General features: G+C 49.8%; 2 protein-coding genes across 8 annotated transcripts; one reads left to right on the forward strand and one right to left on the reverse strand.

The window, feature by feature from the left end:
* Positions 1-14,425: 14,425 nt before the first annotated feature.
* On the forward strand, positions 14,426-45,657 carry LOC308427687 (uncharacterized protein). Of its 7 annotated transcripts, none has more exons than XM_080925865.1 (8): positions 14,426-14,520; positions 17,139-17,244; positions 17,467-18,188; positions 19,809-19,920; positions 23,364-23,437; positions 23,540-23,784; positions 32,154-32,245; positions 45,341-45,657. In XM_080925865.1, the coding sequence occupies exons 3-8, from the start codon at positions 18,074-18,076 to the stop codon at positions 45,408-45,410; spliced, it is 708 nt and encodes a 235-aa protein (XP_080781991.1). In that variant the 5' UTR covers positions 14,426-14,520; positions 17,139-17,244; positions 17,467-18,073; the 3' UTR covers positions 45,411-45,657. The 7 variants fall into 7 exon arrangements, 4 of the variants coding, with proteins under 4 accessions (XP_080781991.1, XP_080781989.1, XP_080781992.1 ...); XM_080925863.1 differs by lacking the exon at positions 45,341-45,657 and adding an exon at positions 32,571-32,861; XR_013975267.1 differs by lacking the exons at positions 32,154-32,245; positions 45,341-45,657 and adding an exon at positions 23,187-23,259 and having other exon boundaries at positions 23,540-23,603.
* Positions 45,658-65,331: 19,674 nt separating this feature from the next.
* RTL1 (retrotransposon Gag like 1) lies at positions 65,332-70,194 on the reverse strand (the record flags this gene model as incomplete). The annotated part of the gene is made up of 1 exon (XM_080913317.1): positions 65,332-70,194. One exon carries the CDS (start codon positions 70,192-70,194, stop codon positions 65,332-65,334), a length of 4,863 nt encoding a protein of 1,620 aa, XP_080769443.1.
* Between the last annotated feature and the right edge of the window lie 134 nt (positions 70,195-70,328).

Raw genomic sequence — 70,328 nt, forward strand, 5'->3', positions numbered from 1 at the left:
GCTTGCTTGGGTGTGGCTGAGAAAGGTGAGGTCGAGAGACCGAGAGACCGGAGGGGGTGTAAAAATGCCTAGAATGTGATTCCTGCACGTCCTCTGGCCCAGAAGCCCAAGGGTTGGAAAAATCAAGTTTGGGACCCATCAGGGTCACTTTAGAACCACTTGGTGCTCCAAGATTGTTTATTGACCTTTGAGTGAACAGGGGGGAGGTTTGACGAACATGTGTGGGGTTGGTTGCCTGGTGGCAGTAAGAATGAGATGCATTGAAACCCCCGTCAGTGATTTTCAAGCTGTCAGGATGACTCTGAGGGATGAGTCAACCTAAGCAAAGCTGAGGATCCCTGGGGGCCTTCCGGGGAGGTACTCAGCAGGGAACCGAGCTGAGGAGATCTGGTGAGGTGTGTCAGGCCTTTACCGTACTGTGTTTTATACTTGTGCTGTGGTGGTTCCACACATCTGGGCCATAGTGCACTAAGCTGGTGCTATCATATACAATGGAGTTGTGCCAAGGTGCACTTGAACTCATGGCCCGACGTATCCTGTCCTATGGGGACCTCTGTGTCTTATGCATGGGAGATAGTACATCACCCTACTTCGAGGGAAAGTGCTGTGAGGTCATAGTAAACCATCGATCTGTCCTCAAGGTGCAGTACACTATGGCATAGGAATAGTGCCCTTGTGGTGCAGATACAAAATTCACAACTCACCACACCACAGGCGCAGTGCACCAAGGCATGAGTTCAAGTTTACTATGGCACCTATACATCGTACATTACGGCCTGATACCGGCTACGCAGTGACAAATCTTGGCCTGGTACTTCACAGCACTAAGCTCTGAGGCTTGGTCACAGGGCACCGTGGCACCGTGGCGTGGGATTACAGCTCCACAGCATAGACAGAGTCACATTTACCATGGCCCAGATTAAGGTAGTGCATTGTGTATGACACAGGCATAGCAAACCTCACTAAGGAACGGGATGCATCGTGGAGCGATGTTCTTATGTGGGCCACTATGGTATAGGCTAGGTGCTTTGCAGCACAAATACATGGTATATTACGGTATAGGCCAAGTGGCTTGTGGCCCAAATACGTGGTATATTATGGTACAGGCCTGGTGTTTTGAAGCACCGATATATGGGTGGACTATGGTGTAAGCCAGATGCCTCGCGGTAAAATACAATTGTACCACGGTATAGGACAAGCACCTTGTGCCACAGATACATGCTTTACACTGATATAGGCCTGACATTGTGGCAAAGGCACTGTTCTGCAGTCTAGGCCTGGTGTCTCATGGTACCAGCACATAGTATGCTCTGTATGGTGCAAGCCGGGTGCCTCGTTGCATAGATACGTGGTGTGCTACAGTATTGGCCCGGTGTCTAGCGACAGAGATGCGTGGATGTACTGCAGTAGAGGCCAGTCACCTCCAGCACACAAATATACATAGCTTACTACGGTATAGGCCAAGTGCCATGTGGCCCAGCTACGTGGTAGATTACGGCATAAGCCAAGCACCTAGCGAAAGTGCTACGCGGTATACTACGGTATAAGCCAAGTGCGTCACGGCAAAAAATATTTAAAAAAGTACAATACGATAAGATTTAAACCAGTACCGTTGAGGCACAAATTCAAGACGTTCTATGGTACAGGCCTGGTGTCTCCCGGCTCAAGTAGAAGATATATTGTAGACTGTGGACCTTTATGTTTACGTCTCTGCTGTAGTCCTTTGTGCCAGGGCTGTGTTACTCTGTGTACGTTTGCTACAAGCTAACTGGCCCCTGCAGTATCTTGTGCAGTTGTGCCGTAGCGTATCGGGTACCATGCACAATGCCTCGTGCACCCACGACCATTCACTATCACCTGTGTTCCGTGTGACCTCTATGTGTGCAGGATATATGCCTGCATCATGGTGCAGTAGGCAGCCATATTAGAGTACGTACTGCGCCTGTGCTATGGTGCCCTGCTGGGGTTATGAAGAATTGTTATAATTCTCCAGCACCACGCGCCGTGGACGTACACCGTGGCTCACCGTACACTGGTACACTGCACAGATGCTGCGGTTTGCTTTGGATTGCTGCTCTGGTTAACTGTAGGCAAGGACCGTGGTTCACCGTGGACAAGTATCGCGGCTGACCTTCGCCGTGGACAAGTGCCGCGGATCCACGCGGATTCGTGCCGCGGATCGCCGCGAGCCAGAGTCGCGACTCTCTAGCTTTTTATATCAACATACTAGCGCCTAATTACGCTTTTTTTTTTTTTTTTTTTTTGGGTTTTTTTTTTTTTTTTCGTCAATTCCTAGGGCAAGGGAAGGGCTGGGTTATTCCATAAATGGAGAATGAATGCCCTGTGCACTAGGAACTGCCAAAGCATTTTCACAGAGGAGAGGGGACTCACACGATTAAGAGGTTTTTCTCTGCCATGCTGTAAAGACCGTAGCATTGAGCTTTGGAATCCCATCAGGAATCTGGCACTTGCAGAGCCCCACCAGGACCTCCAACAGCACGGAGCTCAGGTTAGCTGGAAAATAAAGAGGACTTTCACATCTCAAATTCTAAAGAGTATGGCAGTTTGTGGGCTGATTTCTTTCAGCCGTAGGTCCTCGGCAGCCCTTGGTTTACGCATCGTGACCCTGCGTGCGTGTACAACAGTCTCTGAGTTCTTGCCTTTCTGCCACAGCCTTATCAGACGGTGGACTCTGCTGAGACCTCTAATCCTAGAGTGGCGTGTGGAGGTGTTAGGTCTAAGAAATTGTTTCTTTGAACAGTGACTTCCCCCACTGTCTCTCTGAGTGTCTCTCACAGGGCCAAGGGTAAGAGTAATACCAATGCTTCCTCCCCAGGTTGCCCTTAGTAAATTCCAATCTTCAAACACCTCCTGGAAGCCTGCTGGAGACGCCCTGTTTCTTTAAGAAAAGGAAGACCAAAAAGCTCCCAGGATCCTGGAGAAGTCCTGGTCCCTTCTTATTGTTTTGCAAATAGACTAGAGCCCCGTGGTTAACAAAGCTGCCCCCAAAACAGGCCCAGTGGATTCTGGGAAAGAGCCGCCCTGCCAGTTTGTCTCTGCTTAGTTCTGTGATTCAAGGAATTGAGTTTGGGGTTTGAAATCTGGAACTTCATTTCAAGATATTATTTATACCCAAGACAAAGAACAAGCCTGTGCCTCAGAGCTGAGATTCCCAAGCTGCCCGCAGTGAAGTGTGGAGGTCCGTGGTTTACCAGCTCCTCGTGTCTGCAGTAGCCAGTTTTTCCGTGTTACACAGAGATGCTTTTGCTGACCACAACTCTTGGCGTCCTGGCTGACTCTTGTCTAGAAGCACTTTTCTGACCAAGGCTCACCAAGTTTTTTAATTCTTTGGGTCTCAGAGAATCTCAGCCCTATTCATTCTTATCCAGGTGACAAACCCATGGAATACTGAATTCTCTTAGCTTAGAAGCTAAAAACCTGTGGTTGGATTGTTTCAGACTTTCATTCTAACGCAAGTGGTCTATTCTCAAGCCCTTGGATGCTGCCTGGTTCTCCTGAGAGCCTGCCTGCAACCCCAACTCATATCAAGGATAGTTTTGTGGACCTGGCTCACAGGGTGAAAGATACTAGTTGGTACTGTACAAAACCTGAGGACAAAAAAACCCATGTATTCACATGGTATTGAGGCACACTTCAGAAAATAAAAACAAGAATTCCAGTTTGATTGCGTGAAACCTCTGATTGGCAGGCTGGGTTAGGGTGACCATTTCTGACTTTTCCCTAAAGCAGGGCAGAGAGGTTGGAGGAACCCCTAAGGTGTAGCAATGAGAAAATCCCACCCCCAACACCTGAATCTACTTGTTTTGCAAACATCTGTCACCTGGCCAAGGGTTCAATTCCTTATTGCTGCCATAGTTGACTTTCTTTAGTCTATTTTAATGCCTGGAACCTAAGATAGTAGGTCTTAGGGTTACAGGGAAGTTTGATGACTATAGTTTCATCCCAAGGCTACTAATACTCCCCTCTGCTCCCCCTTTCCCCGCCACTGTAGCTTGCAAGCCATGGCCACAACTTGTGTTCTAGGCTCCAATGCAAAACTGCTGAGGACAGTGAGTCTGTGATGTGACTCCTTTTGCTAAGATGGGGTTAGACAGTCACCCACATGTCATTTACTGCAGACCGTCAGCTGCCTATAGTTGCCAATTACCCGTGGTTGGCTCGAGGTTGTCAATTACCTGAGGTCTGCCAGTTGTCGGCGGTTCGCCGCAACCTAATTCCGTGGTGTTGTAACTAGCCACAGTGGAGAGGAGGCCCTCTTGGCTTTCCAGTCCTCATCTGTCCCCAGTGCAGCTTTTTGTGACGGTTCCCTGTGATTCACCACGATTCGTTCTGGTTTGTGATTACACGGGTCTTTGTTCTCAGACAACAGGTTATCTACGATTATCGAATAACTTTATGTTCATCTTTATTTAGAGAAAGCATAACTGTTACCAGCTAGGGGCCTTCACCTTCCCCCCTCCAGAAGCCAGAGACCTTCACATCCCCTCCCCCCACAAAAACCGCCCTTTCAGGAGAAATGGCGTCTTGATGACCGGTTAACCCTCCCCCAAGGTTCTTGGTTCCTAGTGAATGGGCTGATCCTAAGCCCAGGAAATCCCTGCTGGCGGCCAGTGGTGGGGGATGGTGCAGCCTCTGGGAGGGGATGGGGCAATCAGAACAAGGAAGCCTCGGCCTCCCTTCCTGTTTAAGCAGACCTGCTGTCTTGGCTGTGCAAACAGGGGGTGGGGGTGGGGTGGGAGTTGGGCTGGGGGTGGGGGTGGGGTTAGATACTAGGGTTTTTAGTACTGCTAAGGTACTAAGAAAGGCCAAACGCCAGACGGGAATCCAGTTACCAACTAGTCTCATCTCTCTGCACACACACACACACACACACACACACACACACACACACACAGGATTCACTGTTGTCTTCAAGTTCCATGTCCTCCTAAGCCTCCCTCCTGACCTCACTCTAGCCCAGGATAAACCAGTCCAGCTTTAGAAGCCACATCATGTGAGAGAGCACAGCCTGGCTTTCTGAGGGTCCCAGGGAGGCAAGAATCATCTTACAATTTCCCCTTGCAGATACATCTGTTAAGATTAATGAGTTCCAAGACTTGACGCCAGCCTACAGCTCTGGGTGATCCAGCGTATGGTCAGCTGGGCCTTTTCCCTGAGATTCTCCTAGGGAGGCCACTGACTTTAGAAGGAAATGGGGGTTAGAAGCCCAGAAGTGAGGCTTGAGCAATCGGAAGAGGTTGAACCCCACAGTGTGACATCCTGCGTTATCTCTTGACAGAGGTCAAAAGTTAAAAATCAAAAAGGAGCTGTTAGAAATGAATGGATTATAACCACCCAACAGTCATGTTCCTCATTTTAAGAGCCCCTGTCATCTTTGTCACCAACAAGACCATAGTGAGTCTCAAGAAAGAGGCATCAGGTAAGGGCAGTAGGAATTTGCCAAACTATCACCTCCCCGCTGTTGCAAGAACACCCTAGCCCCGAACTGACACTTATTCCCAGAGCAGCTGGTCTCCTCTGCCTCAGCTAGCTTTACCTCCTCCAGCCCTTGCTGCTCTTTAGGTTCATCAGGGATCCCAGGACTCTTTCCCAGTGGTGAGAGGGCAGACACTGTAACACAACTAAGGCATTGCCAAAGTACACACTCAACTGTGCAATCAAATTAAAAGAAAATTGTAAAAGGAAATACATGTTTTAAGTGAGCTCACACGTAGCTGTCCTTACTGAACGAAGCTCATGGACTTAGGTTGGACATTTCTAGCCTTAGGCAGGAGCCCCAAGGAGGCCAAGGTACCCTAAGTTCACCCACTAGCTACAACCCCTGAGATGTCTGTGGGAACCTTCCCTTCCTGCCAAGGGACAGTGTGAGAGGATGTCTGGTCTCACCAGCCAGTCTTCTGTCACCTTGATCTCTCTGCCTCCCCCATCGCTTTCCTCCTTTTCCCACCCTCCCCCACTCTTCTGTTGCTCCGTTTTATGAGGTGGGAGAGAAGAGTTGTATAAGGCTCTTTGTCACTTCCTGACCTTCCCAGTGGGGCTCCTCCATGAGCATCTACTCATGACTCTCTGAAGGACAGCCCTGGCTCCAGCTGTGGAAACAGCCAGAAGTGGGCCTGGGTCTGTGCCTGCAGGGTGGGGTGTGTGAGGCCCTGTGGACACCCTAGAGCAGGGGCCAGGTTATACACTGTAGCCTTTCAGGGACATCCCTAGTCAGGAAGGCAGAGGGTTTTGCTTGGATCCTTGGTCTGACCACGTGGCCATATGTTCAACAGTCCAGAATGCCTGTTCCTGGAGACAGACATAGAGTGAGTTATTGCTGCAAACAGGATCTGAGGGGCCCCCTGCTCTGGAGAGGCCCCTCCATGGAAACAGAGCGAGTTTCTGGGAAACATATAGAAAGCCAGACTGTCGGGAAAGGACGTGGCCCACATTCCTGATGTTCCCACCCATGTAGGAGAGCCAGCTCTTCACGAGCACCCCAGCCCCCCAACTCAGCTAGCTCTCCCTGTCAGCTAAATTTCCCACTTGTTGACTTTTCGTTCCAGAGAAGCGGAGAGCACTCACCCACCCCCAGAAGCTGGGCTGTACCAGCTGTCGACTTGAGATCTGGGTAGAGGTACCTAGAGGGAGGCCCACCCACAGTAAGGGCACAGACGGCTCTCCTGCTGGCTCTGAGTATTTGAGGAGAGTCACCTCCCCCCATGCTTGTCATTTTGTTGCTGGCACCTCTAGTGGTGCCAGCCTCCTTGCCTTGTATGCTTAATACGTGCTTCTGTGTTCCTTGGGCTAGCAGATGAGCCTGTGCACATGGCTTTTTAGATTTTTTTTTTCCTCTTGAAAGTTTACAGATTTCAGGGTAACTGTTTGAAAACTTTTGGCGTATCTTGGAGGCACTAAGGCCTGAGTGTGCACTGCCCCAAGCCCCTGCTGGGGACATTGATCGATAAGGTTCTTTTTCAGTTAGCTGAGAAGAAAGGTTTTTAAAAAATCAAGTCTGTCTCATTCCATGTTCACGGGGAATCTGTGGCATGGATGTTGATTTTCATGCTTTTGCAGATACGAGGAGTAGCTCCGTCTCTCTCAGTGGACCACTGTCATTTCCCCACCCTCCCTAGGCTGTCTGCTCCCCAAAGTTCACAGAGCCAAGGACGACTTATTGGAAATCGGTAGGGGCAAGGCCAGCCTTTGGAAAGCAGCCTGTGTTTGCTTTTCTTTATCACCAAATGCACAAGGGCAGCCCAGTTTACCTAAAGGCAGCTGCCTTCAAGCTCATCCTTTTCACAAACACCTAAAGGGTATGTTGAACATTTGAGTCGGTGTCTCTGAGGGCATTGCGTTTGCACAGCATAAGCCCAGGCAACTTGCTAGGTGGAGGGTAAGCACAGAGAGCCACAGTGACCTTTGTTCATTTTTAGCAACCGAGGCTGGCCTGGCTACTCAGAAGGAGGGAAAAGGAAGTTTTGGAATAGGCTGTAAAGTCAGCCTCAAGAGAGCTAGCTGCCAGATGGACCTTCGCTAAGGGTTAAGTGGGCTAGCTTCACATCTTTGCCACTGCCCAGATCTCAGGATCCTTAGGGCTGATGGAAGAACTTGAGTTTTACAGCCTCTAACCAATAGACTCAGAATTGTTGTCTCAAGTGGGGGACTTTGGTAATGATTCCAGGTTCTGCACACTTGGGGACAAGGTAGTGTCACCGGATGTGACCTCTCTGGGGGAACAAACAGTTTGAGCTTTCCACTCAGTTAATCAGGTGTTCTAGGAGGTTCTTATATATTGCCCTCTGAACCCTGTATATAACTCTGGCGAATGGGTGCTGGGATTATCCTCCGTTTCCACATGGGGAAACTGAGGTATGGAGAGAAGGAAAAGAATGCATTCAAAGCTAGGCTGCTGGTACATATACCTCCACAACTGAGTCAGAGTAACTAAAGTTGAGGTACCAGTTAGGTAAGGCCTAGGAGTTTTAGGCCAGCTGTTTGTGTGTGTGTGTGTGTGTGTGTGTGTGTGTGTATGTGTGTGTGTGTTGATATACAAGTCTACATGAAAAAAATTAAAATGCATGCTGATAAAATAAACAGAAGTGCCAATACCAAGGTCTCTTTCCCACCAGCCTCTCTTATGTCCCCTAACTGGGAGACACAGGAACAGAGCTCACGGAGTACAATTAGTGTGTACATAGTTCTTTCTCTATTTAACTTTCCCCACCAATGGCATATTTTACTGAAAGCACAGTGATGATGAGAGAGAGGCTCACCGCAGTTAAGCAACTGGCCCCACAGCCTTACAGGTAACTGAGTGTCCTTAAACCTATGGTGTGCTCTCAAGATCTCATGGACCAAACATTTGACCAGCAGGCAAGACTACTTACTCCTTAACCTGTGCTCAGGATTGGAGTTGGGAGTGCCTCTTTGCTGATCACTCCTTGAATCAGGTTACGTGACTCATAGCACAATTCAGCAGCTGCTAGGCTGCCCAGAGTAGCACCTTACCTCACAGCCTGCACTGTCTTTTCTCACATCCTCCAGTGCCTCGGGCTTCTCCAGTGCCTCCTGACCTCTTTCAGGGAGCTGCTGGCTGCTGCCTAGCTTGAAAGGTGAGGTCAGCAAGCCAGAGAGGCTGCCTGCAAGTTCTGAAACGATCCAGACCCTGTTTAGAAGACCAGCATGCTCTACATGAACCTTCACATTAGTGAGATAACATTCCAGGTCTCATAGTAATCTAGGACCAGTGTCTTCTCCGGCCTCTTGGGTGTGGCCACAGTGTTTCAACAGTCATCAATCTTTTTGTTAAAGGAGGATGAGGAGGAGGAGGAGAAAAAAAAAAGCAAACTTTCAAGTCCTGTTCTACCTGGGATATACTTTCTACTGGGGGTGGGGGTGCTCCCGGGGCCTGGCTGCCCTCTGTCAACACCCCCTCCCTAGCCCTAGGCAGTTGAATGAAACAGTTCTTTGCTCCACTGAAGGAAATATTTCCATGGAGCAGGGCCAAAAAAACCCCTTGCCTGAATCCGGGCTTGGCCCCTGCCCAAGCCAGGGGGGGACGGGAGGGGGTGAATCTGGCGACGTGGCCATCTCTTCCATGTGTCAAGATGTGAATTCTAAAATCCGTCCCACAGAAATGGCCTTCATCTACCTTGCCCTCTAATCCTGGTTTTTCTCGGTGTGTCCAGAAGAAAGGGAGCTTTAGAGCCCTTTCCTAGCTCCTGGCCATTAGGAATTTCTTTGCTGAAGAGAGAAAGCCCCTTTTAGAGAGTGAAGCTTGCTGCTGTGCGCCTTCCCCACGTCCTAGGGGAACCACCACGGGGAGTGCTTCTCACAGAAAGGGTAGCGGTGAGCCCTGAGACTTAGATTTTTAACTTACTTATTAGAAAAAGATTTCTCAGAGTAGGTTCCTTTTTATGAGAGAAGCGAAAATGTTTGTAAGTCTTCTTGAATCTGTGTTTACAAATTATCATGCATGTTGTATATACACGTGAGCATGTGTACACATGTGTGTGCATGCTTGTGGAGGCTAAAAGCTAAAATTTGGTGCTACATGGGGTTCCAAAACTCAGGGTCTCATGTTTGGGCAGCAAGTCTTTTACCCACTTAGCCATTTCCTTCTCCTTAGCCCCAGTTGCTGCATTTTTCTTTTCTTTCTTTTCTGTTCTTTCCTAACTTTCTTTTTAGATTTATATGTTTTGGTTTTATGTTCACGAGTGCTTACCTGCATGTGTGCTGCATCTAGTGGCTGCCTGGTGTCTTCAGAGGCCAAGGAGTTACAGGTTTGAGTGACCCACTTTATAGGTTCTGGGGAACAAACCCAGATCTTCCACAAGAGAAAGAGCTGAGGCTGCTGGACCATCTCTCTTGCTTCCTCTTCTTTTTTTTTCTAAATGCACAGTTTGTAAGTAACACATGTTAGCTGAAAAGTCGTAAGACAGAAAAAAAAAAATCCCAAAACGATTTACTCAGAACAACCATCAGTCCTTTCAACATGTGGGGAAGGTTGCTTTCAAACTTTCTCAGTGACCCCCTGCTTCAGAAAAGACACCCTGAAGAGCAAAGCCCCCTCCTCTCCCATGTTGTATATCCAGTAAGATAAAGCAAAGGACAAGTCTCTCTGGTAAACGATTACCCCTGGGTTAGTGCCGGCCTTGGCTGTAGCTCAAGCTGACATAGCTCAAACACGACACGTACACAGGCCCTACCATGACACACTGCAGTCTGTCAGGAAGTGAACTTTACTCTTGGCCTTCTGCAAAAGGCACCAGTACCCATCTCTCTTTCTGCATCTACAATCTGGCCAGCTCTTCTTTGGAAGCTCAGGTGGCACCGTACTGAGGAACTAGACTTCAGAGAGAGCAGGGAACTTGTGACACTGGAGATCTGGGGCCAGTGTACCTTCTAAAGGAGAGGAGGTCCACACGCCCAGAAGAAAGGGGTTTTATTGATTAATCTTTTCTGAGTCCTTCTCTTTCTGATGGTGCCTAGCACAGCAGGAGAAACAGTCCCTCTCAACTCCCAAAGAAACCCAGCCGAAAGACCCTCCTCATACTCCCTGACTTTGGCTGCGTTTTATGGGTGATATGAAGGGGTTTGGAAGCATGTGGCCCAGAGATATCGATATCTGAAGAACAGGGACATTTAGGGGAACTCTAAAAAAGCTATTCTGGACACCATTTAATTGCCATTTTACAATAGCCCTCAGCATAGTTTTACAAGTGCATTATTCTTTGTGTGTTAGGAAGGGGTTCGGAAGAATGTGGCCCAGAGATATCTGGGCATCTGGAGGACAGTGACGTTAGAGGAACTCAGGATGCGCTTTTCCTGGTCGCATTTATGTGCTATTTTACAATAGTCCCCAACATAGTTTTACAAGTTCATTATTCTATGTGTGTTAGGAAGGGGTTCGGAAGAATGTGGCCCAGAGATATCTGGGCATCTGGAGGACAGTGACGTCCAGAGAAATTCTGGAAGGGCTATTTTGAGCGGGCAGCATTATATGCTGTTTTACAATAGCCATCAGCATGATTTTACAAGAGTGCATTGTTAACCTATGCTTGGGAAAGAAAAAAAAAGACCTTGCATTTAGTTCCTAGCTGAATCTGAGAACATCTGTATATTTAACCACAAAAATGTACATTGGGTAAGAGACTGCTCACGTAGCTTTTTTAATTTTATATTTTTGGACATCTTACTGTGTCTTGGCTGGCCTTGAATTCTAAGATTTATCTGTCTCTACTGGGATTAGAGACTCAGGACACCACACCCAGCTCACATAGCTTTTTGAGTTCCTAAATATGAATTTTTAAAAAAAGACAAAAATGAGTAGATAAATAAAAACCCTGCTTGAAATTTCAAAAGCCAAGATGGAAAAATTGTAAGGCTGAGGTTAGCATGGACTGTAATGAATTTGAGGCCAGTCTGGGTACCCTGCCTTAAGAAAATAATTAGAAAGAAGGAAAAAAAATCTATATACCATAGATAGATCTACAGGGAAGAGAAGGAGGAGGCTGAGTAAGCTGCTGGTCTGGGGAGCTGGCTGCTCTTCAGTTTGCAGGAGAGCCACGTTGTAGCACTCAGAGAGAAAGCACTCTTTCTCAAATGTGGATCTGTTCCCCGTTTTCCTGCATAGATACCAATCTGAGCCTTCACATAGCCATTTTGAGTGGGGGTTACATAGTAGCATTGCCCAGACACAGAAACAGTTCCCATCCAAACATTAGCATAGGTTTGGCTTCTTCCAGAATGTCTCCCATTGCTTTGGACCAACGAATACTTAACAAAGTTAGGTTCTGAGCTTCAGGGAAGCTAACAGAACATGTAAACATATGGATTTTTAGAAAAATATGTACCCCAACCCTACTACGCAGCGGGACTCAGTAGATATTCGTTTACAGCATTTTTGGTGCCCCCCGCTACCCCATCTTTGTTTTTTTTCTTTCTTTTTCTCTCCTTTAGGAAGCCAGAAGGACAGACATGTTGCCATGGAGTTCTGTTTAAAATAAAATAAAGTACAATGGAAAGAAAAGCTGCTCAATGAAGTAACCACATGGACTGCAGGATACACCTGATACTAATTACTGTCATGAAGAATGTTCTGGAAGACGTTTGACTCGCCCAATGTATACATTCAAATCAAGCAAAGCAGGACTGGAAGGCTCCCTGGGGACTCTCCTGTCCAACTCTTTCCTTTTTCCAGATGAGGAAACAGGGGCCCAGATAGGGGAAGGGTCTGGACCTTGGCCTTGCAGCTGGGAGGGAACAGAGCTGAGATTCCAACCACTGTGCTTTTGTCAGCAACTCATAGCTTCCAGGGTCTGTTACCTAGGCCTGTCAGTAAAGGCTTTGAAGCAGAGGGATACGGTTTGCTGCCAGGAACAGGCTTAGGAACGAGGGGCCCAGGGGAAAAAAATGCAGAGGCTGACTTTGCTGTGGAGGCCCTTCTTCCCTCAAAATCTCAGGGCCTGGAGCACACAGAATGGCCGTTAGGTATCTGAGGGTCCTGTTAATGTTTGCCAGCGGCTAGTATCAGGCTCCAGTTCATGTTCTTTTGGGGGTTGTAATGCTGACAGCCTTCAGGGACCCCTAGTACATGGCTACTGATGCTCTCTAGTGGCCGTTGCAATCCCACGAGTGGGCCAAGAACATGAGCCTCCATGACAATGCGCACCCCTTGCCTCTGCCCCCAGAGGCTAGCAACTGGGCTTTTCTGGTGTCTGATTGGCCACAGGGGCTTGACGACAGGGTCTTCTTGCTGATGATTGGCCCCAGCCAGCTCTGGCTGTTTCCTAGCTATTAATGCAGTGGGTTAATAAATGTCTCCTGTTGACTAGGGTGCTGGGAGCCATGTTTTTTGCTGCATTTATGACGTCTGTAGCTGATAAAGGCCTTTTTAGCTTGTCAGGGGCCTTCTTTTGGGGGGCTGTTTGCAAATATGGGGTGTTTTTCCCCCTCCCAGCATCTGACACATTCATATAGCTCCTTTTGATGTCCCCAAAGCCCCAAACCTTCATTTTGACCCCCTGTAGTCCCTCCGTTCCTACATTAACAATGCCCCCACCCCTGAAAAGGCCTGAGTCACCGGAAGGCTGATGATCAGTAACCCCGGGCTCAGCGGTGTCTTTTCTCTGAGCCTCTCAGCCCCAGGATCCGAGTTACAATGGCGTCCTAGGCTTGCTGGCCATAAGGGGCTTACGTGAAAGCAGCTGCAGAGCCGTAAATAAGGCCGGGGGGGTTCTTCCAACTTCATGTCCTTCATGGGGCCTCAGATTTTCCTTTTAGGGTCTCAATCATTCTCGCTCCTTTTCTGTCACCACACGCTTCTTCTTTGGGCTCACAGTTGCCACCCACCTGTCACCCTAAGATAGATCCTTCGTCCCTTTCAACAGCATTTTGACCTTTTCGAGAGGACATTTGATTGACGTGTTGCCCACTTTGCCACTTAGGGTAGGGCAGAGCAGCCGGAGGTACCACCTGTTAAGGATTAGCTCTCCTGTGCCAAGTCTCAGAGCGTACGCAGCCAGCAGCTATGCGCCGTAGCAACATGTGTCACTGTCTGTCTGCTTGGGCTGCGGAGAGGGGGGGCACCTTCCGAAGTGCGGGGAATCAGCCCGATTTGGGGGTGTACGCTAAGCATTACCACACAGGACCCCATTTTCACTAATAAAGTACTTTTCCTAGGGGGGCACAGTAGCGTCTATGTTCACGTTACACTGTGGGTTGCTCGGTACCCCCTTAACGGGCAGAAATGAATCCCTGGAAAAAGGCAGGAATAGCGCAAGGTTTCTGGTGCACAGGTTGTATCCGCGGTAAAGCCCGGGACTCAAAATCAAGGTCCTTTTGACTCAAAGATGCCGAATTTCCCGTTATCAAGATAGTCCCTCAGAATCGGGGTACCCTGTGTGTGTGGGGGTGACAGCCTCGAGCTAGAATTTGGGAATCAATGATTTTTATCTGGGATTTTCATTTTCCCGTGCAATTAGGAAAAAACAACGCACTCTTTTCCTAAGCCCGAGCCTCTGACTGATGTTCTAAAAAACCCAGGCAAGCCTTCTGCCAGTCCCCAGTCCCCCGGTACTCGTCTGCCTGAGGACTATCACCATTTGGGGTTATTTCCCCCCAGATTTTGTGTACAAATTGCGCTTCTACCCACAATTAGGGCTCATGTAGGGAAAAATCATAAGCGACCACAGGGTGTTGGTCATGGCGGCCAGGGGCACTGCGGCAGATTTTTTTTCCCTTCGTTCTTTGCTGCAGTCTGGGTGCGGCTACAGCAATTTGTCATAGAATCTGGGGGGCTCATTTTTCCGGCCAATCATTTTTAGAGAAATGAGCGCATTGCAGCAGAATGCGCTGACGTCAAAGACCACCCCTTCTGCGCCTTTATATAAACCCCACCCAGCCAGCCCCTAGCGCAGAAGGCGAAGAGCTGAGATAGAGCTCGCCTCGGCTCTGCTGGCCTTGGCTGCAGCTCTTCCAGAGACCCGGGGCGCCCACGGGAGAATCCCTAACCTGGTGAGTGGTTGGCCATCCTTTGCCTAAAAGGATGTGCAAAAATGAAGACGACATCTCCTTCTGGCTTCGGCTCCGTCCTACTGGATATGCCGAAAGACCAGGGCTGGGGACCTTCTCCCTCTTACTTAGCCTGGTCCCCAGCGCCCTACACAAAATTCTGTTAGGAAAGGAATCCTCAGGCACATTTTCCTGGGGGTGGGGGGGTCCACCAGGGTTTTTTTTCTCCCTTAGTCTTGGAGAATGGGCAGCGTGGCAGAGACCCTTATTAAGAATAATCGCAATAATGAGCTATCCCTCCTCAAATCCAGTGTAATTTGGTTTCGGGGGTCTAAAAAACGTGATTTTGGCGGTTCAAAGCCACCTTTAGATTCCCGTTAACGGTGGGAGACATGGCGACGAGGCATCCTGCAAGCCCCATAAAATAGGGAGGGGAGGTACCTGAAAAGAGCGGTCTTGAGCCGTCTTTTTTCCCCCTTAGCCGTTAGCCAGGTTCTCGGTGGATCGTGGGCGTGAGACTTAGAGGTTCATATTCGCCAGCGATTCCAAATCCAGATACTCGGGTTTAGTGTAGACCTGAATTAAGGCAAAATATAGGGGAAAAAAAATGTAACCGTTACTATCCGTTTCCCTGACGCAGCCACTTTAACTGCGGAAAGAGGTGGTGTCAAAGGCAAATCTGCCCGGAGACCCCCAGATCACATAGGGAAGGCTGCAGTTGACGCTAGGGGCAAGAAATCGGGAGGGGGGGTGCGCACAGGCAGAATAGATGTGGGAGGTGGTCTTGGGTAGATAAAAAACCCCACGTCCTTGCGTCTCATAGAAAGGAAAAGAGAAATGCAGAAAAGGGGGTGTGTGGAGGGGGGGTGATCTGCGTGCTGCGAATTAGGAATTTGGAGGCAGGGTTCTTTTCTGCATTGCGCAGGATGGCTGCGCTAAGATTCTGACGTGTTGAAGATTTTTGGTAAATCACCTTTTGCCGTTTCCTTTGTCCCTGTCAAGCCCCCCCCCACCAGCCGCCCCCTCCTCATCCTGGGCTGGCTGGTGGGGGGGGGGGGGGGGCGCCAAAGGGCTGCTACGTGGCAGGTTCTGGAAGGTTCTATAGATGACCGCAAGAGGGCGCTGGCGGCACTGCGGAATTTTGGGGGGCGGGGTGGGGAGGGAAGAGGAGGTGGCCTTTGTTCTCCTGCAGGAGGGGGTCGAGCGCGAGAAGGGGCTGCGGGACCACGGGTTCATTTACCTAAGGGGAAATGTTAGTGGATACATGGATTCATTGAGGTGTGCTTGCAGGGACTTACATAGGTCAGAGATGGCGTCATCTGCAGTGGCTTAATGATTTAGGGTGTCATGGACGCAGATTAATTTTTTTTTTTTAGTGATTTTTGTTTTCTGGGGTCCTAGAAAGGAGTGGCTTTTTGAGGAGGAACGATCGCAAAAAATGTTAATTAGGCGTCATCCCTTGGGGTCTTCAGAGCTGATGTGGCGAAGGGGGGGGGGGTGCGCGCGCAAGGTTTTAGGAAGAAGGGTGCTGTTATTGGGGAGGGGAGGCAGGGTGGTCTGCCTTTATTTTGTCATAGGGCTGAAGACCCCCAAAATGAGTGTGTTGCGTATTAGGAACTGAGTCTTTACATTTTAATTATGCTTAATTGGTTTTACTAATGGTGGGAGGCGGCGTCCTGCTTTTACTTCTCAGAAGCAGAATTGTGGTCTGGGGGCAACCCCTTACTGCAGGGTCTCTTTAGTGTCGTCGTGGCTTTGGTGCAAGGCGGCTCCTAGATGTATGTGTGTGTGCTGCGTCATGTCTGGCTAGTGGTATCTTGGAGAGGCGAGGGGGGTGCATAGCGACCCTTAAAGATGGCTGGTCTGGGCTATGCCTCCCCCCCCCTCAAGCCTGAAACCTGTTGGGCACCCTCCCCCTCCCCTACGTCAGCCTAGCTCTAGCAGCTGGGCCATGGCGCCTGCGGGGGTGCCTCAGGTGGTTGGGCTATTGGAGTCTTGGTGCAGGACGCGCGCCCCCTAGTGGTCTTTATGTGTAAATGGTTCTTGGCCTGCTAGACTGGCGCTAGAGTTGCGCATGCGCACACAGCTAACACTTGTGACCTGTCAATCAATTCATCTGTACCCCTCCCATTGCTGTCCTCCCCTCCCATTTCTCCTCCTCTTTCTCCTCCCCTTTCTACTTTCCCTCCTCCCCCTCCCATTTTTTTTCTCCCTCCTTCCCCCTCCCATTTCTTCTTCCTCCTCCCCCTCCCACTTCATCTCTCCCTCCTCCCCCTCCCACTTCATCTCTCCCTCTTTCCCCTCCCACTTCTCTCCTATCTCCCCCCTCCCAGTTTTCCTCTCCCTCCTCCCCCTCCTCCCACTTTCCCTCCTCCCTGCTTCCTCCTTTATCCCCCCGCCCCTACCCATTTCCCTCATTCCTCTTACCCCTCCCTTCTCTTCCTCCCCTCCACCCCATCCCTGCTGCTCCTCCCTAATCCCTCCCACCCCTCCCTCTTTCCCTCCAAGTCTTCCCCTCCCTTCTCTTCTCTTTCACTGGCCCCCTCCCTCTGTATGCTGTTCTTCTGCTGGCCGTTAGAGGTCATCAAGGTGGTTTTTAACAACCCCCTCCCATATCATAGGAACTCTCTTCAGGGATGACATCATCGGCTTACACCAGTCTTCCAGGACCACCTTCTGGATGCCACGGCTGCTGCTCGAGTACCTACTGTGCGCCTCTGCCTACTGGTACCACAGCCACACCCTCAAGTTACTTGCATGTTATTTGGCCTGTGGATTTCTCCTTACTATTTCTCATTCATCACCCCCAGACTCATTAGCCATTAAAGACAACTCAGAATGTTAAATAATTAGCTGTAATTGTAATTAGTTGTAATTAATTAGCTTAAATTGTAATTAATACCTATATCTGGGTACTTAATAAATTCTCTAACCTTTGGTTATTTGTAGAGCCAAGGAGCATGGGTTCCAGGAATCCACTAGCCTTCAGAGCAACTTCTTGTGGACCCCCTGGGATCAGGACAACGAGGGACAAGCGACAAAGAGGATCATCAGAGTCCAGATAGTCTCTCTGGGGTTCAAACTTTGAACCAGTGCCCTAGTGAGGGGGCACTGGCCATGACCCTTGACCTTTGCTCTGCTTGTGTCTTGAGTCTGAGCCCTTCCCTGTACATCTGTGTTTGTGTTCATTGGCTAGTGGACTGGAGTGCTTCCCTCCCCTGGGGTGGTCATCCCTTGTGACTGACCATGTTGTCCTAACAATGTCCTGAGCAGAAGGGTCCCTTTGGGAACCTCTCAGGAGGGGAACCTGGGCAGGGGGGGGACCAGCATCTTGCTGGCAACTCTGTGGGTGGGGATGGGTGGGGTGCTTCCTTCTGGAATGAGCATGTGGCTGACCCCCAAAAGCATGTCCCTTCCCCCTCCACCCACCTTCTTGGAGATGTCCCCGTCCATACCCCTGGGGTAATGGGGACATTAGGAGCAACCCCCTAGGGTTGTTGTGAGAATTAAATGAGCTGCATCAGCCTGAGGCAGGGCTGGGCAGATAGCTCAGCACATGTTTGTTGAAAGGTTTGCAGGTGGATCTAGCCCCCAACTCACGGTCTCATGTGTCTCATCTATTGTACTGCAGACTCCTGTAGCCCCTATGCCCAGGGCTCTGCTTTCACCAGGTAGGGGCTCCTAAAGACAACAGGCCATCCAGGAGACCTGGAGTAAGGGCATGAGTAATGTGTGTGGCCATTTCCAGAGCACTTTCTATGTAATATGATCATGTTATTCCTATGTAATTTGTGTGTGTCAAGGGGGTAGCCTCCTGTCTAGAGAGGGGTGAATTGGCATTGATTTGTTTCATGATTTCTAAAAAGGTAGGTGGGAAAGAGAACTGGGAGCCCCGGCCTCACTTGTGAGGTTGACCTTAAATTCACACTGAGGACAATGGACTCTTTTACCAAATTGGGTAAGAGGGGGGGGGGTCAAAGCTGGACATGGGTGCCATTGTGGTGACCCCTGATGGTCCAGTCCCCTGTCCTCCACCTAAAATAATCAAACATTTCACAATGGGAAATCCTCGCTTCCCAAGGGTGGTCTTGGGGAGCTGCTGGGGGTGGTGGGGGGTGGCCCAAGTGTGGTAACATGTGCTGACTTCACCTCTTAGTAACGGTGTGACCTCAAACAAGTCATTTAGTTTCCAAGTTTCAGTTCCTTTCACACCTAAATAGGCATTAAAAAATAAAAAAAAGAAAAGAAAAAAAGAAAAAGTGGGGGTGGGGGGAGGTGGGGGTGGGGGGTGGGAGGAAACCAGTTTATCTACTACCCCACAGAGTACTTCTGAAGACCAAAACGATGTAACTCACAAGAAAGTGCCTTGTAAATCGCCCTAAAATTGATTGCAAAAATACACACTAGCCAACGAGGCCGTCTCTACTGCCCACCTACCAGCCCTAGTCTCTCAGAACAGTGAGCACCCAGTAGGTGCTGGGTATATTTGTGCTCAATCAATAATTTCCAGAATTAAAACAAAAAAATTCATTCAACAAACATTTTCTGAGACGCTGACCATGAGCCCGGTGCACCAGGCTATGGCTGAGGCACAAAGATTATGAGAACAGTCTCTTTTGGAGGCTAATTAGGACCCCCATTTTCACCAGCGCTTTCTTTGGTGGCCTTTTAAACCAACCAGTTTTGTCCAGACAAGACAAAAACCAAAAAAAAAAAAAAAAAAAAAAAATCCCACCCAACTGGGTTCCTTTAGGGAAGCCCGTCTTGGTGTGGACAATAGTGTCCAGGCCTCTGAAAGGAGCTGATTGGATTATGAAGCAAATGGAGACGGAAGGAGAACATAGGCGCAGACAAATGCAGTGGGCGGAGACCCACTCGAGTTAATTCAGGCTAATTGGAGGGTCCCATTGGGTCTTGCAGAGTGGCCAGGGGCTCTCACTGTTGCCTGCTCCATCAGCACTGTTCTGTGCACGTGGAGACTGGAGCTACCCTGGTCCCTCTCTTGGAACTGTCCATTCATTTGATGCTCACAACTCCCTGTCCTGGTCCAGGGCCGGCCTGCCATCACACAGGGAAGCAGAGGTTGCCAAGTGGTTTCTCGGATGGGGCCCCCACATAGTGGTTAGCCTCACGGCCTCTTCAGTTTTAGAAGCAGTGAGCATCTACCTGTTTCCAGCCTGCACCTCCACTTCAGTTCCTCTCTGGACTCCTGACTCCACTGCCCTCACCTGGAGTCCCGCCTCCCCCTGTCTTCCTTCCTTGCCACTCCAGTGTCTGTCTTTCCTTCACAGCCCGGCTTCTCGAGGCCTGTCTACACTCGCTGCTTCCCTTCCTCACCTCCAATTTCCCCTCCAACCCACTGCTTCCTGACTCGCTCTTCTCCATCGAACGGCTCTCGCTCAGGTAAAGATTTTCTGTAGCTTGACCCTTGGCACGATTCCAGCCAGGCTGGACACAAGGACACAATGCATCTCCATTCCTCCTGCTCCATGGCTTCATGGCTCTGGCTTCCTTCTATTTCCACATTACTGGCTTCATGGACACGACTCTTTTCACTTTCCCTGGGAACTTAGATCTCAGCTTCCCAAACCTGCCTCATGCCCACCAGGGCTGCCTAGAGCACCCTGGGGTTGGTGGTCTGGGTTAGGGTTCTAGGAAAACCCCTTAAAGCTGGGACCATGGTGTAGGTCAGCTCTTCCAAGCTACTTTAGCTAAAAACAGGGTTAAGGGTCTTCACCTGGAAGGCCAGGTGAACTCCATCAGGTAAGACACAGACCCCTTAGCTGAGGGACTGGAAGGGAAACCAACTAGGTATTCCTGAGCAAATACAATTGAGTTTTCTCAAAGCTAGGTTCCCACAGAGAAGACCAAAGAGCAGGGGTGGGAGGGGAGCTTGGAGGAGGGGGATGAGCATTAAAGAGAGCAAAGGCAAGGAAAGGGGATTTAGAAAATGCTTAGACCTACCCCAACCTCATCTAGCAAAAGCTTTCCTCCTAGGTTAGCCTGGGCTTAGGGGAGAAAAAACAGAAGGAAGCTTTTAAGTTGATTACCCAGTGACACATCCCAGGATGCCTATCACATAGCCCCATTGAAGGGTTTTAAGTTCCTCTCCCAAGGTTTAACCTCTGCACTGCTTGCTTTTTCCCAAATGCCTTCTGGTGATTAAGTCCTGATGGTACAGGAAAGGGTCTCAAGGAATGACCAGGTCACAGGACAGAGCCACTCCTGCCTCCCCCCCCCCCCAGCTGTTTTTTTTCCCTCTTTTTGGTCTAGTTTTATTCTACTTTTAGCCCTTTCTTCTTAATGAACACAGGGCTAATCTTGGGCCTTGTGGAAGGAAGAGGCTGCAGCGTTAAGGAGGTAGCTGCTGGGCTCCAGTGTTATCTCGTCCTCTGCTGAGGACAAACACTAATTTTCATAATGAGAGCTAAGCTGGTGGCTGAGGGGTCCTGGGGGTGGGGTCTTGGTTCTTAAGCCACACTTTCATGTCAGTGTTGTAGATTTCCCTCCTCATTGAAGCCTAGGCCCCTGTCCCAGTGAAAGACCCATTGAATGGAGTGGCAAGTTGAAGGTAGGTCTGAATGAAGGAACTATAAGAGGTCCATGCTGCCACGGTCATTCCCTGTCACCCTGACTCTTGCCAAGTCCCCACCCCATTTCCTCAGTGGGTCCACTATAGCACCATGGGTCCAAATTACACCACCACCCTGTGCTGGACTTGAAGGTGGGGTGCTAGGAGAGAGCGGAGGCAGCCTAGGAGAGAAGTGAAGCCCAAGGCTCCCCGCCCACAGTGCAGTCAGTTGTAGAGACTTCCGCTGTCTGCAGGGTCCCTTGTCTCAAACATCTATCAATATTTATATTGAAATAATAGGTTCCTGAAACCACTTCTGATGTCCGGGACTATTTCAAAAGCTAGGGAACGTGCAGAGGGCCTTTGTTCAGTACTTCACAGTCCTAGGTTATCAAGTCTCCAAACTTAGCAGCCTTGAGCAAATTCAAACAAGACAGACCCCCCCCCCCAACCCAGCCCTCCACCCCTTCTGCTACCAACTCAGTCCTTGATGTTCTGGAAGGCAGGAAGCCTGTAAGTAGGATTCCTGGTAACTGCTTCCTGGAGCACAGTTTGCTTTACACCCCCTACTTCACTTCCTGGGACTTTCAAGGGTGCTTCTGTGCATCAGTGGCTATAAAAGCCCCCCCCCCTTTAAGTATAGGCATACAGGTTGGCTTCAGAGTAGTTGGCCCACAGACCTAAAGCATTCTGGGTACTGAACATCTATGGGATCAATCAGGACACTGGGAAGCTATGAAGATGAGGCTAAGGAGGGGGAGGGAGGAGGCAGGAAAAGCACCAGCCCCAATTCTTCTGAGAACAACTGTTTTTCTGCCTTTACTGCCCATTCCCCTCCTCCATTCTCTGTCTCAGCCTTCCTCTGTTTGTCTCCCTCCCTCTCCCATTTGGATCTGGTTCCTTTGGGGTGCCCCTAGGCCACCCCTTCCTCTTCTGGGTGTCCCAGCACCAACCCGGTAAATAGTGGGGCTCAGTAAGAGTATGTGGGATGATGTATGGTGGGACAGGTGGACGAATGGATGGGCTCAACCGCCACATCTGAGCAGCTAGGGGTCCAGGGGGGTTGGGGGCTCAAGGGACTTAGGATAGAGTCTCAGCCCCCTTTGAGGGGTTCTATGGTTTCGCCCTGCATTCGTCCGCGCGTTTACTCTGTCATCCACAGTTGATCCTAACTGAGCGTGCCCATGGTCCTGGCCCTGGGCTTGGCACCTGCCACCTAGCTTGTCCCTTGATGGCCTCTGCTTCCCAGGGAGGGCAAGCTGGGGGGTTGTCTGGGAGCCAGAGCAGTGATCTCTGGCTCCATAGAGGGCATTCAGAGGGCATGGGGTGGGCCTGGTTTGCCTGCCCTGCCTTCATGCAGACCTGCCCACCCCCAGGGCCTTGCCCCCCTCTCTGCCTCCCTCCCCATTCATGGCTGAGTATGGGCTACTGGCCCTGCAGCTTAGGGCTGAGGCAAACGCAAAAGGAACAGCTGTGATGTGCCTGTCCTGGCCACACAGGTCTCCCTCTTGAGATTGATGGATGGATGGGGGTCTGAGGCTTTTGGACCCTTTCCACAGTTTGTTCCTCCCCCTGGGACTCAGTCCAGCCTTTTTTTCCCCAATTAGGGCTGGGGACTGTGTCCCATGCCAGGAGCCTTCAGAGAGCATGTGCAGGCCCCGCCTCTGCCTGGCTGCCCACCTGCTCTTCTCTACCTGCTGGCTCCCCCCTGCTTCTACAGTGCCCGGGTTCATCACCCACTTGGCATTCTGCTTGCATAGCCTTTTTCCATGGTGTCTCCCTAACACCTACCCGTGCTTCAGTGTCCCTGGGCTCATCCCACTCCAACCTCTCCCCCAGGTTTCAGCCACCCCTACCTCTGCTTTCAAGTCTGGCTTCCCCTGCTAAGCCCTGAGTGGCTAACCTGGTCCACCTGTTGCCCCTAGCCTTGCCACCAGGTCCCCATCCCATTGTGCCCCCTCTCCACCTCCCCTCCACCTCCCCAAACTCACCTCAGTTGCCAACAGCCTCCTGGTGCCTGTTGGGACAGTCCCTTGCTGGTTCTTTATCTCCTGTGGGCCTAGTTTCCAGGGGCTGAGTGACCAGGGTCTTAAAACAGGTTTATGACTTTGGCTTGCTGGCCCTGGAGACCCCGTCGTCTTCGTCGAACTCAAAGTCGTCGCCCTTCCCTGGTGGGTGTTAACACTTGCCACCACAGTGTCCTTGAGAGTCCATGGCTCCGCCCTCCTAGGCCCCTTGCTGACCATTTGGTGTTGTTTTGGGGGCTACTATCCAGGCCTGTCGCGTCTTCCTGCGCCATTTCCTGTTGTGCTCAGGTCCCACGAGCTGCCCATCTCCACAGAAGAGCAGGTGAGGCCGCTGCGTGTCTTCATGCGTGTGAGTACAGGTGGCTTTTCTTTCTTTCACGGTGTTTGCTTTGTAGGAATTCTAATTTTTTGCCTTTTCTCCAAGCTGGCATTGCCCACCGGCCTTGCCGGCTGAAGAAGAGAGGTCTGAGGACCTCAGGACGCCCAGCGCGAGGACCCCAGGACGCCCAGCGTGAGGACCCCAGGACGCCCAGCGCGAGGACCCCAGGACGCCCAGCGCGAGGACCCCAGGACGCCCAGCGCGAGGACCCCAGGACGCCCAGCGCGAGGACCCCAGGACGCCCAGCGCGAGGACCCCACATCCTTACGTTGCAACGCTCCTGGATTAGGGTGAGTCTCTTGCGCCGACAAACACAACTTTGTTAGAATTCACTGACACCACATCTTCATTCGAGAAGTACACGGGGAGGGTGCAGCTTCTCACGCTAACCATGGAACCTGGACGCCTGGACGCCTGGATGCTGCCTGGAGCTGAGACTTGCCACGAGACAGCACGTGCGGAAGTTCATCCTGGTCCCTGGCTAGCAGGGACCAGAGACGGTAAGTGGGGATAGGTCACATGCAGTTTACACTCCTGAAAATGGCCACAGAAAAAACACAGTAGGCACACAGTCAACCTGACTATGTTCATGCTGTGAATATGCACAGGCCCTTGGCCTTGTCCTATTCAGAAATGTGGACAAAGGTCTCCATCCACCCTTAGTGGGGAGACATTTCTTTCCACCAGCCGTGGCAATGCTGTTTTCTCCGAGAATTTCAGCCTCACACACATGGGACATTGACAGTGTCTTCTAATGAAATGGTGGTTTTGAGCAAAGTTGTCTTTTCCTAACCCCTGACATTGCTTTGAGACAGGAATGATGAAGAAAGAAAGCATGGAAGACTTCATGTGTTCACTTGTTTTTGAACCACAAAGAGTGGTTCACTTACTCAAGACCATAAACTATTGAAGGCTTGTGTGTATGTGTATGAGTGTTTGGGGGGGGGGGTAGGACCCGGCTTTACACAAAGGGATGAAGGGTCAGGTGAGTAGGACAGTTGTCAAGGTGGCTTAGAGAGGAGGGTCCTCCGGTTTTGCCTCACTTGGGGTGGCATGAGACATTGGGGCACTTTGTCTGGGTCCAGGTTGGCTTAGTTGCTATCTTTTGGTCACCTTGAACCCCATGTCCTTGCCTCAATATTCCTCCTAACATGTCCTCCTAGTTGGGGGCCTTACCTTTTCCATGGTATCTCTGTTTTGGATGGCTTCTATAATATTCTCTCACTAAACAAGATTCATAAATGACTCCTCTATTGCTCCACCCTCCCCCCCAAAGTGGAAATGGGGTGGGATCCTATTATTAAACAAACCCCAATTCACAAAGGGGCAGAGCACCCAGGCCTGGCCTTTGCCTGCCTGCTTTCCTTCTCTAGAGGGCCCAGCAGGCTGTAGCAAGGAGGGAGTGTGTGCCTAGGGCATCAAGAAGGCTCTGTCTTATGACATTTACTCCGTAGCTGGCATTTACTGAGCAACCTGCAAACACAGTGATGTGGCTGGCGAGGAGGCTGGGAGGAAGCTTTGCTCAGGGCAGGATACTAGCTCCCAGGGGCTTCAAATTCTGAGCTTAGACAAAGCCACTGGGTAGGTAGTCTGAGCTGACCAAGGGCTTGCAGCTCTAAGCTTGTTCACTGGGGACCTCCCAGAACTTGACTAGCTAGTTTAGACTGAGCTAGGTTAGGCTAGGTGAGGCCGAACAGACCCAAGCATGAGACTAATGTGCCCACTTATCTCAGAATATTCCCACACTCTACAGCCAGCCCCACCTACCCACCCAGGGTTCAAGAGCAGGCTTTACATAAGGGTGCATTCTGATTGATGTTTCGGGGATTGTGGAAGCTAAATCCTATCTAGATACATCTGTGGTAGATTTCGTGTGATATTAGGTTTAAAATCAAGGAAGGATATACTAGGTTCTTAATTAATATACAATCTACTAGCCTCTTGGATTAGAGTCTCAGGAACTGCCGAGATGCCGGTACTGCTGAGAACCAAAAGAAATGATGGCTTTCTGGAAAATTCTTTTTGATGCTTTGGACAGTCCCCAAGTCATAAAGGGTGGAAATGAGACCCAGATTTCCAAGAAAGCAGGCATAGGGTGACCTTGTCACCTGGTGGGAAGATGAGAGGTGGTCTTTGCTCATTTGCTGTGGTAATAGGAGGCACTTAGCTCCTCAGAGTCCTTTCTAACTTAGTGCTTCACGAGGAGGGCAGGCTGTGGGGAAAGATAGCGGTTTCTTGGCATGCCTGTTCATCTGCCTCGGGGGGGGGGCAGGAAAGGGACGGCAGAGCTGAGGTTACTTGTTGGAGGAGGCTGCCTTTGCTTCTACATTCCTTCCTTCCAGCTGCTGGCTCCAGTTTCAGGGCCCCTGATTTGTGTGATTCAAACCCCAAATGTATTCGAAAGTACATTTCTCTAAATGATGTCAAAACCTGGCAAGACTTTGGGGCAGCAGGACACATATGTTTCTTATTTGTTCATTTACATGAAGTAACTTATATCTTTTTTTTTTTATGAGCAATCTGACTTTTTAGAATGAAAAAAAAAAGTTCTATCCATCTTTTAATGAGCTGGTTAATCAAGAGTAGGGGTGTCACACCAAGGGGGTGTGGAGGGAGGTAAATTAAGGCCCTCAAAGGTTACTGAGCAGTGGACAGTGAAGGACACTGAGGAAGCTATACTGGAGGAATTGGGTGGGAGCCCTTTTTTCTCTAGAGACTGGAATTTTTAGCAGGATGTGAAGGAGTCCCAAGAGCTACCCTCTTTTCTGCCGTGAGCCCATCCCTTTCAGACAAAAGCAGGAGAAAAGTAAGGTTTAGGCTGCCATCCCTAGTTAGAGAAGATGGGAATTTCTAAGAGAAATTCTGAGTGGGAAGAGTTAAAGAAAAGGGGTCTCTGAAGGAGAGAGAGGCACTGGGTGGGTGGGTGGTTACCTCTGAGTAAACCCTGGCTGTTCATGGACACCTCAGACTCTCTAGGTTTCGGTGGGGAAAGGGGTGTTTCAGGGTGAGGTTGCCTTTGTAGCATGGACCAATTAGGCTTGTAGAGTTAGGGATACTTGAGGTAGGTATTACGAGCCTCTGACTGTATTTTCTTCTGGGCACCTAGAAACCCAGAAATGCGGTTACAGAGCCAAACAACATTAGGAGAGGGGTCCTAGGCCTCCTCTTTGATTTGAATGTCCCATGTGTTTTGGAATTGTCTGGCTCCGGGGCCATTGTCTGCGGCCTGCCTCTTCCTTTGGGAATCTGGTGGCTTTAGCTGGGCTTCTCAAGGGGTATTGTCCAATTGTCCAATGTTTGTTTTCTCTTCATCCCCAAGTGGAGGGTGTGTGTGTGTATGTGTGTGTGTGTGTGTGTGTGTGTGTGTATGTGTGTGTGTGTGTGTGTGTGTGTGTGTAGGGCAGGTGTCAGGTGACAGAGGCCAGTAGCCCCCACCCCTCCAACTCAAGCAGGATGTGTGTGGGAGAGGAATTAATTAAGGCGAGAACAGGGGTGGAGGGTAGTCTTGACTTTCTTAATTGCTCTCTCTAGTTTCTTTGGGCTTAAGTGAAAATTGCAGATGGTGAGGTCTTCCCTCCCCTAGCCTGGGAGTGGGGCCCCAGAGCCTGTCTCTCCACCACCTTGAGTTGCCCTTCTCTTCTCTCAGTGAATAGGGTCTTTGGCTAGGGCTTAAGGAGGAGACTCTTAGCCTGGGAGCTGGGAGGCTGCAGCAGCTGGAAACAAAGGAATGTGGGGGAGCCCTGTGGAGCACAGCCACCTGGGGATAATTGGGAGAGCTAGGCTCGATGAGTTTCCCAGGTCCTGTGAATGGCCCCTGTCAATGGAAGGTGCCCTTTCTTCAGATGAAAGGAAGAAAACCTCAATTACCTACTCTACATGGTGTGTGTGTGTTCCCAGGGTGCTGTATGAGGCCCCTGGCTCTCTCTCTCTCTCTCTCTCTCTCTCTCTCTCTCTCTCTCTCTCTCTCTCTCTCTCTCTCTCTCTCTGTGTGTGTGTGTGTGTGTGTGTGTGTGTTGCACCTAGGAACAGACCCATGTAGTCACCCACCCACTGTCTGACTCTGAGGGCCCTTGAGCTTGTCCTTCCCAGCCCTAGGTTTGTGGAACTCTCTTGGGTTAGAGCGACAGGATTAACTATAGGCGAGGATGTGATCACATTGGGCCTGAAGCCCAAAAGATGCTTTAGAGACAGAATGGGGCCAAGGGATAGTTCAGAATGGAAAGTTGGGGAAAGAGAATTGTGGAAGGGCCAAAGAGTGAGCACATGTCTTTTCTGGCCACCAGGGAGCACAGCTGTGTGCCTCCCCCCACCCCTTCCAGCACGTTCTCTAGGTCATCCTATATATGGGTAAGCAGCCAGTTCCTCCAAGGTTAAGAAACTGGGGGAGGGGGGCCGTGAAATTGAGTTGGGGTGTGGTGGGTATGTATGGTTAGGGACACAGAGCAGAAGCAGAGTGACCACCCCACTGCCAGGGTTTGTCCCTAGACTGGCCCAAGGCAAAATCTTCCGCTAGGAGTCCTGATTCTCAGCTATGCTCAGAGTCTTTGTGATTGACCATTTTCTGAGCCTCAGTTTCTCTGTCTGTAAAATGAGACCAGAATCTAACTGTACCCATTCTGTAATAAGATACAGTTCCTGTTTAACCAGAGAAGGACATGCAGAAGCCCATGACTGGCCACCATTAGCTTCCTGCTAGACCACCCCATTGCTCCTTAGAAACAGTGGTCAGTGATCAGAGCTCAGAATGGGTATTTGGATCCAGGATTGGCAGCTGTCTGGAGCTGCCTTTCAGTGTCTGAACCCAGCCCTTTGTCAGTCAGCCCTGCCTCCACCTCTGCCTTCAGCCCTCAGGGTCATTCTTTCTCCATCCCGAAGATGAAGAGTACAGGCCTTTGGAGTTTGAGTCTGTAAATGCTGGGTTTTTGGTACACTAGACTCCTCTTGCTCCCTGCTTTAGATGTGAGGGGGCTGGAGATTTCAGATGGTCAGTGTGTCAGCCGAGCTGGTTGCAGCCCTGGGTGAGTGCTGCTGGTTATAGGTTCCTGAGTGACAAGCGTGGTCAGGTCGCGGGGGGGGGGGGGTAGGCTCAGAGACCAGCTAGTTTCTCACTGACAGCTTTTAGAAAGAAATCATAGGTCTTTGTGGAGGCTTTTGCTGCCCCATGTGCTGTGGAGAATTATAGGGAATTATCCAACCATCCCACAGGCCAGAATGGGAAACCCTTTTTGGGCCAGAGAGCATCCCCTTGTGTAATGAAACTAGACCCATGACTTCCTGCCAGGAGGATGTGCCCCAGGGGTGCTGTCCTGAATGGTCATTCTGCACCCTTTGGTCAAGAGGCATTTGGCATCATCCTTGTTGGCATCCTGGCCCACTCAGGGAAGAACTTCTAGCTGAAGCCACCAAGGTAGCAACTTGTAAAAAAGCAAGCGGTACCCACCCGCCTCCACCCCTTTGTGTACTCATCTCTCGGTCTGTCTCTGGGCCTCAGCACGGTAATCAGGAGCTCACAGACCTTTTCTGTCAGTCTGTGCCCGTCATTACCGTGGTGGACTGCAGCTTTTGTTTTGTGACCTTGGTTGCTACAATACCTACGAGCTGAAATGAGGAATCAAAAAATTGCCAGCTTCAATTAGACTGGCAGGCTGTGTTCCCAAGGCTGCTTCAGCCTCTCTATCCATTAAGGGTAAACATGTACCAAATAGGTCCTAATTCTCTCTAATTGCCCACTCCTGCAGCAAAGAGGTGAAATTCCAGGAAGAGGCATATATAAACATCCTCTGTAACCCGACCAACGAAAATTAGAGGTCTGATGGGGGCCCGGTGCAGAGAAGGGGACATGGTTTCAAAAGATGTCCCAATTACCGCTCCCATTTTCATAAATGGGCCCGTAATGTCCAGGGCCTGGGTCTCAACAAAGGTACAGGAAATGAGCTCTGTAAGAAGCTTACTTTTGTCAGGGGAACTTGCAAGAGGGTAGTATTTTCTCAACAGGTAGGAAGTGGGGAAGGCTGACCATTTGTGGAACTGCAGACTCTTACTTCTTGAAATCAACATTTTAGTAAAAATAGTCCTTTGACGTTTTTCCTCTGTTTGGAACATCAGGGAGATATTTGTACCCCAAACAAGATCATTTAAGTCCGGTATGCCTCCGGAAGAGGGAAACTTTTAAAAAAATTATCTCGAGGTGCAGTTAGAATGTTCTAATCCTGTTGAGCCGCGGGGGCCGCACTTTCTGTGCCCACCCTCATTTTATATGTGTATCCTGAGCTCAGGGCAAGCATTTACAAGGTCTTCCATCAAACCTTTGTCACAGTGGTTCCTGAGGACTCTATAAAATCTTGTTTTTTCCTTTTGGCTTCAGTGAGTCATCTCTGTAGCTTTTCTGACATTTGTTAAGATTCCAGCCCCGCACTGCGTTATCAATACATCATGCAGACCTGGAGCTGGTACACGCAGTTTTTAAACCAAGGCACGACTTTGCCAGGGTTACGTGCTAGCACAGCAGCAGCCCGGGGTCTGCATGCTGAGTTCATTAAGGACAGTCAGGCACACCGAGGGTCCACAGGGGCCTGGAGGAGAGGCAGGAAAAAACCCAGATGCCCTGGCTGCTTCTGATTACCTCTCTGCCATTAAAAGCAAAATAGAGGAAAGCAGAAATGGGAGAGAGAAGGCCCCAGCTCAGGTTCCCGCAAGAAAACAGCAGCGTCTTTGGTCTTGCTGTGTGTTCTTGGTCTGGAGTCTCGTTGTCACGTAGGGACTGGGGTTATGATGAGTAGCCACCCCAGCCTTCAGGAATCATGGGGAGAGGGGTACTCAGTATGCAGTTAGGTAGCCAGTATACTGTTATTCAGTATGCTGTTAGATGATCAGTAGTGCTTGGCTCCCCCAAAGCTTCTGCTTGTCCTGTGAACACAGTTTTCGGACACACATTCGAGTAGTTTTGGGAGTGGGTTTGGAGATCACAGGCCAGAGAAGGGATTTAGAGGAGGCTTGGAAATATAAGATGTGTCCTCACTGTGCCCTGGCAGGGTTTGGGGTACCTCAGCTGGAGAGCCACGTGGGAATGGAGGGTATAGGTGGGGAAACCTGTCTGTGGAGGTTGAAGGATAGGGTAGAGAGTCCTTGGAGAGCCAGCAGGGCCTGATCTGGCAGCCTGCACTAGGTATTTACCAGGTCTCGAGGTTGTGTGCATCCCAGTGTGTGACATCCTACAATCCATCACACTTAAGTCCCTGCATTGTCTATCTCTCAGTAATGCCCCTTACACCCACTCAGCCCCCTGGGCCTCCCATTTCCCTGCATCTCACTTAAAGACAGTCCCCAAGGGAGTTTAGAGCTAACCTGCTCTCATGCTGCTCTCATCCTGACCACCCACTTCTAGACATGCCCGACTTCCCTTTCCCACACAATCTGACCTTTACCAAATGCTAATAACACATTTTGAAAATCAGCTCACTTAAAACATGTTTTCCGACCAGGCATTGTGTTTTTGTTTTTGTTTTTCTCAAGCAGTTTGAGTTTGTAGAAAAACCAAGGCAGCAAATATGGGGATCGGGGTGTAGCTTCATTGGCAGAATGTTTGCCCAGCAGGTAAGAAGCCTTTGGGTTCAGGCCCTAGCACCAGATACAACTATGTGCAATTGGTAAGGTAAAGGCAGCACTTGGGAGGTAAAGGCAGGAGGGCCAGAAGTTCAGTTTCATTCTTTATGACCGCAGATTTGAGGCCAGTCGGGGTTCTTATTTCAAAAATAAAACTAAAGTAAGAAAATATGCAGAATTACTCCTGCCCCTTCATTCGAAGGTTGTGTCTACATAGTGCATTTCTTGTCTTGTCATGGTGCTGCCGTAGAACTCTGCTGACCTGGGGATGGAATAGAGTCTGTACCCGGAGTCTGGCTCTATGGGCCTCAGTCATTGTCTAGTGATACGAGCATTTATCTTGCACCTCACAGCTTCCCCTCATGTCTGAGGTAAACCCTGGACTTGGAAAGACTTGGTGGGCTGCTGTTCTGTTGGGTCTGTTACACTCCTGTCACATGCTTAGTGTAGAGGTGGCTGCATGGGTCCCATGGGGGTCACCTGTCATTGTGTGTGTGCGCGTGTGTATGCAAATGAGTGTGTGCAATGGTTGTTTAAGACACAGCCCACTGAAAACCCTCTGGTCTTAGCATAGCCCACATCCTGGAATCCTGGCTTCTGTTGTGTAGCCCTCTGCCCAGCTTGGCCCATGTTGACTTGCAGGCCCACTGACTTGTCCCCTGGGCACAACCTGTTCCCTATCTTCAGGGTGTTCTCAGGGGCTCTGTCTCCCAGGGAGTGGGCTGCTCACATAGGTATCGGTTTGCATTTTCTAGGTACAGTGGTTCTAAACTTTGCTTTTCACTTAGTAGCCCTTAGTCTACCTCTCAGGTTAGTACCAAGGCTACCCTCATACGTGGCTTGTAGGGGCAGCATGGAGTGAATTGGGTTGAACAGAGATAGTTGTCTCCATGGATTTCAAATTTGTTGGATGCGAGAGAGTGCCTGCTGTAAGCCATCCTTGTGACCTGCATAGGTGCTTTAAGCCATCTTGGCGACCTTCTTTGCCAGCCCCCTCCCTGTACTTTCTTTCCTGGGTGGGATGCTATCCTGTGACTGCAAGCTTTCTGATTTTTAGCCAAAGTCATCGTCGTCTGGAATTCTTCGTGGGACCCTGGACACACGGACATGGACACCTGCCCCCCCCCCAGGAACTTCCAACTGTAAATCGTAAGTGGGCAGAGTACAGTGAGGATATGTGTACTGGCTGATTGGGTGGGGCTTCCACCAAAACTTTATCCTGTCAGGCGAGCTTCAGCCGGTGCAGATGGAGGCAGGGGGTTGGGGGGGGGTGGCCCAGTGAGCCAAGTGGAGGGCTGACCTGGTGCTTGTGTTGTAAGATGGGAGCCTCCGTCCGCCTAGTGTTGTCTCTGTCTCAAAAGAATTCTATAGGCAGCTTCAAGTGTGGGACCCCAAAAGAATTTCTTCTTTTTAACTCTTCCAAATGAATGGGCCTTTCATTGCGGACTCTCCCTCTGGCTCTTGTACTGACTAGGATTGGAAGCGCCCTTGTGAGCTGGGGCCTTCAAAGGGCTGAGGAGAAAATGCAGGCCGAGAGACCAGCTTCTCAAATAGGCTTCAAGCCTCCATGACCTGAGCTCACCCCCTGGAAATGTCTGGAAAACATAATGGGCAGGTTTTCTGTCTTCAAAGTTTCCGTCGAAACCTCTTCAAGTTCCTTATTGTTTAGGACTGGGACACTTGGGGATGGTAATGGGGACTTTCTTTTGTATCTGTCTTGAAAGGCCAAAATATTTTTATATTGCTGTAGACAAAGCCACCTATTTACAAATGAACTCTGTTCCGTCGTTTCCCACCAGGAAGACCGGACTGTGTTTGTGTCTCTATGTATTCTGGGGTCTTGAAACAGGTTTCTCATGGGGATGGCCATTCACTAGGGCCCAGAGGGGCAGAAGGGGAAGTGTCTACCCCGCCAAGGGGGTCTGGGATAGGAGGGGGGCTAGTCTCAGATTTGCTCCTTGTATAGGGTAAACCCTGGGAGAGTCTGGTGTTAAAAGAACACAAGCTGCGTTTGCCCCACATCTGCCATTTGTGTGTGTTTCTGGGCTTTGGGTTTGCACACTTTGGTGGGTAACATGGTGGGAGGAAGTAAGAAGGGCCAAGAGGGCACGGGTGCTCTGGTTTTCATGTTGGGAGGCTGTTTCATGTTTAGCTGCGGGAGTAAAGGGAGCAAAACAAACAAGGCACAGAAGTGAAGGGACTGAGCCCTGGTGGGGGCACATCAGCCTGCCTCATTGGTACCCAGGCTATTTGTATACAAATCAATAAAATGCGGAGCTGATAGGTATAGGGAGGGCCACGTACAAACCAGTATAGGGCCAACATAAACCTAGGGAATTTTTTAATTCAAGACAGAATCCATAAGAACAGAAGGAAGGGGAAGAGGAACTGTCTAAGCCAGCTCTGAGATTTTCAGGGCTCTTTCATATAAGCAGATAAATGAGGATGGGATCAGAGAGAGAAGGAAGCAGGGAAGGGAGAAAATCAACACCAAGGTGCTTAAAATGTACAAGGGGGTGTGAGCATGTAAGGAGAACCCGGTTAGGTTAGTATTGGGGTGCCAGTAGATGGTTAATCCTATTTGAGCACCTCAGCTCCAAGGAGATGAGACACAGCAAGAAATTGAGGATGCATAGAAGACTGTAACAAGACAGAGAGGCGGTCTTGGGGGGGGGGCAAAAAGACGAGCTTTAGGGGAGGGTTAAGCTAGGTTTCACAATCTGAACACTTAATCCTACCAACAGAGGAAAGCTGGAAGAAAGGACGGGAGATGTGAAAGGCACAGAGGAGAGAAAGCAAGAGGGAGTGTGGGGACCGTGGAGGGATGTTTGCAGGTGACCCGATTCACCAGTATGTGCAGCTGAGAAAAGCAGCCAGTGACAAAAGGGAAGAAGGAAAGTAATAATACCCTCACAAATAGGTAGATGGATGTAGCTAGAGGACAGAGCCCTGCTAGGGACAGGACAAGAGGCTGTGTCAGCAGACTGGTTAATTCCCATCTGTGCTTCTAAGATGGACAATGATCCACCCGACCAAGAGACCTTTCAGGCATCAATATGTTAGGGAGGGCTTCAATGGGGCAGTGGAGGGGAGGCCATTAATAGCAGATTATGATGTATCCAATTAGGTGCACCTGCCCTCTGGAAGTGCAGAAACCAGTATTGAAATGGAAAGAAAGACTGAATGGAAGCCAGAGGGTATGAATGAATGGATGAGAAAAAAGATTTGCATTCACTCTTAGGGGGAAAGGGTAGTGCAGAGCCCCGGGGTCATCTGATCTCCAGGAGAATAAAGGGGCGAGGGAGTGATAGAAAGTAACAATAAGATGGGGGGGAATGAAAAGAAGTGCAGAAGATAATAAGTGGGAACAATTAAGTCTAAGAGAGGGGGCTTGTTTAACACAAGCCATCCATATTAATTCTGAATTGAGGCCCTGGGATGGGCCGGAGCTCAGAGGTAAAGCCTAGCCCGTGCCAAGTTCTGGGTTCCATCTCCGCCTTGCAAGACAAACGCAGGAAGCAAAATTAGAGCCCAGAGCTTGTAAATGTTGTTGTGGATGGTACTGGGACAAAGAGTTAGATGAGCTTGGGAGATAGAGAAGAGGGAAGAGGTCGGGAAGGTTTCGATGGACGCAAAAGGAAGCAGCAGTTCTCAGATAAGTGTTGTAAATATGACAGATACATAGCTGTTGGGTGTGCCGAGCAGATACGTGGAGACTCGCCTGTCAAAGAGCAAATATAGAAAAGAAACAAGTTTAGGAGGGGGCCACACAAGGATGAATGAGAAGTGACTTAATCTCTGTGGCACTCGAGCCACGTAAGGGATAAAATAATGGACAAAGGAGATAAAGGAAGACACAGGCCATACCAAAAAGGGGCAGGACAGACAGACGGCGAAAAGGTTGAGGACATAATGAGTATAAACGGAGATGTATGCCTGAGAGGGCCATATAGGGATGAGAGAGAGAAGAACAAGAATTAATTCAAAACTGGGCTCCTGAGATTGCTAAATATCTCCTGAACCCAAGCACCAGCACAGGGGGTTAAATAACAAAAGGGCTCCAGGCAGACCCGTGTGGAGAAGGCTTGGGACCCTCAGATCATGCTTAATCTAAATCTCTGCACCTGAGGTCCATAAATAAGAGAATAAATATTGCAATAAAGGAGTGACAGAAAGGATGAGTGAGCACACATGATGGAATTAGAAATGGAATGGCCAGAGCATCCAGGAAGGAGTGGCCCAGGGGACTTTCTGCTCATCTCATTCTGGGCACCTGATGTCCCTTCTTGAGAAGATGCAGGGAGAAGAGGGGAAGGGCAAGAGAGAAAATGAAAGAGGGGAGGGAATGAGAAAGTAGCAAAGAGAGGAAGGGATTCATGGCTGCCTGGGAAAAGGGACATCCATGAGGATTAATAAGGAGGTTCTCATTAATCCTAAAGATCGATGAGGTAATCCAGACCCAAGTTCTTACAGGGAGGGAGAAAGGAGAGAAATAATAAAAAAAAAAAGAGAGTGAGAGAGACGAAAAAAGGAGAGAAAGATAATAAAACAAGCAACATGATAAATGGGTAATTAAGAGAGGCTGTCTGGACAGAAATAGTAATGAGTTCCCATGCATAGCCCTTAAATAGATAAATACATTATACCTTTCAAAGAATGTGTGAAAAATCGAAGAACACCGTGGCCCACAAACAAGGCTGCACCTTCCAGTGCTGTAATAAAAGACGTGCAGCGGAGGGCCATAAATAATAGTAAATACTTAAATGTAAAAGGTGACCAGACAGAGGGAGCAGATTGCAAGCCCAGATACATGAGGGAGGCGATGTTTGGTTTGCATGTGTAATACAATTATGTTCACAGGAAATTAATAGATTAAAAAAAATTTAAACTAAGACGGAGGAAAGTCAAGGAAGGGAAGGGAGATCTGAGACGTGGGGCAGAGATGGGGGTGGGCTCAGCATGTCCTTTTCTATTCTGCACACTGGGCTTATAAAAGTGAGGTTGTCAGGGCAGGAGGAGAGAGCTGATGTCTGGGGTGGGGGTGAGGGGGAGGGCGGCAGAAGGAATTAAAAACTACATAGGGAAAAGGAAGAGGGCTTTACAAAGTGGGGTCTCCAAGATCTGAGGTTATGGCTCATTTAAAGCTGGGCTGTGGTTGTCCCCAAAGCAATCAAATCTTAATGCTTTTGTGAAGGAAGAGAAGAAAGTAACAATGTATCAGGAAATGAGGGAACCGGGAGGCAGGGAGAGAGGGAGGAGCTTGTATGTGCTATAGCTGACTGGGATTGGTAATAGACAGCTACTGGCCCACCACAAGCTGCTTCTACACAGTAACTGACTGGGAGCAGCTGGCTGAGGACGACCCTAGCCTTGGATCACCATTGCCATTTCCTGCTCGCGGGGGGGGGGGCATTTCACTGTTACGTCTTCAGTCCATAGACACAATCCCTGCACAGTGTTCTAACCACAGGAGCATAGGAAGGAAGGGTTCAGGCCTGGAGCCTTGTGGGTGGTTGCATGAATAAGGGGTACTACGCCCAGTGGGTACCTTGCCTCCTCCCTGGGAAAGGATCTCTTCTAATTCTGATATGAGGGGGCTTAGCCAGCCAGAGGGCAAGGGTGAGGTCCAGGATTAGGAGGCTTTGCCTGCTTCACACCATCTTGAGTGGGTCTTACACCCAGGGTCTGGTGCAGACAAAGCGAGAGTGATTTGGAAGCCCAGAGGCCCAAGAGCCTGGGGTGAAGCAAGGCTTTCTCTCTCTGAGATCAGGCCTATCTCAGTTCTAGGCGAGTGTGCCTCTTCCACACATGACCCTGGGTCCCAGCCCCTAGACATAGATGGCATCCCTGGAACCAGTTTCAAGATCTGTCTGCTGGAATGTTTAAACCTGTGTTCTGTAACCAGTAAAATGCGCGTTTGTATTGTGTACTGAAAGTTGTTCTTACTGGCCCCCATGGGCTGCTGGGGGAGACCTGGAGAGTTGTTTATTCTAGTTCATGTCCCCACCCCTGGGGCTCTCTGCTTCTGTCCACTTTTCTTTCTCTGTTGTGGACAAGATTTGTAGAGTTGTGTGTTGCATGCTTGTGTCTGACCATTAAAAAAAAAAAGAAAAAAGTCACAGTCCTCCTTGACTTCTCAATTCGTATTGGGGGCACTGAAAACCAAACCAAACCAAACCAAGTCGAATCAAAACAAACCAGATTCTTCTCAAGTCCCCAAGCAGGAGAATAGTAGCTTAGCTGGATCCCAGGGAGCATGTGCCGACTACAACAGGGTGGTCCTATGGGTTATATGGCAGGGGGGCTTCTGTGGGAGCTCAGCGCAGGCTCAGTAGAGAGAAGGCGTGGAAGGTTGGGGTGGGTGGGGCTTCTGCTACCTGAGGTTGCTGAGGGTCTGAGATACCAGCAAGGAGGAGGGCCCCCCCCCGGAAGAAGCGTTTTGAGATGGCTGAAGAAGGAAGATGGGCGCTCCCTACGCTTCTAGCTTCGAGTTCTTTAGTGTAGGTCCTGGATAGATGGCAACCACCTCCGATCGTGGAAGACACAGACTAACCTTGTCAGAAGCCACCTTCTGTGCCCCCAGCACCACGTGTCTGGGCCACGTGAGCAACGCCACGTGGGCCTGACGTGGAGCTGGGGCCGCAGGGGTCTGATGGCCTCCTGTTTCAGAATCTGGGGTTCCAGGCTCTGCCTCGGCGTTTATCATCCTTGGGACATCTGCTGACCTTGCTCCGGAAGATTGTCCACACAAGTCTGAGTGACCATGAGAGATGAGGGAGTGGGTGGAGACGCTCGGAAGAAAAAGGCTAGAAGGGTCTTTGCATGGGGCTTATACATAGCTGTTTAGAGAGTCAGGCAAAGTGACAAGATGGCAGTTGTGGGATCGGTGAGGAGGATGCGGGGCTACTGGTGGGACAATAGTGTGACATAGGGCATCATGGGGGTAGACTCTAGGTAGGCCTTGTCTCAGCATCCATGCCAAGAGATTGGAGGGGGTGCCATGGGTTACTTTGGGTCAGTGGGACCTAGTGCTGCCTCAGAGGGCACGGGGGGGGGGGCGGGATTGAGTAGGTGACTTTGCCCTGTCACCTTGGGAATAACGAAGGATTGATCCAGCTGTTTTGAGTCTTTGACTCTTAATCAGATCTGGAATAACACTTGGTATTATCTCTAGTTCTGGGGTTCTGAGAGTCATGGGAGGATTCCTCAGGATGTGTTTGGGGAGGGCGGTCTGCATGTGCTCCCTAGTTGGGATCCTAGCACCTCTGCCTGCTCAGGGCTCTCTTAGACATATTTTTATTTCTTTCAACATTATAAAAAGGCAAATTTTGTCTTGTGCCTGACACTCATATGCAAAACACAATGTCCTTTCTTGAATAATAGTGGGACCTACAGCTCTCCTTGGCTCCCCCTGCAAATTTCAACCCATCTTAGGGGCAGGTGGGCCGAAGGCTCTGATGTTTTCTGAGATGAAGTTGTCAATGTAAAGGTGTGTAACTCAGAGCAGAGGGAGACACACCCTCAATGCCCTTCATGTGCTTCATCTTCCTGCCTTCCACACTCTTATGAACACAGTTTTTTCCCCCCATTTAACGAGCATCTTTTTTTATTTAAAGCTCCATTGGTGTTTATTTTCTGTTGCTGTTTCCTGTCTGTTACAATGAACATCTTGTCCATGTTTTTTTTTGCCCCATGGTCTCTCTCACCTGCTGAATGGCTGTGACATCGTGATTTACCCATCTGACTGTTACTGGTGCATGATCATTTTTTTTTTTAACATTGCCAATGACATCACAACTAATAGCTTTGCACAACCAGCTTTCCCTGCATCCTTAGCACTCCTGCATCTAGCTATTGCCATGGCCCCTTTCTTTTCATGTTGCCTCCTTCTGCTAGACTGTGAGCCCACTCAGGGCAAGGAGCTTGTGGAACTGAGCTGTGTATTTCTTGTAGGATGTATATGAATGTTGACGGGGCTTGTGTGGAAGGGTGGAGAGGCATGAATGACGGGATGATTGGGAGACTGGCAGGCAGACGAGAGAACAGATGAATGGATTAGTGAATGAAAGGCTGAGTGAGTGGATGGATGGGTGTTCTGTGGCTGAGCTTCCTGGATGAAAGGGTAGAGGGTGTTTGAATGGCTCTTGGTTGATTTAAGAAAACCTGCAGTATTTTATCTTGTCTGATGTATTAGCATGTAAGGTGATGTATTAGTATTTAAGATATTTAAGATGTCTGCTGGCTTCTCCTCCCCCCCCCCCCGTTAAAAATGCTTTCGTGTGTGTAAAACTTGTTCTAATTCCTAATGAAGGCTGAATACTTTTCACCCGTGTTTGTTAACGAATTGTATCTTATCTTCTGTGAACTGTTTGTCCAAGTCCAGTGGATGATGGCTTTTTAATGATTTTTTGAGGGTGTCCTTAGACTAGGCAAGGGTCTTTTTATAGACATCTACAGAGTGGTGTGGGAGGCCCAGGTGACGTCCCATAGTTTGACATTAGAATCTACTTACCCTGGAAAATAGGAAGGATGATATCTTTTCATCAGCAGGCAGAGAACACTTTTAGGCTTGTACCTGACTTCACCATGCCTTTATGGCTTATGAACTCTGACCTGTCCTTTGTGCCTCTTGTGGTGTGACCGTCCTCCATCTTGTCCTCCTGAAGGATGGGCTACTTATCTTCCTCTCCCCTATTCTAGGAGTGTAGACTCTGCAGCCAGTTCTTACAGGAATTGGCTTCGTAGTGTTCTGTCATCTGTTTCACACATCTGGCCTTCCCTTGTGCCTCAGTGGCAGCTGTTAGGGAATGAGTGGGAAATTCAGTTCAAGACTGATGTGACCCTCCCCTCCCCACCTCAGGGTTAGTCCTATGAGCAAGGCCATTCTCTGGCCTGCTCTTCCCCTCATAACCTCCTCACAGGGCAATTACTCCTGTCTGGGTGGGGAATGTACTCTAGGAGAGCTCATTCTGCCTTCCAGAATACCCTCCCACCCCTCTACTATAGCACTTAGCATGTCTGCCTGTGTTCAGCCCTCTCACCCCATGCTTATCTGGACATTGAAGCTTGGAAAGCCAGTGGTGACTTCAGTGTGACTTTGATTCATCCACTCATCCATCCATCTAGTCATCTGTTAGTCTGTCTGTCCGTCCATCCATCCATCCATCCATCCATCCATCCATCCATCCATCCATCCATCCATCTATCCATCCATGCATTGGACCTCCATCCCTTGACCTGGTGCTTTGGGCCTCTCCCTCTCCTGAAAGCAAACCCCTTCACCTTGGGCAAATTGTATGACACCATGGGCTGTGGTCATGAAGCAAGGCCCCCTTTTGTAGCCTCCACCTCCTAGGTCACTGCTCTGAGCACGTCCCAGCTGGACCTCCTCACCCAGGCTTTTGCTCCATGAGGCTTCTCACACCTCACACCCCTCTACTGTGATCCAGGAGGGTCAGGTTCCCAGAGTGCTCTGGGGTCGGCCCCTCCCCACCATAAGCAGAGCTGCCTCCACAGGCTCCACCCTGCCTGGTGCATGGTCCCTGTCATGAGCTTTGCCTTTAGCCTTGCAGCTTCCTCCACCAGATGGCAGCGGTTGTAACTCATGTGCCCATTCCTTCACACCTTCATTCATTCTCTTCCCGTCAGCAAGCATCTTAAAAAAATTAGCTAGTGCTATGCTAGAGCCGGCTCACAAGGGACTCATTGTCCCTTTTTGAAAGAAGAGATAGGGACATTTGTAAAGAAGCTGTGTTTGTGTGGCCAATAAGACGAGTGCCTTGATTTCAATTCAAACTTCAGGTCTGAGTTCTATTGCAAGCTTGATTGCTCTCTCCAATTTTGTTCCTCACAAAACTAGGTTGATTAGTAATCAGCAAACTGTGTTCCCTGGGTGCTCAGAAATCATAGCCCATATCCTTAAGAGGCCCAAATGGGGAGTGGACCAAGCATTAAGCAGCTGCCTCTGGCTGAGAGCAGGCTTTCAAAGCTCCGAGACACCCTGTTCTTCTACAAGGATGATCTGAGAGTCATTCTGGCCACTTTGGAGCTCAGCTAATGCGTGGCTCCTTTTTAGAGAAAATTGTGGGAGATGGTTGCTTGTACAAGTGACAAGGATCATGATGTCCCAGTGTCCTTTCTAAATAACCCATTTGTAGACCCAGGTGAGGAAGGCATACGGCACTTTGTGAACCCCAAGCTCAGCCCGTGTATTTGAGGGAGTCCCAGGCTAGGTAGGCCTCCCTCCAGCTTTGTGCTGTGAAGGAAAGAGGCACATGTCTCTTCTGAGTTCTCCTCCCACTGGAAGCACTAGGGGTTGGCAAGGCCAGGACCTGGAGCTGGACAAATTGTGTGATGGATCTTATCCAAGAGCTTGAGTGTGTCTTTTGTGGTGGGGACCATGGTGCCCACCTCTCAGGGCTGTTGTAAGAATTGGTGTAACTGGACATTTCTGACTCTAGAAGGCAGTGTATGTGTCCCTGGGGGTGGCCTTGCTTGGGTATCATGGGGAATAGTTTGTATGTTAAATTTGTGTACTTTCATACAAAGTAGGGATTTTAACACTTGGGACTGTTTGGTAGTACCTCTGCCTTTCGCCCTCCCCCCCCCCCCTTGGACACATTCACACCTACCTCTCGGAGAGGCTGGGAATGCCTTTATCTCTCTGACTGAGGACCAAGCCTCTGACTCAGACCTGTATATGGCACCTAGTTACATACCTTTCCAAAAGGCTCTTACCAAAAGGCTCTTACCAGGGGAGTACTAGGCATGTTCTGTCACACCCCATTGTTCTTTTCCAAATGTCCTCTCTTCCAATGACAGCATCAGGCCAAATTGCCTGAGATCTGGTGCCTACCACAGTGCCTGGCCAGGGCTAGGGCTTCAGTTACCTTCTGTTGTGTTTGTGTAGATAGATGGGCAGCTAACAATTGTAACAGGTCCTAGGGGCAGATGCGTATGGTTTTATACAGTGGCTTATAATGGAGAATGTATCTGAAGCCTATCAAATCACCTCACTGTATTTCTGTCTTCCCTAACCTGTTAACCAGCCATTGCTGTAGCAAGCTTCTGCGCAGTGTCTCTGTGTCTTACATGCTAAGTAAAGGAACTCCTGCTTTTGGCTGAGAGTCTGTTTCTTTTAGGACTCACCCAGATGTGATCTGGTAGGGCAGTTAAGCTGTCTCTCTGCCCCTCTGCCCCTCTGTCTTCTTCTCTCTCAGGTGTGTGTCACTGGCAAGCCTACCTCACAGGGTTGTTGTGAGGGTCAAGGGCTAATCTGCTGTAACAGTACATGCTGGCTCTCACCAGGGATGGGACCGTCATGGGGTTGGCCCAAAATCACAACCTGTGCCTTTATTAGTGGTCACTGAATAAAGAGTCTCACGGTGGACACCGAGGTTGTATTTCCAGCAGTCGATGTGGGATGTGAAGCTGGCTTTGAATGGCTGGCTGTGTGGTCCTGGCTCAATGCTTGTGTGGTTCATATACGTCAGCTTCTATGTTCCTCTGTGGTTGGTTCCTTGACCCTTCCTTTGTTTCCATCATAGTGGCTGCTGCTGCTGGTTATGTGAAGGCCAAAGCTGGCTGGGCCACTGTGCTTTGGGGCAGTGTCTGCTGGGAGATGCTTCTTTAAGCTTGTGTTTGTTTCTGTGTGTGCGATGTGTGTGTATATGTGCACCCCGGACCAGTGCCAAGAACCAAGGGCTAACAGAGGGATTTCCGAATAATGGCTTCTGTGAGCTCTTTCTTCACTTTAGCTGGTAGGCCTGGATGGCTGTTCTACTCACCCCCCTTTCTCTCCCTGCCAGGAAATGAGAAAAATTATTTTTCCTATACCCAACTCTGCTTTGGACTAAGCTCACACAGTTTACTGCTGTCTTCAGCATGGTCCCATTCTGTAGATGGGCAGACTGAGAGCCGGGGAACAATGCTCTCATTCCCATGTGAATAACTTTCCACTCCATCCAACAAAACCTCAGTAAGCCAAGTTTCGTAGCCTCACCCCTGCCTGACCCTGACATGCACTCACAATGGTCTTCATTCCATTTTGTGTCCCACTGTCCATCCAGTAGTTTCCTGGCAGGGCAAGTCAAGAAGGGAGGAGAAAGGAGGCTGTGTCCTTCCAGGTACCCCAGTTCCAGGGTGGCCTGGTCAATGTCTGCCTGGGACCCTGACTTGTTTCCTCCCAGGGTCTTTCTATGACATTGACTTCCATCCCCTGCCCCCATCCTGTGAATCTGGGAGGGTGGCGTGCTCTATTGCTCCATGCCTACTCCACAGAAGCCCCACCCACTCCACAGAAGCCCCACCCCCTCTCAGTTCCTTGTGTTGCCACTGGCTTTCAAAGCCCAGGTGTCCTAAGTGCCCTTAAGCCCTTGGTGTTGTCACTGTGTCCTTTGTTTTCATTGTTCCGTCTTGCTGCCGTGTCTTTGCCTTGTCACACCCCACTACCTGATGCTGCCTCTCAGGCTGCTGTGTTCAGGGCCTGCTATGTGTCTGCTACTGTTTATCCCCTGTCTTTGACGGCTTAGTGGAATTTTGCTTCTGTGCTTTACAGTCCTGTGGTAGGCACAGGCGGATAGGGCCCCTTGCTCAGGTAATTTTGACTCTGTGTCTAGGTGCCTGGTCTCCGATGGGCCTTTGTCCCCTTGCAGACCAGGTTCATGGGTGACTGGTGGGTAGCTCATGTCCCTTGGAAGTAACAAAAGGGAAGCCAGGGGCCTGGCAAATAAAGGACTCTTAGGTTTCGGCTAAGCTGTTGCTAAACTTCAAGCTCTAGGCATGTTCCAACTCAGTGCTACCCTCTCTCTTGTGGTGGGTGCCATGGTTAAGGAAGTAGGGAGGCTCAGTGGGCGTGGATAGGTGGGTGACTGAGGTCTTTCTCCTCCAGAGAGTCTACAGAACTCCTGAGGACTTTGTCTGGAATCTAGTCAGTTTCAGGAGGGCCCTTCCTACTAGCAATGGGAGATATTTGTGTCTAGAATAAAACTTTCTGAGGGCTAAAATGTCTTCATTGATATTTTTGCCTGAGTGATCCTGAAAAGGAGTTGTTTTGACAATTCCAAATTCTAAGGAGGACTTGGCCGTGCTGATATTATCTCTGAGACCCCTCTCTCTGGGTGAAAGCAGGTATTTTGTCCCCAAAGCCTTTGTCCCCACCATTGGTGACAATCAACATCAACTTATAAGTTAATTTGTGAGGTTTGGGGTATACAGCCTTGAGTACCAGGCAACTGGGGATAGTGGAGGATGAACCCCAGACCTTGGATTCTTGTTTTCTACAGAATGCTCCATGGGCACATGGGTTGGGAAGGGGTTCCAAAGATTTGGGCCCATTTGGGCATCAGACCTGTTTTTGTTTTTTTGGTTTTTTTAAATTCCAGTTGAACCTTGAGCTGCTTACCTGAACCACCCACAACCTCAATTTCTCTTCTTGCACATAAAGGTGCCATTGATGACTGCCTATCATATGGTGGCTCCTGAGAATCAAGGTCTGGGTTCTCTTCCATCCTATTCCCTTGCCTGCTCGGCTGTTTGCCTTATCCTAGGAATAGTCAAACCAACCTGGTTTGATTAGGGGATTCAGTGAGTTTTTTTTTTTTTTTTTTTTTTGTTTTTGGTTTTGGTTTTTTTTGCGTGTGAAAATGAGTGGTTTGTTGCTTGGTATGCAGGTGCTTTTGTGTGCTAACCCATACTGGCTGCTGTGGAGGTGGCCATGGGCTCTGGGTACCCTGGTTTCTGAAACTTCAGGTCCATGTGAGACTCTGGCAGAGTGGAGGGCTTGGGGGTAGCACCTACCCAGCTCTGGAGGGACAGAGATAGAGGGAAGGACTTGCTTTCAAACATTAACATTCAGCCATTTTGTTGGGAGACATTGAGATACACGTGGTACATTGAAGTAAAAAACTAGGAAGAATATTTAGAAGATCTCTCTAGGAGGGTAAGGCCAAAGTCTTTGGAAAACTGCCATGGTTTAATGGGCTCTGATTTGGCTAGAGTTGTAGTGGGTGGTATGAGGAAGATGGGAAATTCTAGATTAGGTTAGTGAGGGCAGGAGCTGGTGAGTAGGTGTTACCCCACCCCCATGGCTACCCCGAGGTGGAGCCTTTTATATAACTGAGGCTTTCTGAGCACAGGGCTGGGTTGTGCCCTCCAGTTCCTTCCCTGCCTGGTGCATGAAAACTCTTTTATCAGCCACGGGAAAGGGGAGCAGATGATCTTCATCTGCAGCTGTGTCTCTCTCAGCTTCCACAGCCACGGGGACGCCTTGCACACTTCCTGTGGGACATGCTGGACCCAAGACTCTGGACCCTGACTTCCCCTTGAGTAGAGAGACCCACCTACTGACTGATGAACTGAGCTGATCCTGGGGTCAGGCATGTGGCCTTGATCACTGTCCATGGACCCTAAGACTTGGTGGGAGGCTGTTGACCCTTCACTGTTGAGTCCTCATCTATGAAATGGGCTCAGATTCCTACCTCACAGGGCTGTTGTGAGGCAGTTTGATTTGCTTAGACGCATGGGGCCTGGTGGCTTATGGTGCTTTCAATAAATGTTTCTTGTCTTCACTAAAGTAGTGATGGGTGTGCTACTAATACGAGGGAGGGAGGGTGGGTGTCTTGCTGGGGCTTCCTTTTGTAGTGTAGTGGGGCAGAGGAGTCGCCTTAAATCCCATAAAGTCAGCTTTGTGCTGCCCTGTGTGTGCTTACAAGATGGATGTACTGGGGCCTGAGGAAGGGCCTGTGCTCTGTGGGCTTGGAAGAACTTCTTCTCGTGCGTTCAAGATGTCAGTTTCCTTCTGGAAATGAAGCCATGCAAAAGCTGTGGGAGGTCTGGCTTTGGAGCCGGAGGGGCTCACAGCTCCGGTCCTTGGAGCTCCAGAGAATATGTTGCTCCAGGACTGAGTTCTGTGCACCCCCCTTGCCCTCCACACTCCCCGGGGCTATGCCAGGGCCCTAGCTGAGAAGTCATCATGACCCAGTTAGCCCAACTGGGCTAACACAGCTTCTACAAAAGTGGTTCCTGAGTGGGTCTGAGTGAGTTCTCAGACATTCAGGTATGCTGGTTGAGCTTGGGGAGGTGAGCCCTACCCTCGTGGCTTCTGAGGGGGATGGGGGGGGGGACAGTCAGGCTGCCATAGCAGCTGAGAGGAGGGAGTTGGGAGCAAGGGTGAGGGGAAGTGAGGCTGAGTTTTGGTAGATCCTGGCTCCTCTAGAGCAGATGACATGAGTATTGTCCCAACAAAGAGGAAGAAGATACCATAACCACCACAGCTGCCACATGGCTACCAGGACCACAGTTGCCACGCAACGAACAGCATCGACGAAGATCACTGCTGCCACCATTCCCTCTCCCTCTTCCTTCTTCTCCTCTCTTCTCATTTTTTCTCTTCCTCTCCTTCCTCTTCTGACCTCTCTTCTTCCTCTGCTTCCCTACACATGTTTTCCCTTTTTCTTTTAATTCTTTTGATTTTTCTTTTGATAGTCTTCCCCTATCTTCCCCCTTCTACTTTTTTCCCTCTTTTTCCTTCTCTTTCTCCCCACTTTTGTCTTTCCTCCTTTCCTTGCTTCCTCATTCCCACAGAGAAGCACCAGGCAGCTGCAAGATCACAGGACTGACTTGAAGAACTGGACATGACCCAGCCTGGAAGAGACAATACCAGCCATGGTGGGGACTCTGGCACATGTACTTGCTGAGTTGCATTGCAGACAACAGTGAAAAGACTTGCTTCCAGAAACTGTACCCAGCCAAGAGAGTCCAGGAGTCCAGAAGAACCTTTTCTGTGGAGAGCAGAGCCTTCTTATGAAACTCAGACTCCCAGAGTGAGTGCCCTAATGCTGTTCTACTGAGAAGACCAAATGTCCAGCAAAAGACTTTCTTGATATTCTAGAGAAAATACCTCATCTCCAGCTTTCAAACAAGCCTCATGTTTTGTCAGTGTCTCTAAGTGGTGTTTATTGTCCAGCCCCGAGTCCCAAGCCCAGCCTCTGATGAAGTTAAGATACCCAGATTCGTCCAGGACATCAACTCCAGTCTCTGAAAGACTTTGGACATTCAGAATAAGTTTTTTGGCATGTCAGAACAGAGTCCAGCCTTAGCCTCTGATGGACCTTGGTGACAGAAAAGGAGGGACTTCCTTAATGTTTTAGAGATGGGACTCTTTAATTCTAGCTCTTGTGTTCAGTCAGGCCCAGAAGTCCACACAGAGGTCCTTTGACATTCTAGTGCCAAACTCCAGCCTCTAAGAGAACTCAGATGTCTAAAGAACGTCTTACATAGTCTAGACCAGTTAAAAGTGAAGCATAAACATCTGGAAACTATTCAATTTTCTAGAGCCAGGAATCCATCTTGAGTCTCTCATAAAGCCCAAATGTCCCAGAGAAATTGACAATATAAAGCTGTACCTCAGTGATCATTTTTGAAGAAGCTCAGAAAAATGAACCACCTTAATAACCTTGATCTAGGACTCTGGCTTATTTGTCTTCAGTGAAGTTTCCATGTGTAAAATGAGGGACCTCTTTGACTTTCTAGAGTCAAGACTTTATCTCTCTCCTGAACTGTAGATAACCAGAAAGACTGAATCTTTTGTCACTCTAGAGCTAAGACTCTTGCTCCAGTCTTGAGTGAAGCTCAGATGTTTGCAAAGATGGATGCTCTTGAGTGAGAAGTAGAGAAGAACTGCATCGTTAGTCTTTGAAACTAAGATATCCATAAAGAGGGACCTCTCTGATCCAGAACTGGGAATCCACCTCCAGCCTTTTAAGCTCAGATGTCCAGAAAGAGGGTCCTCTCTAATGTTCCAGACCTAGGGCCCTCCCTCCAGCCTTTGATGACGCTCAGATGTCCAGAAAGAGGGTCCTTTCTGTTGTTCCAGACCTAAGACTATAACTCCAGCCTTTGCAGATCAGATGTCCAGAAAGAGGGTCCTCTCTAATGTTCCAGACCTAGGGCCCTCCCTCCAGCCTTTGATGAAGCTCAGATGTCCAGAAAAAGGGTCCTCTCTGTTGTTCCAGACCTAGGGCCCTCCCTCCAGCCTTTGATGAAGCTCAGATGTCCAGAAAGAGGGTCCTTTCTGTTGTTCCAGACCTAAGACTATAACTCCAGCCTTTGCAGCTCAGATGTCCAGAAAAAGGGTCCTCTCTGTTGTTCCAGACCTAAGACTCTACCTCCAGCCTTTGCAGCTCAGATGTCCAGAAAGCAGATCCTCTCTGTTGTTCCAGATTTAGGGTCCTCCCTCCAGCCTTTGAAGAAGCTCAGGTCTCAAGAAAGAGGGTCCTCTCTAATGTTCCAGACCTAAGACTCTACCTCCAGCATTTGCAGCTCAGATGTCCAGAAAAAGGGTCCTCTCTGTTGTTCCAGACCTAAGACTCTACCTCCAGCCTTTGAAGAAGCTCAGATGTCCAGAAAGAGGGTCCTCTCTAATGTTCCAGACCTAGGGTCCTCCCTCCAGCCTTTCAAGAAGCTCAGATGTCCTGAGAGAGGGTCCTCTCTGATGTTCCAGACCTAAGACTATAACTCCAGCCTTGATGAAGCTCAGATGTCTAAAAAGAAGAACCTCCACAATGTACTAGAAACAGGACTCCATCTCCACCCTTTGAAAGGGGACCTCCACTTCATTCCAGAAGCCTGGTTCCACCTCTAATCTTTATTGATGTCCAGTTATCCAGAAAGAGGGATCTTTATGATGTTCTAGAACAAAGACTGTACTTTCATTCATTGAAGCACAGATCCCAGAAGCACAGAAGTCTAGAAAGAGAGTCCTCCTTAGCATTCTTGAGCTAGAATCACAGTTCAAGGTTCTGAAACATAGACACCAAGAAGGAAACTTCATTATTGTTCTATAACAAGTCCTCATTTCTAGTTTCCAGTGATCAGAGGTCCAGACGTATGAATTTTTTTCATGTGCTAATGCCAGGAATCCAGCCCATTTTTAGTCAAGCTCAGATGTCTAGAAAAAAAAAAGACTTTCTTCATTTTCTCAATCTAGAATTTCATTTCAATATCTAATGGAGTTCAGGTGTTCAAAAGAGAGACTTCCATATTATTTTAAAGATAGAGCTCTGGTGAAGCCCAGATAGGTTCATTGAGAGATCCCTCTGATGTTATTGTAGAGTGGAGATCCAATCTTTTGTCTCTAATGAAGTTCTACTAGAGTTCAGGAAGAGAGAGACCTCTGTGATGCTCTACTTTGGATAATCTGTCTGGAAGAAGGGACCCTTTTGGTGTTCTAGAGCTAAAAGTCACACTCTAGTTTTGAGAAAAACTCAGATATCTGGAATTGAGAAAAAAATTGAGACTTAGAGCTTTCCTGGGACAGGGCTGAGGATGTCCAAAGCTTGACCTGAGACTGGAGGGGACAGATGACAATGACTGGAGGGGACAGATGACAATGCTTTTCATGGTATTCAATGACTCTTAACATGAGAGAGAGAGAGAGTTCTAAATTTTTAGAAGAAATGTGCTAAAGAGACTCTTGGTAACAGAACCAAATGTTATAAGAACATGACAGCTGATGTTATAGGTTGGAGATTAGGTCCTTTCAATGATCTCCGCCCAACAGTATGTAAGGCTAACAGCAACGCACCATCTGCTTTTTAGTTGTGCTGGGTTCATGGCTGGACATACACCAACCAGCCTTGACCCTGCAGGAATGCCAAGTTGGCTGGAATGTAACCCAACCTAGTTTCTGCAGCTTATCTCCTGTCCCAGCGAGAGGCGCTAACCTCCCACTCACAAGCCTGGTGCCAAGCTGCGAACTCGGGGCTGGTTAGGAAGGGCGGCCTCCATCCAACAATAGAATTTGAGGCTGGGGACATGTCAAGATGTGGTAACTATAAAGACTACAGCAGCCACAAAGGAGACACCCGAACAATTGGAGGCATGGGCACTCACTTAACACATGAGGCTATGTTTGGAGCTGAAGGCTTGCTCTGTGCTTCTTAGTAGCATCTTTTGTCTTCTTGGGACATGATTGACTCCATACTGTCCACTGAGCTTGGGAGATGACAAGAGAAAGAAATAAGAGGAAAACAAATATAGTGACTTATTCAGAAACTGTAAGAACATCAGGGAGAGCACCCGTCTGTGACAAAGAATGTAACCAGTTAGAGAGGAGAACCTTGAATGGACAGACCAACTGCAACTTAAACACTGGAGGCTTCTGAGGACTTGATCTGAGCCATTATACTGTTTGATGTGGGTCCCTCTCCCAGCATCACTACTTATCTGGAGTGTGAAGGAAAGAAAGCAGCTAGCAAGTGTTCCTGAGAAACACCCTGATGGTACCATCATTTTGGTGACCTTGCCTGGACATTCCGTTGAATTTGGACTGTGTACACAAGAACCTCTTTGATGACTCCCTGGAATTCTAGAGCAGGAATGGAAGAAAAGAGTAAGACCATCTTCGAGGACTGTATCTTCCCATCACTTTTCTCATCTGGCCAAGTTATTTTAGAAGATCTCAGAGAACTGGTGATTGTTGAGTTCCTAGATGTCTCGACAACAGACTTTGAGGCAAAATGAAAGACTGATGAAGCCGACTCACGGGGTGAAGAACTCGCACGTCTTCAGAGACATTGCTCCTCAGCTGCCTGCATAAGGCTCCAGCAGAATGTGGCGGTGTCAAGAACAGCGTAGACTTCGAGATCATCAGGCACAGCGTTGGATTTGAGGTAGAGGTGATAGTTAGGTTATAGCTTTAGTGATGGGAAATTTGCCTAGTATGTGTGAGGTTCCAGGTTCTATCACTAGCCCTGACCCCCACCCCATCCCCAAAATGAGGGAGAGAAGGTAAGAGAGAAAGGAAGAAGAACAGAGAATCCTGGGCATGTTCCTGGGCCCCCGATGCTCCCTGGCCCCCCTTCCCCTAGTTTTAGTTTCTCATTACTCAGTTTGTTCTTTTTCAGGCTGCTGCAGGTCACCTGCCTGTATTTTCTCCATCCACCTGATTCTACAACCCATAGCATTCAGAATCAAACGGTGTGGTCCAGACGATTAACTCCAAGGGATGGTTAGCTTCATGAGTGATAGCCACTGGACAAAAGAGTCCGGAGGCAGGGAGATAGATAATGACTCTGGAGAGGAAAATCATAGTCCTTGTTCCTCTTAGGATGAGCTGAGCTGGGTCCCAGATTCCCTGATACTCCCAGCTCAGTGTGGAGGGCTTGTGGCTTGGTGATATTTGGGCCTCAGTTTTCTCAGGATGACTGTAATTTTCATCTTGTCCTCTCTGGCAGCTGCCATTACAGAGGCTGAGCTGGAGTGTGCCAGGTGAGGTAGGCAGATAGGCAGTGAGGAGCTCCCTGCCCCCACCTCATCTTCCAACACTCTTTAAGTTTTCACATGCCGATTTTCATAGTAGATGCTTTTAACTAACACTCCTCCCATTCTCACAGGGCAGGTTGGTCCCAGCTCTGGATTCCACACCCATCTCTCCTAAATAGTGAGCTATTTGGTGATGGTGAAATCTGATAGAGACTTCTAGAAAGCCCCTTTCTGAGTCTGGAACCATTAGTGACCAGGTGGATGGAGAGGGCAGTCAGCAGGGGACAGGTAGAGTCCATGAAGGAGGGAGGTCCCTGACTGCCCCATGAAGACACTGGTTGGGATAATGGAATGGGGTGGGGTCCTAGACACCCTTAAGTTTCACATCTGACTCACGACCCAGACCCAATACATATTGGTGTTAGCTTCGTTCAACCTGACAGGTTTTAAATCCTAGCGTGTACATGATCTGTATCCAGGTCACATTCTGGGGGGTGGCTAGGCAGGGAGGGGGGTCTACTAGGTAGGAAGTAGTTAGCAAGCCTGGTGGGGGGTGGCTGGGCACGGGGGAGGTATGGGGGGCTGGTGGGAGGGGGAGGGGGTTGGTGGTATTCCACATCACTGTCTATATACCTGCACTTTACAAAGCACTTTATTGTTTGCATCGTGTTGACTGATGTTGGATGTTCGGAAATGTTTGTGTGTGTGTGTGTGTGTGTGTGTGTGTGTGTGTCTGTGTGCCTGCACACACATCATAGAGAGAGGGAATAAAGGCCAAACTATATATTCCAAGGTGGTTCTAGGGGATGCAAGATCCTGTTGCCAGATCCCTACTGATCCATGACTTCAGATTAATGCCCTTAACCTCCTTCTATTTAGCAGCAAGTGCCACCCTCCAAAGGCTGGGCCATATGGCGCACAATGCCCTGTACCCACGTAGCTCATAGAAGTACCTCCTCTAGACGGTTTTGTTATTTAGAAGCCTTGGATAGAGGCTATCCCCACCACCCCTTTACCCAGTTCTTGGGCAGCTATAGCAATGCATAGTGCCTGATTGGCAGGGCATAAGTAAGACCCTATGTCCACTGGTCCCTGTGTTAGGTTCAAGTGGGCGCTAGACTCCCATCAGAGGCTTTATTATGCAGGAGCCATAGTCTGTGTGAGTTGTGAAAATGTGTGTGTGTGTTGTGTGTGTATTGTGTTGTGTGTGGTATGTGGTGTGTGTGTATGTTATATTGTGTGTGGTATGTGGTGTATGTGTATGTTGTGTTGTGTGTGGTATGTGGTGTATGTGTTTGCTGTGTTGTGTATGGTGTGTGTGTGCGCGTATGCGTGCATGCACGTGTGTACATGTTAGATCATGTGCTGAGTGTGCACTTGTGTGGTTTGTGTGAGTGTGCGTTTGATGGATGATGGTGAGCACCTGGAAGAAGAGAATGAGGGGACTTCCCAAACCCCAGATGCCCTAGGTGCAGACTCTTCATATACTTTTGCCCCCATGTCCTGCACCCAGCCTCCTCAATTTGCCCCCCAGCCAATTATTCCCCACCACCTTTGCACTCCCACTCCCCAATTTCCCCTTCTTCCTGGCCATGTGGGTGAGATAGCCCCTTCCTGCATGCATGAGTGGGGTACTTCCCCTTCCCCATCATAGCCCATAGCCCCTTCCATCTGGGCTTCTCTTCCCTGTGTGGACTGGGACCACTTGTCCACCCTCCATCTCCTGCCCCCTTGCTTGGGGTTCTAAGCAGCTCCCCAGACCCTGACACCCCCACCCCACTCTCCAGTTTCTGGGATAGCTGGCTGGGCAAGAATTGGTCTACCTCCTTGGCCCAACCTGCCCAGACACTCCCTGGGGTGCTTGCTGCCCCTGGGTGCCGGTCTGGTCTGCTGCACCACAGCTTCAACAGAGATACCTGCACCCTGACCACGAGGGACCACCAAGAGATGACATCATCCACTGGACTCCAGGTAAATTCCCTGCACTCTTTACTGTGTATTTGTTTCTATGACGACTGTGAGCAGCATAATTTGAACTGAAGGTCACTGATGGCATCGGAGTTTTTCTGAGAAAGCACTTTTCTGGGTGATATGCCAGCAAGGATTGGCATGGACAAACTCAGGGGCATCTAGAAAGTTCTGGCAAGCCAGTCACAAATCTATTGGGCAGTATACTGGAGGCCACTCTATTGCTTGCTAACTTTCCAACACCATGGAAGTTTGGTGGCCCACTTCAAATTGGAGACATTTAAAAGAAAAAGAAATAAGATTTATGATAATCAGCCAGAAGGCTCAGTGGTTTACTGCAACTGCCTGAGGTCCTGAGTTCAAGCCCCAGAACCTTCTCTAGGAGACAGAAGGGAACGCTGTCCTCTCACCACCATGTTGTGTACCTGCACTCTTGCATACACAGTAATAATGAGTGTAATTTTTAAGATGAACTTGGGGAAGAGGAGAGTCTGTCTACGGGGCCCGGTTTGGGGCCTTTGCTGTTCCTACCTGGTAGGAAACCCAGGCTCAGAAATTCTCCGAACATATGCCGGGATAATGATCTGTCATATTGAATGGTCAGGATAGAGGATCAAGCTGAATGGGTGACCCACACTGGTCTTCAGAGAGAGAGAGAGAGAGAGAGAGAGAGAGAAAGGTGTCCAGGCTCAGCCTTAGGTCCTGGCTTTTTCCTCCTGTTCTCTTCTGCGGGGGAGGGAGGGCGCCTATCTCATGCATGTCTGTCATCACGGACTTCATCATCATGACTTTTCATCACCTCTACCTGACCTCTGTCATCTTCCTGAGCACAGCATCTCACCTCTGGCCCGTCCATCACCTTCTTCACCTCCATCATCCTCGCTTCTGGGCTCCTTCTGGCCGCCAGGGCCTTGTACATGGTAGGCTTTCATTCACTGTTTGCACATTCGGTGAAGGTCTACTGTGTGCCAGGCCCTGTGCCAGGCATCGTGTAAATGGACATAGCCCTTGACAGTCCACACCTCGGGGAGACACGTGAAAGTTGTCGGATGGCAAGAGAGCCCCTGTCAAGGCTGCTTGGGGACATGGATAGAGGGAGGGGCTGTAGATGCAGCTTCTGCCCTGGTATTGCCAAACAAATCTGCAAGGAGGGGTCTTAGGTGCCCTCTTTGTTCCTGTGGGTGGCCTGTCCCAGAAGTGGTACCAGGTATTCAGTTCATTAGAGCTAACACCCCGCCCCGCCCAGATTCCTGTCCCCTAGCAGCCTTGTTTCCTTATAGTTTATACCCAGGTCTCTGGGTGAGCACCCCCAAGTGTCTAGTTGGTTGGGGGGGTGTTTCCTGGGCCTTTTCTATGCACTTTGGGGCTTTGGGGAGGGGGAGGAGGGATTGCTCTACTGTTGTTATTAACCATTTTCCTTAATCATGAACTGTTAACCATTTATCTCTGTTGGACGTTCCTAGGTTTGAGAAATTTGTCGGTTTTACTAGGAGGGTGGCTCATGCGACTTAAAGGTTCACTTAAGGCTTGGCATGTACTTGAGTTTGGGGTACTGTGGTGGTCCTCGGGTCTGTTCCAGGGTTCTCAGGAATGTACTGTTGGGGTGAATCTGTGTAATACTTTGCAAGATGTTCCCTTAAATGTTTTCTTAAGTTCAAAACTGGAATTGGGTTGGGTATGATGCCTTGAGTGGGGCCTAGGGACCTGACATAACTTCTGGGCCTCCATTCAACCTAGGACACTACAGTTTCTCCAGGAATACCGATCTCTAGATGCTTATGAACGAGAACCCACTGCTCACGAGTCACACCAAACCTCACCAGTGATGTCCTAGCCCCCTCTGTCATGTCACACCCAAGTGCCCCCCCTCCTCACCTGCTTACATGTCCCACATGACTCACCTGAAGGTTCTGTCACCTCTGTGTCACACTAGGTCCAGTATCTGGTCACATGTCACAGGCTTCCTCCTACCACAATGAACCCCCAACCCTTCCATCACCCGAATCCCCCTGTGTCTCATGCCAAGCCCCCTTCATGTGTGAACTTTACCTCATGAGCTTTTCAGTCTTGTCAGACCACCTTCCCAGCTTTTGTGTCTCCTTCCTTCACCTGAGACACAGTGCCAGGTACTTCACCAAACCCCTCTCTCTGTTGCATGCTATACTTCCACTGTGTGTCTCATGAAATCCCCTTTAGTTTTCATATGAACCCTCTAACCTGTACACACAAATTGAGTCCTTCTAATACGTTCTTACTATCTTGTTCAGTTAGGTCATAGCTAGGGCCCCTTTATGTCCTACTTAGCACCCCTCCACTGAATTATTACTTCGGTTCTCTTCCCTCATCCCTGGGTCACACTAATCCATGCTCCTATTCGAGCATCCCAGAGCCATTTATTTACCCATAATCCTGTATCTAGTCATGTGTCACAAACTCTGTCCCTATTGCATGTAAGATGGACCCACCTCACCTCCTGATATCACATCAAACTCCTCCCCTACCCCTTTAGTCCCTCTCCTTCCCCTGTGTGACCCCAAGTCAAGCCCACTAATGTCACCCCAAGCCCACCCCCTCCTTTGGAGGCTCATGGAGCCCTCCCTTATCTGAGCTCCACCCCCATCTCATCCCATATCATAAAGGCTCCCTCTTAACCCTTGCTGTCTTTGCACTCACATGGCACACACACACCTCTTCCTTCACCCACACCACCCTCTCCCACATTATCGGTAGCCCCTCCTCCCTGTGCTTCTAATGCAAACTCCTGCCAGGGCATTACAGAATTTCTCCCACCTCCCTGTCAGCAAGAAACGTGTGTCACACCTATTTCTTCCATTCATGTGTCACACAAGCCCCCGTGTGTCACACCAAACACCCACCACTGTGATGCATCATTCTATAGCCCCCACACCTAAGTGATACTGAATCCTGCCTCCACCCCTGTCACCTGCAGTCACTCTCCTCACTTACACAGCTACTGAGTCATGGGCTCAGATGTCATATGGAGCTTCTCAATCTGTGCTACGATAATTTCTTTACCCTCCTCCGTGACCCCGAGTCCCGCTCCTCAGAGTTCACACTGAGCTTCTCCCCTGCTCTTTATGTTCAACCCCCTTTCCTCCTGTCTTACCTAAAGCACAGCCCACTTGCAATCTTGAGGGCCTCTCCTGTCCATGGTCCATGCTGACCACATGCTTATATGATGTGCCCTCTGCCACCAGGTGTCACACTCTTGCTTGCATCATACCAAGCCCCCTTTGCATCCATGTGTCACATGAAACAGCACCCTCCCGTATGTCCTATAGAGATGGCTCCTCCACCCTGTGACACTCCGAATCCCTCATATCCCCGTTTGTCATATTGTGCTCCAGCACTTCAAACAGAAAAAATTTTCCATGCTTTTAGCCACGCCCCCCACTTCTCCTGACACATGGTGTCTTGCTTCCTCATGTCTTTCCACTTCTATATCACATGCCACCCTCTTTCCCTGTGACACACTGAACCTCTTTCCTGTCCCTTGAGTCACACAGACTCCTCTGGGTCACCTGTCACACTGAGTCCTACCCACTCCTCCATGTATCATTAAATCCCCTTTCTGCTAATGTGTCATACAGAGAGCACTTCTGTCTGCACATGTCACAGGTTAGGGTTAGGGTTAGGGTTAGGGTTAGGGTTAGGGTTAGGGTTAGGGTCTGTCACGGGGAACCTCTCTTCTACCTGTGTTTGACCCTTTGACCTTGGGCTGCTCTCCTGTGTTGCCCCAAACCCCTCCCTTACCTTTCACACAGAACCCTTCCCCTTCTGTGTAGCACATGGGGTCTTGCAACCTTGGCATCAAACTGATCCTCTCTGTGTGGCATCTACATCTGTCCTTGGTCACGTGTCTTATAGTTTCTCATTCCTCCTTTATGTCATGCTATGTCCCTCTTTAACAGTGACACTTAGAGCTCTGAGCTCCCCACCCTCTCACAAGATATTTGTATCTCTTTTCCAATAGTGTTTCTCATCTAGCCCTCGTGACATGTCAAAACTTTCTACACATATGTCACACAGAGTCCCTCCTACCACCCATGAATCACAATAAGGATCCTGAGTCACACTGTGTCTCCCCTCAGGTATCACATTCAGCTCCACCCCTATCCTTGGGTCAAAGTTCCTCCATATTTTTACATGAATCTTCCCTCTACCCCTGTCCCCTTCATCTCAGATAGACCCCGCCCACTAGGCTGCACCTCCAAGATCCTCTGTGTTTGTGTGTTAACATTTATTCTTGTGTTTTAGGTAGGCATCACACTGCATTCTCTCTTCTTGCCATCATGTGTTAAGATTAAACTATTGCCAGCCATGTGTCTTGAGGAGAAAATTCCACGATGGGCCATTCTTAGCCTAGCCCCACCCATGTGTCCAGTAGAGCACCTTTCCCCTACATGCTCCATGCTTACCTGTGTCTTCCATAGAGCACTGTCTTCTGTGTCATGGTCAGCCAAGCTTCACTCCTGTGTCTAACAGGGTACCTTTCCCTAATACAGACCATGGTGAACCTAACCCCACCCAAGTGTCTCACACAACACCTCTACCCATATGTGTCGTTCTTAGCCTAGCCTCATCCATGTGTCCCACAGAGCCCCTCCCTCCTGTGTGTCACAGTTAGACTAGCTCCACTCAGGTGTCATGTAGAACACCTCTTTCTTTCCATCATGCCTCATGCTTAGCTTTGCCTCACGTGTGCGTCTCATGGAGACTCCCTCCTGTTCTCCTTCCACCCTGAGCCCCTTCGGTCCCTTTGCTTCAATCACTCAGTGTGCTTCACTGTGGGGTGGCAGAGAGCTCACCTTCTGCCTGTGTGACTCCCAGATCTCCACACCTATGCATGATACTCTCATCTCCCCCACTCATGGGTCATTCTGACATCCTCTGGGGAGCATCCTTTCACCACGGAATGCTGACATCTGTCTCCCTGAGTCCTCGTGCATGCCACAGTGGGTTTCTTTCCATGCATGCCATATTCAGAACCCTTTTCAGCCACACGGCTCTAGTACTGTGTCAAAAGAAGTCCCACTTCCGAGTCACGTAGGACCCCTCCCACCCGTGTTTCACCACACCCCCATTCACCATAGGCCTCTCCTTGACTCAGGTTAGGTTGAGACCCTCCCTCATGTGAGTGCCCCTGAGTCTCTCTGTCACTAATGAGTACCTCTAAGCCATGTGTCACACCGCCCTCATGCTCCAGATGTGTGATACATGGAACGTCTCTCCTCATATTGTGAAGCCCCACCTCTGCATGCAGCACATTGAGACATTCACCCTCTGCCATGGGACATGGACCCATTCCTCTATGTGTCCTACAGTGTGACATTCCTGTCCTCCATGTTACAAAGTAACAACTCGTATTTGTCTCATTTAGTCCTTTACCATGTGACATGGTCACTGTCCTCTACAGATGTCATACTGACCCCCCTTTTCCTCTATCAAAGTGTCCCTCCTCTATGTGCCACACCCAGCTCCTTCTCTCTCTCAGGAGTTATAGGACTCCTCCTGTACAAGTCATCCTAAGCCCCTCCTCTTTATGTGTCATGTGATCCCTCCCCTATACATCACATTTACATTTTTTCTCCCCTGTGTCATAGATTCATGTACAGCCTCAGACCACTCCCAATCTACTATATTTAGTCCCTTAATCTCTCCAATATGTTATCAATACCCTCCCGTATGTGTATCATGTGATTTCTGTTTTCTCCCATATGACACTGAAGACCCCTTTTTTGTGTGGGATATCAAATCCCCCATCTCTTCCTTGTGCCATGGAGCCCTTTGTCTACATATGTCACCCCGAGACCCTCCTGCTTCCCGTCAGTCACATACATGTGCTCCCGAACATACATGTGTCCCTTTGAGACCCTCTTCCCTCCTGTATGTCATGCAGCTGCGTTCCACATGCCTCACTGAGCCCCCCTTCTCTTTATCCCCGGCCCCGCTGACATCTGCAGTCTCTTACCACAGTGTCTGCTGCCTTAACCCTTTATCAATCACATGCCCAGTTCCATTCCTCCCAACTTACACCAAGTCCTTCGCCACACGTGTTGCCCTGACCTCTTCCTGGACCTGACTTCCAGCCTCCCATTCCCCCCCCACCCCTGTCTCCCCCATAAATCTCTTATTACCGTTATTTAGAAATTTTTGTTCATTGCCCCTGTTGTCCTAGACTATGCTGGGACAAGTGTAGCTGGGAAGGTGGGTGTGGTAGTCAAGAAAGAGCACAGGAAGGATTTTTTTTTAAACTTTATTCATATATAAGGGCGATGATGCACAAGTGTCACTCAAGCTGGGCACGGTGACACGGTCCTGTCAGTCACGAGGCAGGAAGATGGAGAAGTCAGGATCACTGTGGATTTTACAGATCCTGTTTCAAAAACAAACAGAAAGCAAACAAGCAAGCAAGCAAAGGCAGATTGTGTTTTTTAGTTATTCCGAGAAAAGTGTAATTAAAGCTGATGCGAGAACATTTCTCTTACCCTCAGAGAAGCTGTTGTTAGCTGTATCTGTAGTTTGTCCCCTCACCACCCCGAGCAGCTTTTAACCCATACATTGTCTTTGGGGCTCCATCTGCAGCTGTATAAGGCTCTACTGGTTCCCATGAATCCCTTCCTGGTCTCCCCAAGGAGTCCACTGTGGATACTCACCTCGGAAGGGCTGTGGCTGGGCAGATGGACCCTAGCAGTACACTCCAGTGAGCACAGACATCCTTCCTTGCCTCTCCCCTCCTTCTCCTCTCCCTCCCCCTTCCTCTCTCCTTCCTCTCCCCTTCCTTTCCCTTTCTCTCCCATCTCCTCATCACCTGGATTGCCTCCAGTCTCTCAATGAGAGTTTATACGAAGTCAGGTTGGGCACGGAGGGTAGATATTTCGTTGAACTGTGCTGCAGGTGCCCTAGGGCCGGCTGTCACTTGCTGTCCCTCCTCTAACTGCTCTCTGTAATAGTCTGTCCTACCTGTTGTCTGCGCCTCTTGCATTGCTTCTTTAGGAGAGGAGGGTCCCAGTGTAGTGAGAAGTTGGGGGGTGGGAACGGCGTCATGCAGGAGTTGATTGCACAGCCATTCAGCTCCTATATGATGCCTTTCTTCACCCCCTTCAACCGCGTGTAGCCTCCAGACCCTCCTCTGCACCTTGGGCTGCTTAGGGACGCGTCTTCCAGCCTGCTATCTCCTGGCATGTTTACTCTCCATTCTCCACCGTTCCTGGAAGGGAATACCTGGGGCTGGGCCATATCTGAGATATTTCCTTGGAGGGGGAGCTATACCCCTGGTGGGACATTCCCTGGGGCTGGGCCAAGGGTCACCCTCTGACTCTGTGGCCAAGGGTAGACAGGTCAGAGGTCGATCCTGGGCCTACTCTGGGGCTTCCCCCACTGGGATTCCAGGAGCTGTTCTCTCCTGGAAGTCCTCTGAGGGGACCCAGCTCATAGAAGAAAGGGGTGGATCCTAGAGAGATGCCATCTTTGTTTCTAGGGCAGGGGGGCAGGGCTGAGACAGGGCAGGGCTGAGCATTACCAGTGCTCCCAGAACAGGGTCTCCTTGAGGGGCCTCTGCCTCTATCCAGGATTATTTTTTTATGACCAGGAGGCTGAGGTCCCTCACAGGCGGCCTCTTACTCTCTCCTTGAGCCCTTCTGGAGCCGTCTCACCTCATTTAGTTCAAACTCTGGATCCCCTAAAGACTGCAGAAGATACCTGTCCATCCTCTTCCCAGGGTGGGTTCCCATAGTCTTCAATAGCACGACGAGCAGCTGGCTTAGAATCCTGTGTCATTGCATGCATATGGGGGGTGGGGGGAGGGGTGGGCATCTTCATCCTCAAAGCACCACCATTATTGACTACATTAACCAGCTATGACAGCCAGCCCTGGCACACAGGAGTATCTTGACTGGAAAACTTGAGGCTAGGAAAGGATTTGATAGCAGGAGAGGGAGGACCCAGGCCCCACCTGTTTCTCCCACCCCCTTTCACCTTCTCTTTTCCCTTCCTCCCCAAACCTACCTCCTTCCTACCTGTCTTGATGTCAGGATGGTCATGCTGGCCTCTGAGCTTACACAGGTGCATGGAAGTCCAGATGAGACTTGCTGCTCAGGTCTCACAGATCCATTCTGATGATGTGGTCCCCTGGGCCCAGCACCAGTGCTCAAGGTGTATGCGGCCGTTGGGAGATAGGTGATATTTTCTCTTCCTCCTCTTACTATGGGGCCAACCCAGGGAACCCAGGCATGCAGCGATCTCTACTCCAGCCTGGTTAGGAGCTGGTAAAACTCTTGGGCTCATGGTCCTGTGTTTGCGCTGTCACAGGCTCTGAAGTTGATATGCCTGGCTTGGTGCCTGAAGGGACATTTTATAAGGGGAGGCAAGGGAGGGGACAGGGAGGGTGGACAAGGGAGGGCCCATGCTCCTCTTTGTTCCTGGATGCTGTCAGAGCTCTCTGGTTGGGGATTGAAGCTCGGAAGTGGGGGCAGCTCCTCAGTGGGTGGAGTCTGCAGCCAGGGGCTGGCCTCTGGTTTTCACCTTTCCAGGGGTGGAAGTGATGTCACCGTCACCTAGCAGGAACTTTCACACCAATTTCTTTCTTTGCTTTTCTTTTCCCCAGGAGAAAAAAAAGGTTTGTGTTGTGCTTTTTAATCCCTATAAGTGGCTCAGTGATAACCTGGTAGCCCACCGTTTTAGCACGTCACCAGTCCCCTTCATAGCCTAGACCTCCTCCTTCTCCTGTTAATGGGGACAAAGCCCCTGCTGGGTGGATTGGCAGGCTGGTGGGCCTTTATTGGTCCTTTATGATCTGTGTACAAGTGGGCTGTGGATAAACGCACCTACCTCTGCAATCAGCATCATTGGCAGCCTCTTGGCAGGCTGCTGGGTCACTGATGAATAAGTTCATCTTTACTCCCACTTGCTAAGCAAGGCCTTGGGTCCCCTGGCAGTAGCAGGGACATAATGGTCATCTGTTCATCCCTGTACCAGAGAGGCCCAGCTTTGTCAGGAAGCCCGCATGCGTAAACTGCACGGGGATACGGGACTGGTACATTTGTTCTTCCCGTTAGGACCCCATTCCCATTTCAAGGTTATGGATTCTCCTTAGGAATTCCTAGCAGTGTTCTTTGGGGCAGCAAGTACTTCAGGAACCAAAGACCCTGTTCCTGACAAGATGGTGTTGCCCCTGTCTCCTCTTATGACCCCCTTCGGTGATAGGAAGGCAGGGTAGTGGGAAAATAGTCACCCTGCCCCTTGGATACTAGAATTCTTGCAGCTGAGCCTTGCCCTGTGATTCATAGTATGTCATTTGGGGCTCCTGTAGATAGATGAACAGACAACATAAAAAGCCTCTATCTCTGGGACTGTTGTAACATCAGCTGTGTGAGGTCATGTGTTGGATTCTATAGGTTATAGGTTATGGGGGTAGAAAGGCTCAAGGTGAGAGGGTAAAAGCCATGAGGAAGGCTCCCCAGGTCTGTCCGGGACTATAGCTTCTTGCAGTCTTCCCTGGACTATGATATTCTGAATTCATGATACCAGGAAGTCCTTAGAAGGGATAGAGGATTAAAAACTCTGTGTTGGTTGCACTCAACACTTAATTATTTGTGATCCCATTGTGATCCCTTTGAAATCTTACTGAAGCCCCCTTTCCCTGCCATGGCTCTACCTGAGAGACAGGGAAACAGTAGGTTAGGTTGTCTTGTACAGGGGTAGGGGGACACTAGGACTTTCTTAAGAACAGAGAGGCAGTGCTGAGTGAGGTTGAGCCCCTGACCTGAAACCTGGGATCCTGACCATGATCTCCTGGTGCTAGTGTCAGGGGTAGATTTCTTGTTATGAGGCTAGGCAGCATCCAGTTGCCCCTTAGGATCCACAAGGGCACAGTGATCCCAGTATGGGCTGGAGAAGGCATACAGGGCATAGTCTTGGGTTTTCAGGAGTGTTTTTCTTTTTTCTGGGATCTTTCTCAAAGATCCTTCTATAGATGAGATCAAAGAGCTGAATGCAGGTAGGGGGTGATGTCATTCTGGGTATCCAGGGGCTTAATGCATTCTCAGGTTAAAGTAGGGGCTCTTGGGGATAAACTCAGGGACAGATTTCCAGGCAGAATGTAAAGAGCAGAGGTAACAAAGGGTCGTTTGGTCTGAGGGATCTTCTCATTGCACTCCCCACTATTTTTGAGGTCACACTGGGAAGGGGGTCCTTGGTTTTATTCTCTTAGTGTGAGTGCAGATTTCCTCAGTAGGAAGTATAGAGTTTGTGAGTAAGGAGTATTTGCTCTGTTTCCCTTCTCCCCCGGGAGCTCCTTCCCCTCCCCAGAGTATCCCTCAGGATTGCTAGTTTTAAGGCAAGGACCCAGATCTTCTCCACTGGGGCCAACTGAAGAAACTGTTTCTGTAGAGCTTCCTAAAGAGGAGGAGGAGGTACTGAGTGAGGTTGAGCCCCTGACCTGAAACCTGGGCTTCTGACCATGATCTCATGGTGCTAGAGTCGGGGGTAGATTTCTTGTTATGAGGCTAGGCAGCAGCCATTTGCCCCTTAGGACTCATAAGGGCACAGTGATCCCAGTATGGGCTGGAGAAGGCATACAGGGCATAGTCTTGGGTTTTCAGGAGTATTGGGACCCAAGCTCAAAGGTCCTGCCTGCTGACCCTCCTGAACTATGGGCACTGAACACAGTCTGGCCATTCCTCATTTCTCATGACTGGGACCAATGAGTTCTGGAATTTCTGGGTACTCTCTCCCTTTGCCCCATGAATCCCTGAGTCCATTTCTCATGGGAGCCGAGCTGTTGCGTTCAGTTAATTCCCTCCTTTTGGGAGAAGAGAGGAGGAGGCCTGTTGCTGTATGTCTTCATGAGGTGTTTCAGGAGAGTTGGGTCCTCTGCCCCATCCCTCTCCCACCCTTACCCTTGCCCACACAACCCTCTCTTCACTCTCTATCCTTTCTAACCCCATGTTCTGTGTTTTCCAAGCCTGTCTCCTGCTAACCACCCTCTCTCTTTTAGAACAAATCACAAAGTCAGATAATCTTTTACTCTCTTTATTTGTGGGGCAAAAGCAGGTATGGGATGAGAAAGAAAGGGAAGGATCTCCTTTCTGTGGCAGTGAGCAATGGGTCTGGTCAGAGCACTCTTGGCTCCTTGGCATAGGAGGCTGGGTATCTGGGGCTTCACCAGTGTCTCTTGGGGGCTCCCCCTTTTATGTGAGGTCTCTGACCCCTGCACTGTCCAGATGTCCATTTGGGGAGGGAAAAGGGAGCTCCACTTGGTGCTACCACCTTTTTGGGTCCCCTGAGTCTTGGGTATCTCCAAGTTGGCCAAGTCCATTCAGTAAGTCACACTGGTACGTCTGATGCTCCTTGGAGCTGTTCTACCCAGGTAAGATCAGAGTTCAGGGTCAGATGAAGTGTCAATGGAGCCGGACCAGACCGGTAGTGGGGGTGTGGGCTTGCTTGCCAGGTGGGCTGGGGTTGTGGGAAGCATGACACCACAGCACCTAGGGAGGCTGGGAGGGGGTTGGGGCGGGGCCCAGGGGAGTTGGAGCACCGATGTGGAGGTAGAAGTCAGTGGAGCACCCAAGGTCAGTGTCCCAGGATGCACAAGTGGCCTCATGCCACACGGGTGGTGGTGGTGGGGTCTCTGGCATCTGCTTGCTTGGCTGCGCTTGCTGTGTCTGCTCTGCATCTGGCTTGGGGTGACGGGGTCACTGTTGCTCATCACTGCTTTCTCCTCATTGGTCTCACTCCCGTTTGTGGGCCTGGGGCCCGGACAGTTAGGACAGGGTTGCACAGTCTCTGTCTGGCTCTGGGACGCTGATAGTTGGCTAGTCCTTTAGCACAGATGATGTTGCTGGTGGATGAGTTGAAGTTGTGGCCCTTCACAAGTGGGTTCCCCTTAGGTTAGGACCTTAGGTTAGGAGTAGCAAGAGGGGGCGCTGGATTCGAGTGAAAGCTGGCTGAGGCACAAGGGAGAATGACAGAGTCTTAGTGTGTTTTCAGTCAAGTTCGTCATCAGTGTCAGATAGCTCTTCTAGCCTTGCCTGTTCCCTGGCTGGGGAAAATGTGGCCATTCTGGAGGCCATGGTGAAGAATCTTGTGAGGGCCCGGGCCACCTGCTCTCTGCTATGCAGAGTAAGGCGACCATCAGCGCCCAGGGTGTAGAGTAGCCGGTTGTTGAGGAAATCTAGGACCTCTGGGTCCATCAGATTTCGTGGGCGAAGGGTGACCGCTTCTTGGTCCCCGAGCAGTTCTTCTTCCTCTTGCACGTCGTTGTCCTGCGCGTCCTGCGAGGTGTCTTGCAGGCCGTCATGCAGGCCACACTGACGGTAACGTTGCAGGTCGTCTTGCAGGGCTTCTCGCAAGACGACATCTTCATCGCCAACGACGTGCAGCTCCAAGTATCGATGCTGATGTGGGTCAGGGAAGATGTCATCCTCAGGATTGGCTCTGACCCCGAAGAACTCACACAGAGTCAACCAGAAGCCGGGGGTGAACCGCATGCCTCGTGGAGGATGGGAATGCAGAGCATTCCGATGCCAGCATCTGGGACCCAGGAACAGTTCAGCCAGCTCTCGTGCTGGGAGAGTGTTGGCACCCACCAGAGGTGGCATCTGACTGAGCAACTGAGCGATGGCAGTGGCCATGCCGCTACTCGCGATGAGAGTCGAGTCCAGGATGAGTCGGAGCGTGTGCCGGGGCTGAGGCCTGGCCACTTCCAAAGAGGGGGCAGGCAGTGGGGAGACCGGCCGTCTTGCTCTGAACATCACCAGGAGGGCTGCCACACCCAGAAGAGTCTTCCAGTAGAAGAGGCCACGGAAGAAGTTTAGGACAACAGCCCGGATCTGGACCACGCTGAAGTGGGTCAGGAAGCCATTGAGAATCTGGTCCATTGGGATGGCAGCCAGCAGCTCCTGCACCATGGTCTGCTGGTTCAGCTCTATCTGATCTGAGTCTTCTTCAATCTCTTCTTCGTACTGAGACTCATACTCAGACTCAGACACAAACTCAGACTCACACTCAGACTCACACTCAAACTCAGAGTCAGACTCGGAGGATGAGTCCCTTTGACTTGCCCTCATGGCCATAAGCAGCAGTGGGCGCAGATACCTTGCTCTGAAGCCCCTCTGGTTCCAACATCTGCGGTACAGTGCTTGGGTATCGTCCTCAGCTGGCATCTCCATAACGCCGAAATTGAAGTGTGAAAAGAAGAAGACCCAATGCCCGGGGAGAAGTACGGTGAGCCTGTCATTATTCAGAGAGGCTAGATCCTCTGTGTTGAGAAGGATCATGATGGGCTCCTCGGTGTTCTCCAGGTAGCGACACCACACCATGAAGGAAGCCCGGATTGGAAGGATCCTCATCTCCACTTGAGGGTACTCCACCTCCCTCCGCGAGAGGGGTCTTGAGTAGAAAGCGCAGGTAGCTTTTCTGCCAGTTTCATCATCAGTTTGGACCAGAGAGGCATGCATGAATGAGCCAATGATGCCCGTTTCTAAGTAGAATGGGTTGTGAGGTTTAGGGTGGTAGAGAACAGGCGCCCTGTGGAAAGCCCTCTTCAGGGAATCGAAGGCCTCCTGCTCCTCTTCTCCCCAGTAGTAGGGCTCTGAACTCAGCATCTGTCTCACCAGGGGCTCTGCAATGATGGAGAAATGCTCCACGAAGTGGCGGTAGGGATAGACTAGCTCAATCACACCTTGAAGACATCTCCTGGTTTCAGGGACAGGGCACCCCACGATGATGTTCAAGAGGTTCTTGCTCAGTTTCACCCCTTTGGGGGATATGGCGAAGCCCAGGATTTCTGCACTCTGGCGGTTGAACTGAGTTCTGTCCAGTGAGCAGTAGATGTTGTGGTACCGAAAACGGACCAGCACTTGGCGGACATGCTGGGAGTGTTCCTCTTGGCTCATGGAGTAGACTAGGACCTCCCTGCCATGGCATATCACAAACAGGCCTAGGATGTCTTTTAGGATTGCATGAACAATACTGTTACCTTCATCCGAGTATGAGCTTATTGTGTAGGGCCGGTAGCATCTCATCTGGTGAATTTCGAAGCCAAAGGATGCTCTCCATGTGTCTTCTGTGTGTACCACGCTGTATTTCATCTCACTTTCCCTAATTCCCAGCAGCTCCAGCTTTGTGAACCATGTAGCTCCATGTAACTGGTCAAACAGTTCCGGTATCATCTGTATGTAGTCTTGTCTGTCAGTCAGCATGTCATACAGTATCCAGTACTCCTCTTGCTGCCTGGCTTTTTCTTGCACACTGTCGCTTACAGGTTTCAAAGTCTCTTTGGCCCTACCATTGTGAAAGACGACGTTTTGATCACTGTCTCCAGCCTGCTGAAGCTCAGAGGGCTCTGATTCAGAAAGATCATCGGATCCGTCTGAGCTTGGCTGGTCGGAAGTCTCATCATCTGCCTCCCTCGGGTTAAACACGTCGGCCAGGTCTGAATATGTGTGTGGCAATCCGGGTAGTAGGCTCATGCTGTATTTCTCTAGTGCGATGCATGGTGGAGGTGGGTTTGAGCAATTCTTCAGGCAGTAGGGAGAGTGGAAGGTGCAACGTCCTCTCACCCAGTCAACTTCCGGTGCATGGGTTCGGAGCCACTTGAGGCCTAAGATGATGGAGAAGTTGGGCGAAGGTAAGATGTCAAATTCAATGTACTCATAGTGCTTCTGATGGACACAGGCCAGGGGCTCAGTACGCAGCCAGATGGGTTCATTGCCGACCAGAGAGCCATCCACACCTCGGATTGTCTGTGGATAAGGTTTCTCATAGAGTTCCACATAGTGTTCCTGGGCAAACCTCTCATCCATGTAGTTCCCTTCTGCTCCTGAGTCCACCAGGGCCTTCACTGCGACACTGTGGTAGGGGTTTACTCTCACCAGAAGCAGCAAGAAGATGTGGTCACGGTCAATGTCTGGGTGGAATTCATTGGGCAGCCAGCTGCTCACCCTCCACTTCTCTGGGGCAGGTGCATCCATCCAGGCTAGGCTTTTTGGGCGGGACTCAGGGGGCAGCCTGAGTAATGCCCTTCTCTCTGCCAGCTTCTCTTCAAGCTGCAGCACAAGCACAATCAGGTTGTTCAGGGAATCTGGCTGAGGAATCCGGAACAGATAACGCCTGATTTCTTCATTGAGCCCCTGGCAGAGGTGTGCCTGCAGGACTTCATCTGGCCAGCCCAAGGTGGGTATCAGACTCTGGAACTCATTGATGTAATCGGAGACACAGCGTTTGCCCTGCCTGATGTTGAGCATGGCGTCTTCTGCTACACGCAGTGTCTGCCGGTACTCAAACATTTCTGACATGGCCTCGAGGAAGGCTGAGTAGTTGTTTAGCAGGGGGCTCTTCTTTCTGATTAGGTTGTTGGCCCATTCTAGGGCTAGGTCAGTCAGGTGGTGGATGACAAACTTCACCCGCAGCTGGTCATTGTACAGTATGGTTGGATAGTTCTGCATGGTCATCTGGCAGAGCACAATGAACTCATGGTAGTCTCTGCGATCTCCAGAGAAGGGCCTGAGGGAGGGAAGGCGGTCTTCGTTCATGGCTTGCATCATGAGCCTTTCTGCCACTCTCTGTTGTTCTTTGAGGTCTTGCATTCGGAGGAACATCGAGATAACGGACCCCATCATGGCCACGACTCCTTCTGGAGAACTCCTGGACTGACCCTCCTCTTCAGAATCTTCATCTTCCTCCTCCTCCTCTTCTCCAAGGTCAGTATCATTTTGATCTGACTGGGTCTCCGATGAGGCCATTGTTTCATTCATACTGTAATCACTGAGTGGGTCTGATTCTTCCTGGTTTGAATAGTAGCTTGACTCCTGGACTGAACCATCGCTGGACTCCGGATTTGAATTTGACTCCTGAGTTGAGCTATAGCTTGACTCCTGGTTGGAAATATCACTTGAATCCTGGTTTGAGCTATAGCTTGACTTGTGATTTAAACTCTCACCCGACTCCTGTTTTGGACCATCACTACCCTCCTGGGTTGAATCATCACTTGAATCCGGATTTGAAGCGTCGCTAGTCTCGTGGTTAGAAATATCGCTAGACTCTTGGTTGGAAGCATAGCTTGACTCCTGGTTAGAATTATAACTTGACTCTTGGTTGGAAGCATAGCTTGACTCCTGGTTAGAATTATAACTTGACTCTTGGTTGGAAGCATAGCTTGACTCCTGGTTGGAACCAGAACTTGACTCTTGATTTGAAGCATAGCTTGACTCCTGGTTGGAACCATAACTTGACTCTTGGTTTGAAGCATAGCTTGACTCCTGGTTGGAACCAGAGCTCGACTCCTGGTTATAACCATTACTAGATTCCTGGTTAGAACCAGAGCTCGACTCCTGGTTAAAACCATCACTAGATTCCGGATTACAACCATCACTCGACTCCTGGTTCGAGCCATCGCTATTTTCTGGATGACAACCATCACTTGCCTCCTGGTACGAAGCATCGCTGGACTCTTGGTTCGAACCACAGCTCGACTCATGGTTTGAACCATTGTCAAACTCGTGGTTTGAACCATCGCTCGACTCCTGGTTCGGATCAACATTTGTCTTCTCCATGTCTTGCAATGGTTCAGTGGGTGGATTCTCTTTTTCTTCAAATGAGCCAGTGCCTGGTTCTTTGAGTAGATCAATGGGCAGCTCTTGCATTTCCTGGAGGGGGCCACTAGGTGGCTCCTCCTTTTCTTGGGCCAGGCCACTGTCTGAGCCCGCCTGTGCCTCTGCCTGCGCCCCGCTGCTGCCTGGTGCCTCTTCAACTGTGTTGGATGAGCCCTCGGAGGACTCCATTTGTTTTGATGATGGATTCTTAAGCTCCATCATCGTCTCAAATGAGTCTTCAGAGGGTTCTATCATGTCGTCGGTTGGAAGGGAGTGTGCTCTGAAGACTGGTAAGATTGAGGTGTGTGGTCAGAGACCGAGACTGTGGACACCAGAACCTAAAGACAGGGAAATAAGAGCAGGAGGAAAAGCAGCAATTTAGGGTCTTA

Source organism: Micromys minutus (assembly GCF_963924665.1).
Source record: "Micromys minutus genome assembly, chromosome: 1".
Classification (NCBI taxonomy): domain Eukaryota; kingdom Metazoa; phylum Chordata; class Mammalia; order Rodentia; family Muridae; genus Micromys; species Micromys minutus.

Coding starts and splice junctions, on each gene's coding strand:
- LOC308427687 (XM_080925863.1), top strand. CDS start 18,074: ATGTTTGTTGAAAGGTTTGCAGGTGGATCTAGCCCCCAACTCACGGTC. Junction 19,921..23,363: donor ATCGAACGGCTCTCGCTCAG/GTAAAGATTTTC, acceptor GCTACTATCCAG/GCCTGTCGCGTCTTCCTGCG. Junction 32,246..32,570: donor GGAACTTCCAACTGTAAATC/GTAAGTGGGCAG, acceptor TGTACTGACTAG/GATTGGAAGCGCCCTTGTGA.